Raw genomic sequence first — 72089 nt, 5'->3', positions numbered from 1 at the left:
CTCCATTAAACCGGGACTAGCTGCTAAGCTAACTTCAGTATCTCTGTAGGCTACCGGGAGATGAGTCAGAGGATCAACATCCGGGAACAAAGGTGAACATCTAGAAGTCCATTCAGAAGGTTTATCCAGACATACAGAGACTCTGCTGGATCAGGACTGAAGGAGCTACCTGACGCTTTCTCAACACAGCAACGAGACGCTGCTGTTGCTACTGAGGGGAGCCGCCATGTTGCTAAGGGAAGAGCATCCGGGTCAGCTGCAGCTTGCGGGGTCACCTTCAAAATAAAAGCCCGTAGAAGCGTCAATGTAAATTTTAATGGCAGATTTGGTTGGTAAACTTCAAAATAAAAGCCATGAGAAGCTTCTATGCTGATTTCATTGCAGGACATCTGCAATGAAATCAGCATAGAAGCTTCTCAAGGCTTTTATTTTGGGTGGGTCACCTTCAAAATAAAAGCCATTCAATTCATAACAATAGTATATAATTTTTACATATGTAACAGTGGTGGAAAGGACATGGAAAGAGACAACTCAAGAGATTTTTTTCTAACATTTATTTGATTCTTTAGAAGACTAAATATCACCAATTAATTGCCTCCTGATCATGTTCTGCTCCTCTGCTTCCTCAGCGATACAAAAAGGAGCCGTGTGATTTAATTCCTTGTCATCAAAAACAACAATTTGATACTACAGTATGTACTTGGTTCAGGGTGCACATTACTAGTCAAGGGCTACACAAATAAACAAGGTAAACATTGAAACCTAAATCTTAACAACACATTTTCTCAAAACCAGTAAAAACAACATGCAAGAAGAAACACAGGACAGCAAAGTAAACGGTGTGAAGGACTGAACAGAGACAATAGAAATTATAACATCAAACAAATGAAAACACAGACACCACAAATCACCGTCTGTGTTTTCATGAAATTCTGCCTCTAAACATGAAAAGTAGTAGAATTTAGGAGATGAATGCAAACAATCTGCAGTATCTATCTAATCTATGTGATATGACACAGGACGGTCTGCAGTTATACAAATGGCACCTCAATATAAAAATATAAAACTTTTATTTGAACAGTAAAAATAACACTATGGAGCTTTGATGGGATCTGGCAGGAGAGGGTTTGGTTATAAACAAGGAATACAATTAAATAATTAATGTTAATAACATGAATTAGATCGATAGGATTATTAACATGTATAGGATTATTAACATATATTAATAATAACGTATAATAATATTGTATTAATAATAATGTTCTTATTCAACAACTTTAAGTGGCGGATTGCAACTAACTTGACGAGGTGCATACCGCCCCCTACTGTACCGGAGTGTGTGTGCAGGGTGCTGGTCCTGTCTCTGTGAGGATTCACAGCACAGAACTCTCTGCTGGCCGTCACCATGTGTTTAACTGTCGGAGAGAGAAGAGAGAGAAACTGATCTGATTGGATGAAGAGCGTTAAGGAGTGCGTTGAGGAAGACCAGCGAGCTGCCAGACCAGAAGCAGACAGATTGACTTCCTGCCAGCCTTCACACAGGAACTACAGCAGGCTTGAGCTCGCTGCCCCGGGAACTAACGAAGGGTTGGCCGGACGCTCATATCTATTGCCCCTTCCCCTAAGGGAGCTCGGCTTTCTAGGTGCCTGGGCCTCTCCAGATGTTCGTTACTTCACTTGTTTCCATGTAAGGTTTTTAGCTGACTAGACTGTGAGAGATGAAGGCTCTTCCTTTGCCCAAATAAGGTCTTTAGTCCTTTCTTTATCTGAACATGTTTTAAACGTCCTATGTTAAAGCTGCAATGAACGACATGGGCTTCTTGTTGATAAGACATTCACATAAAACTGCAGGTTGTCCTACAATTCAAATGCTTATTTTGATTTCCATATTTTCTATTGTGTCTCCTGTGTCTTTGAATTTGTCTCCGACCAATCAGCATGAAGTCCTGAGGAAGCGTTACTGTCCGTGTTCCACAGAAAGAGATTAAAAGCAACATTCAAATAAACTGAGAGCAAACAAAGAAGAACTCTTCTGCTGCACGCGGCAAGAGGTTTGCATAAGACATTTATAAGCAAATGATAAAGGATATGAGCAAACGAACTTTACATGAGCTGCAGCTCAACAGTCAGCTCCTGACAGAGAGGACAGAGGGGAGACGAGAGGAGACGAGGGGAGACGAGGGGACCTGAGAGGAGACGAGGGGAGACGAGAGGACCAGAGAGGAGACGAGGGGAGACGAGAGGACCAGAGAGGAGACGAGGGGTAGACGAGAGGACCAGAGAGGACCAGAGAGGAGACGAGGGGACCAGAGAGGAGACGAGGGGAGACGAGAGGACCAGAGAGGAGACGAGGGGAGACGAGAGGACCAGAGAGGAGACGAGGGGACCTGAGAGGAGACGAGGGGAGACGAGAGGACCAGAGAGGAGACGAGGGGAGACGAGAGGACCAGAGAGGAGACGAGGGGAGACGAGAGGACCAGAGAGGAGACGAGGGGAGACGAGAGGACCAGAGAGGACCAGAGAGGAGACGAGGGGACCAGAGAGGAGACGAGGGGAGACGAGAGGACCAGAGAGGAGACGAGGGGAGACGAGAGGACCAGAGAGGAGACGAGGGGAGACGAGAGGACCAGAGAGGACCAGAGAGGAGACGAGGGGACCAGAGAGGAGACGAGGGGAGACGAGAGGACCAGAGAGGACCAGAGAGGAGACGAGGGGAGACGGGAGGACCAGAGAGGAGACGAGGGGACCAGAGAGGAGACGAGAGGAGACGAGAGGACCAGAGAGGAGACGAGAGGACCAGAGAGGAGACGAGAGGAGACGAGGATGGACAAACTCCTCCTGAGCGTCCTCGTTGTGTCAGGCAAGACTTTAATATCTTTATATTGTTTACCATCTTCAACATTATAATAATACTGTTTAATAATTTGTCCCTGTGACGTTCCTCTTGCTTCCCTTCTTTCTTCATCTTTTTACTTTAATGTAAAAGGATCATTTTCATTATTGAGTTAAGTTATTAATTTGAAATGGAATCAGTATGTTTGTCTACGGCTTAAAATAAATCCAACAATGTATGTTATTGTTTCATAATGTAATACATTCCCTTGTATAATATTTGGAGATGTATGAGGGGGGTATCGTCAATAATAGTATTTATTTATTTTTATTTTACATGTATGTGTAGCTTTATATATGTATGACCTGGTCTTCATTGTCACTTAATGCATATCTATAAAATCTATAAAGATTTGATGAGTCAGCATGTGTGTGTCATCAGGGCTGTGTGTCGTCTCATCAGCTGTACGTCTCTACCATGTTGTTTATGAGCTGAAGACCATGACTGAAGCACAGCGTCACTGCAGAGAGAACTACAAGGACCTGGTGACCATACGAGACCTGCAGGACCTGGAGACCCTGAAGGGAACGGTGGACTTAAGCAAAATGGCCGCCTCCGGCTCTGTGAGTTTCATTACGTCAGTGACAGGCGGTCTGAAAGTTTTACATCCACACAGCGGAGGAAAGTATGCAAATGAACTGTACCTCAGTGTGTACTTGTACTTTACTGGAGTATTTTAGTTCAATGCTTTTTTATGTTCCATGTTAGAGGAACATTTATTTGACTGAGTTACTTTACAGATTACGATTTTACATTCAAAACATGATTTAATGCAGCATACTGCTGATCTGTACTGGATATTTACAGCATTAATATCTCATCAAACAAACTTTGTCCATGTAAATATATAGAAAGAAAGAAAGTATCCTTTATTAATCCCCTTGGGGAGATTCTTCTCTGCATTTGGCCCAATGTTCATATTAGTACCTGAATATTGTTTTCAATATTGAAATAATAAATCTGACTGATCGTCAGAATCAAGACTGTTAATGGGAAGTAAAAATACATGAAAGTCTATTTCTTTATGTCACAATGAAATATTGCTTTCAGCGAGCCTGGATAGGACTGTACGTGGACAGCTGGAGGTGGTCACTGTCAGACCCAAGCTTCTACAAACCCGGAGAGAAGGAGTTCAGACGATGGAAGTCTGGAGAACCGGACAACCTCAACGGAGAACATCACTGTGCATTTATGTCTGCAAATGGGCCTTGGGGCGATGAAAGTTGTTACAAGAGATTCAAACCAGTCTGCTTCGATGTCAGAGGTGAGAATATTATATTTCTAGCTCCCCCTGTAGACTAAAGAGGTAGTGCTGGTTCTGGTGCCCCCTATGGACTAAAGAGGTAGTGTTGGTTCTGGTGCCCCCTGTGGACTAAAGTGGTAGTGTTGGTTCTGGTGCCTCCTGTGGACTAAAGAGGTAGTGTTGGTTCTGGTGCCCCCTGTGGACAAAAGTGGTAGTGTTGGTTCTGCTGCCCCCTGTGGACTAAAGAGGTAGTGTTGGTTCTGGTGCCCCCTGTGGACTAAAGAGGTAGTGTTGGTTATAGTGCCCCCTGTGGACTAAAGAGGTAGTGTTGGTTCAAGCACCCCCTGTGGACTAAATAGGTAGTGTTGGTTCTGGTGCCCCCTGTGGACTAAAGAGGTAGTGCTGGTTCTGTTGCCCCCTATGGACTAAAGAGGTAGTGTTGGTTCTGGTGCCCCCTGTGGACTAAAGAGGTAGTGTTGGTTATAGTGCCCCCTGTGGACTAAAGAGGTAGTGTTGGTTCAAGCACCCCCTGTGGACTAAATAGGTAGTGTTGGTTCTGGTGCCCCCTGTGGACTAAAGAGGTAGTGTTGGTTCTAATGGCCCCTGTGGACTAAATAGGTAGTGTTGGTTCTGGTGCCCCCTGTGGACTAAAGAGGTAGTGCTGGTTCTGTTGCCCCCTATGGACTAAAGAGGTAGTGTTGGTTCTGGTGCCCCCTGTGGACTAAAGTGGTAGTGTTGGTTCTGGTGCCTCCTGTGGACTAAAGAGGTAGTGTTGGTTATAGTGCCCCCTGTGGACTAAAGAGGTAGTGTTGGCTCTGCTGCCTCCTGTGGACTAAAGAGGTAGTGTTGGTTCTGGTGCCCCCTGTGGACTAAAGAGGTAGTGTTGGTTCTGGTGCCCCCTGTGGACTAAAGAGGTAGTGTTGGTTATAGTGCCCCCTGTGGACTAAAGAGGTAGTGTTGGTTCAAGCACCCCCTGTGGACTAAATAGGTAGTGATGGTTCTGGTGCCCCCTGTGGACTAAAGAGGTAGTGTTGGTTCTAATGGCCCCTGTGGACTAAATAGGTAGTGTTGGTTCTGGTGCCCCCTGTGGACTAAAGAGGTAGTGCTGGTTCTGGTGCCCCCTATGGACTAAAGAGGTAGTGTTGGTTCTGGTGCCCCCTGTGGACTAAAGTGGTAGTGTTGGTTCTGGTGCCTCTTGTGGACTAAAGAGGTAGTGTTGGTTCTGGTGCCCCCTGTGGACTAAAGTGGTAGTGTTGGTTCTGCTGCCTCCTGTGGACTAAAGAGGTAGTGTTGGTTCTGGTGCCCCCTGTGGACTAAAGAGGTAGTGTTGGTTATAGTGCCCCCTGTGGACAAAAGAGGTAGTGTTGGTTCAAGCACCCCCTGTGGACTAAATAGGTAGTGTTGGTTCTGGTGCCCCCTGTGGACTAAAGAGGTAGTGTTGGTTCTAATGGCCCCTGTGGACTAAATAGGTAGTGTTGGTTCTGGTGCCCCCTGTGGACTAAAGTGAAAGTGTTGGTTCTGGTGCCCCTTGTGGACGAAAGAGGTAGTGTTGGTTCTATTGCCCCCTGTGGACTAAATAGGTAGTGTTGGTTCTGGTGCCCCCTGTGAACTAAAGAGGTAGTGTTGGTTCTAATGGCCCCTGTGGACTAAATAGGTAGTGTTGGTTCTGGTGCCCCCTGTGGACTAAAGTGAAAGTGTTGGTTCTGGCGCCCCCTGTGGACTAAAGAGGTAGTGTTGGTTCTGGTGCCCCCTGTGGACTAAAGTGGTAGTGTTGGTTCTAATGGCCCCTGTGGACAAAAGTGGTAGTGTTGGTTCTGGTGCCCCCTGTGGACTAAAGAGGTACTGTTGGTTATAGTGCCCCCTGTGGACTAAAGTGGTAGTGTTGGTTCTGGCGCCCCCTGTGGACTAAAGAGGTAGTGTTGGTTCTGGCGCCCCCCTGTGGACTAAATAGGTAGTGTTGGTTCTGGTGCCCCCTGTGGACTAAAGAGGTAGTGTTGGTTCTAATGGCCCCTGTGGACTAAATAGGTAGTGTTGGTTCTGGTGCCCCCTATGGACTAAAGTGAAAGTGTTGGTTCTGGTGCCCCCTGTGGACTAAAGAGGTAGTGTTGGTTCTAGTGCCCCCTGTGGACTAAAGAGGTAATGGTGGTTCTAGCACCCCCTGTGGACTACATAGGTAGTGTTGGTTCTGGTGCCCCCTGTGGACTAAAGACGTAGTGTTGGTTCTAATGGCCCCTGTGGACTAAATAGGTAGTGTTGGTTCTAGCGCTCCCTGTGGACGAAAGAGGTAGTGTTGGTTCTGGTGCCCCCTGTGGACTAAAGAGGTAGTGTTGGTTCTAGCGCCCCCTGTGGACTAAAGAGGTAATGTTGGTTATGTTGCCTCCTGTGTACTAAAGTGGTAGTGTTGGTTCTGGTCCCCCTGTGGACTAAAGTGGTAGTGTTGGTTCTGGTGCCTCCTGTGGACTAAAGAGGTAATGTTGGTTCTGGTCCCCCTGTGGACTAAAGTGGTAGTGTTGGTTCTGGTGCCTCCTGTGGACTAAAGAGGTAGTGTTGGTTCTGGTCCCCCTGTGGACTAAAGTGGTAGTGTTGGTTCTGGTGCCCCCTGTGGACTAAAGAGGTACTGTTGGTTATAGTGCCCCCTGTGGACTAAAGTGGTAGTGTTGGTTCTGGTGCCCCCTGTGGACTAAAGAGGTAGTGTTGGTTCTAGCGCCCCCTGTGGACTAAAGAGGTAGTGTTGGTTATGTTGCCTCCTGTGTACTAAAGTGGTAGTGTTGGTTCTGGTCCCCCTGTGGACTAAAGAGGTAGTGTTGGTTCTGGTGCCTCCTGTGGACTAAAGAGGTAGTGTTGGTTCTGGTCCCCCTGTGGACTAAAGTGGTAGTGTTGGTTCTGGTGCCTCCTGTGGACTAAAGAGGTAGTGTTGGTTCTGGTCCCCCTGTGGACTAAAGAGGTACTGTTGGTTCTGGTGCCCCCTGTGGACTAAAGAGGTAGTGTTGGTTCTAATGGCCCCTGTGGACTAAATAGGTAGTGTTGGTTCTAGCGCTCCCAGTGGACGAAAGAGGTAGTGTTGGTTCTGGTGCCCCCTGTTGACTAAAGAGGTAGTGTTGGTTCTAGCGCCCCCTGTGGACTAAAGTGGTAGTGTTGGTTCTGGCGCCCCCTATGGACTAAAGAGGTAGTGTTGGTTCTGGCGCCCCCTGTGGACTAAATAGGTAGTGTTGGTTCTGTTGCCCCCTGTGGACTAAAGAGGTAGTGCTGGTTCTAATGGCCCCTGTGGACTAAATAGGTAGTGTTGGTTCTGGTGCCCCCTGTGGACTAAAGTGAAAGTGTTGGTTCTGGTGCCCCCTGTGGACTAAAGAGGTAGTGTTGGTTCTAGTGCCCCCTGTGGACTAAAGAGGTAATGTTGGTTTTAGCACCCCCTGTGGACTACATAGGTAGTGTTGGTTCTGGTGCCCCCTGTGGACTAAAGAGGTAGTGTTGGTTCTAATGGCCCCTGTGGACTAAATAGGTAGTGTTGGTTCTAGCGCTCCCAGTGGATGAAAGAGGTAGTGTTGGTTCTGGTGCCCCCTGTTGACTAAAGAGGTAGTGTTGGTTCTAGCGCCCCCTGTGGACTACAGAGGTAGTGTTGGTTCTAGCGCCCCCTGTGGACTAAAGAGGTAGTGTTGGTTATGTTGCCTCCTGTGTACTAAAGTGGTAGTGTTGGTTCTGGTCCCCCTGTGGACTAAAGTGGTAGTGTTGGTTCTGGTGCCTCCTGTGGACTAAAGAGGTAGTGTTGGTTCTGGTCCCCCTGTGGAGTAAAGTGGTAGTGTTGGTTCTGGTGCCCCCTGTGGACTAAAGAGGTAGTGTTGGTTCTAGTGCCCCCTGTGGACTAAAGAGGTAGTGTTGGTTCTGCTGCCCCTTGTGGACTAAAGTGGTAGTGTTGGTTCTAGTGCCCCCTGTGAACAAAAGAGGTAGTGTTGGTTCTGCTGCCCCTTGTGGACTAAAGAGGTAGTGTTGGTTCTAGTGCCCCCTGTGAACAAAAGAGGTAGTGTTGGTTCTGCTGCCCCTTGTGGACTAAAGAGGTAGTGTTGGTTCTGGTGCCCCCTGTGTACTGAAGTGGTAGTGTTGGTTCTGGTGCCCCCTGTGGACTAAAGAGGTAGTGTTGGTTCTAGCGCTCCCTGTGGACTAAAGTGGTAGTGTTGGTTCTGGCGCCCCCTGTGGACTAAATAGGTAGTGTTGGTTCTGGTGCCCCATGTGGACTAAAGAGGTAGTGTTGGTTCTAATGGCCCCTGTGGACTAAATAGGCAGTGTTGGTTCTGGTGCCCCCTGTGGACTAAAGTGAAAGTGTTGGTTCTGGTGCCCCCTGTGGACTAAAGAGGTAGTGTTGGTTCTAGTGCCCCCTGTGGACTAAAGAGGTAATGTTGGTTCTAGCACCCCCTGTGGACTACATAGGTAGTGTTGGTTCTGGTGCCCCCTGTGGACTAAAGAGGTAGTGTTGGTTCTAATGGCCCCTGTGGACTAAATAGGTAGTGTTGGTTCTAGCGCTCCCTGTGGACGAAAGAGGTAGTGTTGGTTCTGGTGCCCTCTGTGGACTAAAGAGGTAGTGTTGGTTCTAGCGCCCCCTGTGGACTAAAGAGGTAGTGTTGGTTATGTTGCCTCCTGTGTACTAAAGTGGTAGTGTTGGTTCTGGTCCCCCTGTGGACTAAAGTGGTAGTGTTGGTTCTGGTGCCTCCTGTGGACTAACGAGGTAGTGTTGGTTCTGGTCCCCCTGTGGACTAAAGTGGTAGTGTTGGTTCTGGTGCCCCCTGTGGACTAAAGAGGTAGTGTTGGTTCTAGTGCCCCCTGTGGACTAAAGAGGTAGTGTTGGTTCTGGTCCCCCTGTGAACTAAAGTGGTAGTGTTGGTTCTGGTGCCCCCTGTGGACTAAAGAGGTAGTGTTGGTTCTAGTGCCCCCTGTGGACTAAAGTGGCGATGTTGGTTCTGCTGCCCCTTGTGGACTAAAGTGGTAGTGTTGGTTCTAGTGCCCCCTGTGGACAAAAGAGGTAGTGTTGGTTCTGCTGCCCCTTGTGGACTAAAGAGGTAGTGTTGGTTCTGGTGCCCCCTGTGTACTGAAGTGGTAGTGTTGGTTCTGGTGCCCCCTGTGGACTAAAGAGGTAGTGTTGGTTCTAGCGCTCCCTGTGGACTAAAGTGGTAGTGTTGGTTCTGGCGCTCCATGTTGATCCACCTTCATGCTGAGATTCATTCAGAACAATAAACTGGTCTGCATCATCAGAATCAGAATCAGCTTCATTGGCCATGTGTGTTTACACATACATGGAATGTAACTCTGGTTTCACTTCGCGCTAGGTATTTATACACAATATACAATGAACAAGATAAATATATATTTAAAAAAAATACAAAAAAAGTGCAAATGTTGCAGATGTAGGTGACTGATTAACTGTTCATCATGTAGTTTGTTTTGGTTCCTCTACTCAGCACTTCACTCTGTTCTACTTTCAGGTCCACAGACATTTTTCTTCATTAACACCGGCATGAACTGGACTGTGGCCCAGAGCTACTGCAGAGAACACCACACAGACCTGGCCATAGTGAGGAACCTGGAGGAGAACCTGATGGTGCAGAATCTGAGACCCTCAAAAGAAGTAGTCTGGATCGGCCTCTACAGAGATAGATGGAAGTGGTCTGATGGAAGTGGTTCCTCATTTAGGAACTGGAAACCTCTGGAGCCTCGTGGTGTCTCTGAGGATTGTGTGTCAGCAGATTTTAGTGCCGATGGACAATGGGAGACCCTGAAGTGTGACGTCAACTCAGCGTTCATCTGCTACAGTGGTAAGATATCATTCACTCAGGCTTTAAGTGAGGACTACTTTTTCTCTTTTATTATTAAAAGTGTATTATCAGCAGACATGTTGTGACTGATGAAGGTTGTTTGTGTTTTAGATGTTGAGCCGGTTGCAATGCGAGTGATGAAAGTGAGGCTGCAGAAAAGCTCCTCTCTGGACCTGAATGACCCTGTGGTGATGGAGGGCCTCTTGAAGCAGGTACGTCTTCCTCTCATTAACAACAGAACCAGCAGGTGATACATGTGAGGTAGTGGACTATCAGAACAATGTAAAGGTGCTATGTGCAGTGCAGACGTGGACACGTCATTACTGAAGCTAGACTTGTGTCCAGACAACATAACACAACAAAGCTGCTCTAGTGGAAACCAGAGTTCTTCTCCAGCAGAGCTTCCACATGAGGACAGTGTGAGACTGGATGCAGGATGTAGAGGAACAACAGCTTTACTGAAGACTTCTTCTCTCAATGTCTTTGTCTCTCAGCTCAAACAGAAGCTGAAGGACCAGGGGCTGAACGACGACATCAAGCTGAGCTGGAAGAAGCAGGCGGATGGAAAAGTCTTCCACAAGGAAGAGAAGAAGACCGGGAAGAAGGGAAGAGATGAGCTGTAATGTTCTTTCAATCCACTCTGGTCAGAGGCTTCCTTTCTCCTCCTCTTCCTCTTCTTCTTCTTCCTCTTCCTCTCAATCAATGGTAGAAAGTACCAAAGTACCCAAGTACAGACCCTTTGCTGTGAAGTACCCTGTTTCCATGTCATAGTCCTTTAGACTTTTACTCCACTACATTCATCTGTCAGCTGTAGTTTCTACACTCTGAGAAATAAGGTTCTGTTGGAGAAAGGTGATGTTGTGTGAATATCTCTTAGACGTAATGCCCTGGCCTGTAATGTTACTGAGGTGATTAAAACACCAGATTGAGAACACAGTGAACATAAAGACAAAACTAGAATATGTAATGAATCATAGGGCCCTATGAATATCATAAAGTAATGTGTCTGCTGGGGACAGGATGCATATGCTCGTCTCTATCAGAGCACATACGGTTGTGTTCACTAACTAGAGTCCATAAGCTCTGTACACGTTAGCTTCACCAGCTGACATCCCTCCATACCAATGCATAGAGGAGTGTAGAGCCCATAGGGCTTTGTCTGTGGTTACGTCCTCAACGAGGGAGCAGAACCAACAACATCAGTGTTGATACGGAACTGCTGCTCTGCTCTTGATAGAAAAGACACAACTTGGATCCTAGTGAATAAGGAACTAAAGCGGATCCTCACATATCTGTCTTTTTATCTTCTATTCTGGTGTTGTTTCTTCTTATAAAGGGTCATAAACGCTCAGGTTTAGGGCCACAGCGTCTCTTAGAGACAGCATCCACCTTGAGAAGAGAACCTCTATCTGAAAGGTTACTCTCATATAATCTCTGCTTGGCCAGTGTGACCTGTAGAACCTATGATACGATGTAGAACCTGTAGAACCTGTGATGCGATGTAGAACCTGTAGAACCTGTGATACAATGTATAACCTGTGATACGATGTAGAACCTGTGATATGATGTGGAACCTGTAGAACCTGTGATACGATGTAGAACCTGTAAAACCTGTGATACGATGTAGAACCTGTGATACGATGTAGAACCTGTAGAATCTGTGATACGATGTAGAACCTGTAGAACCTGTGATACGATGTAGAACCTGTGATACGATGTAGAACCTGTAGAACCTGTGATACGATGTAGAACCTGTGATACGATGTAGAACCTGTGATACGATGTAGAACCTGTAGAACCTGTGATACGATGTAGAACCTGTAGAACCTGTGATACGATGTAGAACCTGTAGAACCTGTGGTACGATGTAGAACCTGTAAAACCTGTGATAGGATGTAGAACCTGTGATACGATGTAGAACCTGTAGAACCTGTGATACGATGTAGAACCTGTAGAACCTGTGATACGATGTAGAACCTGTAGAACCTGTGGTACGATGTAGAACCTGTAAAACCTGTGATAGGATGTAGAACCTGTGATACGATGTAGAACCTGTAGAACCTGTGATACGATGTAGAACCTGTGATACGATGTAGAACCTGTAGAACTTGTGATACGATGTAGAACCTGTAGAACCTGTGATACAATGTAGAACCTGTAGAACCTGTGATACGATGTAGAACCTGTAGAACCTGTGATACGATGTAGAACCTGTAGAACCTGTAGAACCTGTGATACGATGTAGAACCTGTAGAACTTGTGATACGATGTAGAACCTGTAGAACCTGTGATACGATGTAGAACCTGTAGAACCTGTGATACAATGTAGAACCTGTAGAACCTGTGATACGATGTAGAACCTGTAGAACCTGTGATACGATGTAGAACCTGTAGAACCTGTGATACGATGTAGAACCTGTGATACGATGTAGAACCTGTAGAACCTGTGATACGATGTAGAACCTGTAGAACCTGTGATACGATGTAGAACCTGTGATACAATGTAGAACCTGTAGAACCTGTGATACGATGTAGAACCTGTGATATGATGTGGAACCTGTAGAACCTGTGATACGATGTAGAACCTGTAAAACCTGTGATACGATGTAGAACCTGTGATACGATGTAGAACCTGTAGAACCTGTGATACGATGTAGAACCTGTGATACGATGTAGAACCTGTAGAATCTGTGATACGATGTAGAACCTGTAGAACCTGTGATACGATGTAGAACCTGTGATACGATGTAGAACCTGTAGAACCTGTGATACGATGTAGAACCTGTAGAACCTGTGATACGATGTAGAACCTGTGATACAATGTATAACCTGTGATACGATGTAGAACCTGTGATATGATGTGGAACCTGTAGAACCTGTGATAGGATGTAGAACCTGTGATACGATGTAGAACCTGTAGAACCTGTAGAACCTGTGATACGATGTAGAACCTGTAGAACCTGTGATACAATGTATAACCTGTGATACGATGCAGAACCTGTGATACGATGTAGAACCTGTAGAACCTGTGATACGATGTAGAACCTGTAAAACCTGTGATACGATGTAGAACCTGTAGAACCTGTGATACGATGTAGAACCTGTAGAACCTGTGATACAATGTATAACCTGTGATACGATGCAGAACCTGTGATACGATGTAGAACCTGTAGAACCTGTGATACGATGTAGAACCTGTGATACGATGTAGAACCTGTGATACGATGTAGAACCTGTAGAACCTGTGGTACGATGTAGAACCTGTAGAACCTGTGGTACGATGTAGAACCTGTAGAACCTGTAGAACCTGTGGTACGATGTCCTCTCTTTATTCAGCTTTATCATGGTGTCTGGTGTCCATGTGAGACCATGAGGCAGCTGTAAGGCCGCTGGACCAAATGAGGATCCAGAGAACCTTGGTAGGGTATTTGTGTGCCCCGGTTCTTCATGAACCTCATGAGGAACCCATGAGTCTTACATAGAACTCTTGCTTCCTGGTGGATCTTCCTTGCACCCTTAGAAGGTACAAATGTTCTTCATAGATCCTCCAGAGAAGAATTTGGGTGAAAGCGTTCCACCATATGAGGGTTCTCTGTGGAACCTTTGGGTGAAACCTTCTCATGTGGTTCTGGGTAAAACTCTTGATGCTTTGTTCTAGGTAGAACTACCAGGAACCAAAGTGGGTTCTCCTCTGGGGACGAGCCGAAGACCCTCCAGGGTTCTAGTTAGCACAGTTATTCATAAGAGTGGAGTTACTTTGCACATTAAGATGTTAAATATAAAACGTGTGATGAGTTATTAAATATGATGCTTTGTTTTGTTAAATCTCAACCTGCTGCAGTGTTAACATGCTACTGACATGCTAATGAGTAATAAAGATCCAATAACACGCTGTTTATTATATTATAGTCTCTAAAGAGTTTATTCTGCATAATGAGGGCTTTTACTTTTGATCATGAAGAATATTCTTCTGTAGTTTTTACATCATAATTCTGAATGTAGGTGTTTTATTGGTGTGTTTTTTCATTGTGATGATGCTTCTTTTGCTTCAATAAAACCTTTGAATGAGCTTCCTGCTTCACAGTTCTTCAAGTACTTCAGCTCACAACAGAGTCTGATGCCTGGAACATGAAGGGTCAACAACAAGCCTCAAGAACATTTATAGAAACACGTTAACTGTAGAAGTAACGTGTGCGTCTTCGTGCGTCAGCGTCTCTCAGCTCAGCACTCCCAGGATGCTCCTGGCTGGCGGCGGCGTGGGGATCCTCAACTGGACGATCGCTTTTCCTCCTGATGTCCTCAAGTCCAACTTCCAGACCGGTGAGACGCAAACCTCGACTCTGAGTCTGTTAGAGACGAGAGACGAGTCCGATACTGACACCTGCTGGCTCAGGGGAGGTACTAGAAGTAATTACTGTACTCCAGGTGCTTTGAGGCTACTTTATACTTTTACTCTAGGAAATCTCAGAGGCACATTTATGTACATACATTCATCCGAATACAATAAACATATTTAGAGGAAATAAAAATAGAAAGCGCTGCAGAAAAGTCAAGAACATAAATAGAAAATAGAAACATATGAAAACAATATGACACAACGCTACTGGAGACCCAGGACGTGTTGCTGGACCCGCTGGAGGGAAGGGGGGCACAGGAGAACCAGAACCAGGACTGAGAGGACCAGACTGTCAGACCTGCTGCAGGAGGATGAGAGGTTTCCTAAAGGGACCCTGGTGCTCAGAGACACTACCACTTTAGTCCACAGGGGGCGACAGAACCAACACTACCTCTTTAGTCCACAGGGGACACCAGAACCAACACTACCTTTTTAGTCCACAGGGGGCGCTAGAACCAACACTACCTCTTTAGTCCACAGGGGGCACCAGAACCAACACTACCTCTTTAGTCCACAGGGGGCGACAGAACCAACACTACCTTTTTAGTCCACAGGGGGCGCTAGAACCAACACTACCTCTTTAGTCCACAGGGGGCACCAGAACCAACACTACCTCTTTAGTCCACAGGGGGCGACAGAACCAACACTACCTATGTAGTCCACAGGGGGCGACAGAACCAACACTACCTATGTAGTCCACAGGGGGTGCTAGAACCAACATTACCTCTTTAGTCCACAGGGGGCACTAGAACCAACACTACCTCTTAAGTCCACAGGGGGCGACAGAACCAACACTACCTCTTTAGTCCACAAGGGGCGACAGAACCAACACTACCTTTTTAGTCCACAAGGGGCGACAGAACCAACACTACCTTTTTAGTCCATAAGGGGCGACAGAACCAACACTACCTTTTTAGTCCACAAGGGGCGACAGAACCAACACTACATGAACGTTCCTTACAGTAACTTTAGAGAAAGTGTTTCTTCCTCATTAAGTTATGTGCACAACTATCCACCACCCTATTAACATCAAGGGGTATTACACGTTTTACTCTCATTACTCATTTGATTTTCATAGTTTATGCCACAAAAACAACTCACGTTCATTTCCTCATAAGCTCTCAGTCATTTAAGTTTGTTTTCTACCCTCAGCATGCGCAAACATCTCAACACTGACGTTGCCAATGGTTATGTATAGATCATGATTCACATATTTGGTCCTAAATTAAAGAAATAAAGGCATTGTATTGACTTTCTTAACCAAGGATCATAGTCCTAACAAACCAAGATTGTGAAAAACTGCAGATCAGAAGTCAAATGATGCAACAAAGCTGGACACACAATGGAGGTGTGGACATGTAGGATGTAGAGCAAACTGTCCAAACTATGGCCCATTTGTTATTGGCCCACAGCCGATTCTAAAAATATAATGGAGCTTAACTGATCCTATTGTTTCCGAACAAAACACAAGAACATGCCACAGCTATGAGGTCGCTCAACTCACAGCGCCACATGGGAAACCTTCTCAGACGGAGTGACATGTGACATGTGATACGATGTAGAACCTGTGATACGAGGTAGAACCTGTAGAACCTGTAGAACCTGTGGTACGATGTCCTCTCTTTCGTCAGCTCTGTCATGGTGTCTGGTGTCCATGTGAGACCATGAGGCAGCTGTAAGGCCGCTGGACCAAATGAGGATCCAGAGAACCTTGGTAGGGTATTTGTGTGCCCCGGTTCTTCATGAACCTCATGAGGAACCCATGAGTCTTACATAGAACCCTTGCTTCCTGGTGGATCTTGCTTGCACCCTTAGAAGGTACAAATGTTCTTCATAGAACCTCCAGAGAAGAATTTGGGTGAAAGCGTTCCACCACATGAGGGTTCTCTGTGGAACCTTTGGGTGAAACCTTCTCAGACGGAGACTTCATAACACAAAGTCAGGAGTAATGTGCCCACGGGAGAGCTAAACATGCATTACACAGTATTCCTGTGTTAATAAGCCCAATTACGTAATACATGTAATCAATTCAAATTGATAGCATTTTATAACAAACGTTAGTTGATTTGTTATGTATATATATATATATATATATATATATATATATATATATATATATATATATATATATATATATATATATATATATATACAGTATATATACACATATATATGTGTATACTGTATATATATATATATATATATATATATATGTATATATACTGTATATATATATATATATATATATATATATATATATATATATATATATATATATATATATATACAATTGACCACATTTGATTCATTTTGTGATAAACCTCACCTCTAGTGAGTGGCCTAGTTGTTCGTATACGTTTCTGTTTGTTGGCCCTCAGTGAAAAAGGTTTGGAGACCCCTGCTCTAAGAGACTGATTTGTAAGCTCTTATTTTGAAATATACGTAATTTCCTGTTTAACTTGACGGCCTCGTCCTTCGTGTTGGTGGTGTGTTTGTGAAACACGTGGACTTCACGTTTTTGTTCACACAAATATTTAGAAGCTAAAAATAATATATCCAGCAGGTTTAACCCGGTAAACAGCGGCTTGGGTGCAATTCGTGAGCTTGGCCACTAGATGTCAGCCAAATATTATTATTATTAACATTTTTAACTGTTCATGAATTACTTACCAACATTTATAACTGTTTATGAATTACTTACTAACATTTATAACTGTTTTTAAATTACTTACTAACATTAATAACTGCAGACTTGATAGATGAACCAATAACAACGACATCTCCTGGTAAATATGTTTTTCTCATTCCATTTTTCCTTTTCTTGCAGCAATGGTTTGTACTCTTGTGTCCATCTTTTCCAGAAAAGATCAGCCAAATACTGAGTCTGTCTCCATCTCCTTTTTATATACAGATCCTTTTTTTCAAAGAGTCCAGGTGGCAAAACTGTGTTTCCTTTCATCGAAAGAATGTGATTTGCGTTAATGGCTCAGGGTCGTTAGGATCATCAGAAAACTGTGTAATATGCCGGTCATTCAGTATGGCTTCCACTTCACATAACACACTGTGGAATCCTTCATCCTCCAAACATTGTTGATAAAGAATAGTCTTTGGAATCCTCCTGACCATAAATGTGACTCTTTCCCAAATGCCACCATGATGGGATCCGGCAGGAGGGTTGAAACTCCATCTAACTCCTTCCTGTGTCATAGTACTTTGTATTTTATTGTGATCTAACAAAGCTTCCCTGAGTTCACATTCAGCTCCCACAAAGTTAGCTCCATTTAGCAACTGGTCCTCTCCTGCAGATGAATCTTCTTAATACGTTGACACACAAGTCTGTATCAAGCGAGTAAGCGACTTCCAGATGAACTTCTCTACTTGCCATGCAAGTAAAAAGCACTCCATAGCGCTTTATGATGCTACGACCTCTCTTCACATCAATTGGACCAAAATAATCCACACCAACATTTGTGGATGGTGGGAGGTCAGGAACAACTCTCTCAGCGGGTAAATCTGCCATTTCCTGCTCCCCCACCTTTCCTCTGTGACGCTTACAGAAGTAGCATTTCGTGACTACCTTTCTCACTGCTGAATTGGCATTTGTTACCCAATACCTTTTTCTTAGTTTGGAGAGTATATGATTTCTGCCACCATGGCCCAGTTGTTCATGAATATGATGGAGTATAAGAGTTGAGACATGTTGGTCCTTGGCTAGAATGAGCGGGTGCTTTCTATCTTCAGGCATTGATGCTTCATTTAGTCTTCCTCCGACTCTCAACATACCTCCTTTATGAACCGGGTTTTGTTTGTAGATGGTGCTTTCTTTTCTCACTTTCAATTTCCCAGATGTCAATGCAACAATCTCATTGTGAAACCTTTCCCATTGGCTGAAGCAAACAGACAACCTTTGTCCCCCCAACGTGGCTTTAAATTCTTGCATCGCTATACTGACATCCATTAGTTGACAACCTTGCCGCTGGTCTTTGCAGTAATCAGCTGCTTCCTTTTCCTACAGAAAGACAGCAAAATCCTCCTTTTCCAGCTGGAAAAGTAGGTGATCAGTTCATGGGTGTGATTTATATTATCCTCAGGCACGATTGCGTTTACTGCGACATTATCTTTAACTTCCGGGTCACCAGTAAGGTCCAAATCCAAGAAGTGTATTGGCCACTCCGCTTCCGATTTCCGGTTTTCCGGTTAGCAACAGAAAAGTAGTTTAGCATGTGTACGTGGGGGAAAGGCAACTTAATCTTATACTGACCATCTTTAAGCTGTATTCAACCTTTCACAATTTCCATAAACTTTCCTTCTTCTATTGACATCTCCTCTTGGTCATTAGAGAAATTCTCACTGAAATTTAGATTGTACAATATTTACTGAGTAAAAAGTACAATACGTACCTATAAGATGTAGTACAGTAAAAAGTACAATATCTCTGTGATGTACAGTAAAAAGTACAATAATGATCTCAGGAAACCCTGTTAAATAAAGTGGAGTATTACTGTACTTCCTGTTTGAGGCCACTAGGTGGAGCCTTCCTCCTGGACATGAGTCAGCAGCTGGCCCTGTTGGACTTCCTGCTCTTCGTCTTCTTCTTCATCATTCCTACTATTCTGAGTCATTTCAGCCATGTTTACTTCTATCAACAATGTTTTTATTTTCCATGATTTTTATATTTCATCTGCAAGAGGGCTTGTTAAACTATAAGAAATATCTCTATTAATGTGTTTTTAATACACAAGTATTGTAATAATTACGTTGTAGCATGTCCCTTACTTCAGCCTTAAATTACATTTTAAACAGTATTTACAAACAACCATTCATTTGGAAAAAGGTCTTCTGTAATTCATCCACATTTATTTTAGAATTAAGGGGAATTTCACCCCATTTTTAGGTTATTTAATGTTCCCAATTCATAACCGGCAAGTAACCACAAAGATATACTTAATATTGGTTGATTTCATTTAATTATAATAAGAGCTCAGATAACAGGATGGAAATCATATCAGTGAACAATACATTTCATTAATGAAGTCAATTCATTCACATTCCACATATTAAATATAAATATAACTTCCACTAACAACCATTAAACCATTAATCATGAACACATAGCAGATAATTAACCCCAGTTAACTTTAACGTCAGTTATGGAACAAAACTGCAGTTTCTACAGTAAAACTAAATCAAGGAAGTAATGAGTTTAAACTGGAGAGAAAACGTTGCTGAAGAGAAAGAAGATTAAATATTTCCCTCAGTTTCATCACCTCTGATAATTCATCTCAAACCATAGTGCTGCATAGAGGACATGGAATACTTTGACAATTTAAAACAATTATAATTCAGATATAAATGACAATACATAACACAATATCAGAGAAACACACACCAAAGAATTGAAGTTGATGTTTAGCTTCATCTGAGCTGAATACATATTTTGGAATCTGTATCAGCCTTACAGCTTTTAAGTGTACAACCGTGTTTATTTCTGACACTCTCATAAACTCTCATGAGTTTCCTCTGTAGGGCTCAGCCTTAGAGATAGAGTAAGGAGCTCGGACATCAGGAGGAGCTTGGAGTCGAGCTGCTGCTCCTTCGTGTTAAAGGAGTCAGCTGAGACCAAGGACACGCTGGAGGGATTATATCTCCCGGCTGACTGAGAACGCCTCGGGATCCGCGACCCGACCCCGGATAAGCGGCTGATAATGGATGGATGGCTGGACTCTCGTAAATACACTTGCAATTTTTGAAACTATTTTTTTTCTCTGGTGTGGAGTATTAAATGTTGTTTCAGAGATTGCTTTTGTGTAAATGCTTTACCACAAACCTCGCAACTAAATGGTTTCTCTCCTGTGTGGAAAATCATGTGAGCGTTCAGGTATCTCTTTTGTGAAAATGTTTTCCTACACATGGAACAACTAAATACTTTCTCTCCTGTGTGGATATTCATGTGACGTTTCTGAGTTTGCCTGTATGCAAATGTTTTACTACAAATTGAACAACTAAATGGTTTATTTCCCGTGTGGCCAATCATGTGAGTGTTCAGGCTTCCCTTGTGTGAAAATGTTTTCCTGCACACAGAACAACTATTTTGATTCTCTCCTGTGTGAACAGTCATGTGATCGTTCAGGTTTCCCTTTTGTGAAAATGTTTTACTACACACAGAACAACTAAATGGTTTCTTACCTGTGTGGACAGTCATGTGACGTTTCAGAGTTTGCCTGTATGCAAATGTTTTACTACAAACTGAACAACTAAATGGTTTCTCTCCTGTGTGGACAGTCATGTGATCTTTCAGGTGTCCCTTTTGTGAAAATGTTTTACCACAAACTGAACAACTAAATGGTTTCTCCCTTGTGTGGACAACAATGTGTCTTCTTAGACTATAATGTAATCCAAATCTTTTGTCACAAACCGAGCATTTAAATGGTTTTACTCTTGTTTTGGATTCAGAGTGTTTCTCCAGATGTTCCTTGTGGTCAGAGCTTCCAGCACATTCAGGCGAGCTGATTGATGTATTTCCAGTACTACAGGTCACATCACTTCCAGGTACTTCAAGGTTTTGCAGAGGATTTAAATCTGAATGAGGTTCCTGAGTCTCCTCCCAATCTCTACTGTCATCAGTCTCAGTTTCAGACAAGTCCTCAGTCTCATCACTATCTGGTCCTGGATGTCTTTCTGGGTCTGACTTCCCGTCTGGTTCTGGTCCTCCACAATCCGCTCCATCAGCTTCTGTTTCCATCTGATCAGCCTCCTCCAGCCCTTGAAGCTGCTTTTCCTCCCTCCTGATCCAGTGTTCCGTCTGTTCCTCTTTAATGTGTGGGGGCTCTGAGTCCTCCTGTTCCTCTTTAATGTGTGGGGGCTCTGGGTCCTCCTGTTCCTCTTTAATGTTGGGGGGCTCTGAGTCCTCCTGTTCCTTTTTAATGCGTGGGGGCTCTGGGTCATCCTGTTCCTCTTTAATGTGTGGAGGCTCTGGGTCCTCCTGTTCCTCTTTAATGTTGGGGGGCTCTGAGTCCTCCTGTTCCTTTTTAATGTGTGGGGGCTCTGGGTCATCCTGGTCCTCTTTAATGTGTGGGGGCTCTGGGTCATCCTGGTCCTCTTTAATGTGTGGGGGCTCTGGGTCCTCCTGGTCCAGACTGGAGCTCGAGACCTGCTGCTCTGGGGGAACCTCTTCTTGAACCACCAACAGCTGCTGGACGTCTGTGGAGAATAATAAAATACATTCATACGTCCTATGAATCTCATTAAACTCTATTATTCAAGAGCTGTATCACTGAAAAAGCAGTGAATTAGTTGTGAATGAGAGAAGCTCGACCCCTCAATAAAGACGCTGCTGTCATTAATTGTGCTTTTATTTTAAAAGAAAGCAATATAATAAAGTCTTGGACTGCAGAAGAGGATGAACCAGTCGTCCCACCAGGGACGTTCCAGTGAAGCAAACGCACCCTGAAGCTGGAGAAAAGAAGATCTGTGCAAGCAAAACTAAATCTGAGTACATGTTTACAGTTTGAGCACAAATCCAAGGGCAAGCCGGGACTATTGGAGCGTGAGGACAGGGTATAGAGGGAGGATGAAGAAACTCTGGAGGGAAATCGATAAGTCAGGATTTGAAACTACAAGAACACAGAAGGAAGAAAAACTTTCACCTGAAAAGTACAGTAAAAGTAAAATATCAACCTCTGAGAGGTAGTACATTAAAAAGTACAATATGTACCTCAGATATGTAGTAAAAAGTACAATATGTATTTCTGAGCTGTAGTACAGAAAAAAGGACAATATTCACCTCTAAGATGTAGTACAGTAAAAAGTACAATATGTACCTCAGCTGTACAGTAAACAATTACAATATTTACCTCTGAGATGTACAGTAAAAGTACAATATGTACCTCAGCGCTACAGTATAAGTACAATATGTACCTCAGCGCTACAGTATAAGTACAATATGTACCTCTAAAGATGTAGTACAGTAAAAAGTGCAATATGTACCTCTGAGATGTAGTACCGTAAAAAAGTACAATATGTACCTCAGCTCTACAGTAAAAAGTACAATATGTACCTCTAAAGATGTAGTACAGTAAAAAGTGCAATATTTTCCTCTGAGGTGTAACAGAGTAAAAGTAAAATGTGTCCCTGTGAGATGCATAGTAGGGAAAGTATGAACATGTTTAAAAACTTCAGTACAGTACCTGTAACTCTACCTCAGTACATGATGTGAATACTTCAGTACCTGTAACTCTACCTCAGTACATGATGTGAATACTTCAGTCCAGTACCAGTAACTCTACCTCAGTACATGATGTGAATACTGCAGTACAGTACCTGTAACTCTATCTCAGTACATGTTGTGAATACTTCAGTACCTGTAACTCTACCTCAGTACATGATGTGAATACTTCAGTACCTGTAACTCTACCTCAGTACATGATGTGAATACTTCAGTACCTGTAACTCTACCTCAGTACATGATGTGAATACTTCCTCCAGAACTGTATGGAGTTAAATCCAGGTCATATGGTTTGTTCATTTGATAATAAGATTTGAACCTGACAAATCAAGTTTTGTTGTTTGTGTATATTTTCAGTTTTCGGTAATAGATTTTATATTTTCAAATCTCTCTTTTTTTGGATCTAAATCTTTTTTTCAGGTTCAAAACATGTTTTCAGATTCAGATCGTTTTTTTCCCAGGTTCAGACTTTTGGCCTGGATCTGGCGTGGGGGCGTGGCTTCAACTGCAGGGGCGTGGCCTCATGAGTGACAGCTTAACATTGAAGGCTGAGAACCAGCCTCAACCACGTTGCCTTCAGGTACCGTGGGTACCGTGAGCATTATGACTCACTGTACCTTCATACAGCGTATTCACAGGATTGGCAGTAAACTAAATTGACGCCAGCGACATAGTTCATGTTTAGCTGCGGTTTTAGACCATACTTGGCATGAATGACAGTAAAAGAGCAATACACTATGCCGGGCTGTGCCCACAACAGATCCAGGCCAAAAGTCTGAAAAAAGGTTTTGAACCCGAAAACAAATTTGAATCCGGAAAAAAGAGATTCGAAACTGTAAAATTAAAGAGTGAAAGTTAAAAATATAAAATCTGTTACTGAAAACTGAAAAAAAATATTATTTTTCAAAGTTCAACAACAAAACTTGATTTTTCAGGTTCAAATCGTATTTTCAAATGAACAAACCATATGACCTGGATTTAGCTCCATAGCGCTGCTTGCATCTGTTTAAAGTGATGAAGACACAAACAGAACCAACCTGCTGCTGACATTTCCACAGCGACAGAAACGTTTCCTCACACAAACTGAGGCCCGTCTACTTCCTGCTGGCCCGCCGACGTCATGAGCTCCGCAGGACACCAGGAGACAGCCCGGACGTGTTCAGTGAAGCGACCTCACCAGAGTCCGCTCACAGGTCCACGTGGACCGGGCGGGTCCAGGAAACAGTCTAGTCCCTGTCCAGCAGTCACTGCGACGCGCGCTGCGGCCGAGCTCCGGCTCCGTCTACTTCCTGCTTCGTGTCTTTCTCCAGTAAGAGATGAAGCGCGTGTCGAGGCTCGTGTTGATGACGTATGTGGTGACGCTGAAAGGCGCGCGAGACGGCCGAACCACGTGAATGGTTCCGGAAGTGTTGAATTTTGCGCCCCCCCACTGACACACACAATACTTTATCACTGAAGAGACATATATTAACTTAACTGCTTTACTTTGCATAGCAGTTTTTCACCCACTTATAATTCGACTATTCTACATTGCAGTTCAACAATAAATGGTGCATGGACAACAAACACCAGAATAGTTTCAGAACATTTTCTTTTTTATTATTTTAAATAATTTATTACACAATCAAAGTTAGGATTAAATTAACTCCATGAACTGGCCTGTGTGTTACTGGCCTGTGTGTTACTGGCCCCTTGAGTGCTACTGGATGTCCCTTCTCCTGCAGCTGTATTTTAACAGAGTTCATCCATGCTGTTCGTTACACAATTGCATTTGGTCATTTCTATCACCCTACCACATAGTTGCATTGTACAAATACATTTTATCTGACCATGTAACTTGTAGTAGATAAATTACAATTACTGCCACCACTGCTACAAGGCTAAATAATGCTACTGATTACAATTAGTAGTATTGATGTGATGTGATTATGAAAGTAATAATTGATAATAATAATAACAATAACAAAAACAGCAACAATAGTTCTAGTTGTGTAGGCTACTTACAAAGTTCAGAGGGAGGCGAATCAGGCGTCCTTTCTCCAGCAGGTGCCGGCCTCTGAAAAAGTTGCCTGAGTGCATCTGGCCAATTTAATAAAAACAAAACAAAACACACATATACATTTTAGTATATTCCTGGGGAGGAACTGTACAGAAGGGTGAACACCACCACTATCCCCAAAATGGTTACTGTGTGTGTATGCACCTGCTAGTTGTGAATTCACTAAACAGAACTTATGCCATTTAGAATGAATGTAGACAGCAACTGTACTTTTCATAAGTAGCATACGTTATCCAGATACTGGTCTTTTGACATGTGCATCATGTAGGTTATCAGTGAAGTTACGTTTGCTAGTAATAGCCTACGTAGCAAATTAGCAAAGTAACAGTTGCTAGCTAGCTATAGCTAGCCTAAGTGACAGCAATGAAACGTCCAATATTAGGTGATGCACAATATTAAATGTATTTTGTTTGACACCTTAATGGCTGAGATGAGAAGACTTACCTCTATACTTGACTTTCTTTTCCTCTTCTTCCTTTTTTCGTCCCTGTGCTCCAGATGGTTTAGACCGCTTAATTTTTGCAAATGTCACGGGCCAGTCAAAGTGGCCGCGCAATAAATTTTTCAGATCATGCACATTTTTCAGACCGCACAAACACTTTTTTTTTTTGGAGTGAGCCATCTTTACAATATAAGATCTTTGATGTGACGTGTGGAGTCTTGGCCAATCAGCGTCCCGTTTTCTCGACAAAAAAATCAGATTTTTGGCCGAGTTGTTGTCATCTCCGTAATAGAACATCTTTGATGTGACGTTTCTTGGCTAATGAGCGTTAAGATGTTTACAGCGCCCGTTTCTCAATATGCGTGTCTCTCTGTACTTGATGAGAAAACTCACAGCTGATGACGTCATGACATCACGAAGAGGGAGCGTCAGTCATTAACATAAATGTCTTTCAATATATTTTATGTATGTTAGTTCCTACACAATGAGCATAATTCAGAGAGTAAATGATTAATATTCCTGAAATTCCATTTGACCAACATATACACTTGTGGCTCTTACACATCTGGCCCCTAATGGTTAAGCTTGAAGATGAAACCATTTACAAACAACTTAAATTCAAAGAGCCCTCAACTGAATGAAATATCAAACTTAACAAATATTCATAAACACTGCTAATCTAAGTCTTGTTTAACAGTCTTTTTTTATTTTCTTCATCATCTGATCTTCTTGTGTTCACGTTTCTTCTGGCAGTAAACAGAGAGCAGGGCAAAGAGTTATGATTGTTAAAATATATAGCACTAAAACATGAACGTTAAACTGAATTCAAAACCTTTGATAATTATTTAAACACTGAACATAAATTAAATTCACACTTCTAATTTTGCTGTGTGGTTATTGGTCCCTGAACCCAGGGTGGTGCCACGGTATTATTAATATATGTTAATAATCCTATCGGAATAAATAATGTTATTAACATTAATTATTTAATTGTAATACTTGCTCATAAGCAAACCCTCTCCTAACAGATCCTATCAAAGCTCCATAGTGTTATTCTTACTGTTAAAATAAAAGCTTTACATTGAGGTGCCATTTCTATAACTGCAGGCCGTCCTGTGTCATATCACATAGATGCATAGATTAGATAGATACTGCAAATATGTTCATCTCCTAAATTCTACTATTTTGCATGTTTAGAGGCAGAATTGCATGAAAATACCAGACGCCGAATCTGTGTTTTCATTTGTTTAAAGTTATAATTACCCACCAGCTGTCCCTGTGTTTCTTCTTGCATGTTGTTTTTACTGGTTTGAGAAGATTTGTTGTTAAGTTTAGGTTCGATGTTTTCCTTGTTTATAATACACCTCCATAATACAGTATTGATTATTGATTGAGTCTCCAGCTGTCCTCATGTCTTCATGTTAAAGTTCATGTGAGCAGCAGCAGTCTCTACCTGGAAACAGATGATGTCACAACATCTCTGCTCTCTCATTGGCTGCTGTGTGTCAGAGCTCAGCTGCTGCTGGAGTTTCTGTCAGTCCTCTTCAGAAGGTTCAGGGTCTCAGACTGGTTTTGGTCTTCAGAGTCTAGACTGGTTCAGGTCTACAGAGTCTAGACTGGTTCAGGTCTACAGAGTCTGGACTGGTTCTGGTCTTCAGAGTCTAGACTGGTTCAGGTCTTCAGAGTCTAGACGGGTTCAGGTCTACAGAGTCTGGACTGGTTCAGGTCTTCAGAGTCTAGACGGGTTCAGGTCTACAGAGTCTAGACGGGTTCAGGTCCTTAGAGTCTAGACTGGTTCAGGTCTACAGAGTCTAGACGGGTTCAGGTCTACAGATTCTGGACTGGTTCAGGTCTACAGAGTCTGGACTGGTTCAGGTCCACGGAGAGCTGATGAAGATGATGGTGATGATGATGGTAATGAAGATGATGACAGTCCTCTCCGGTGTCCTCTGTGACTCAGCTGAAGGTCCGTTTCTGTCTCACTTTAAACTCAGGTTTAAACTTCTGCTGTTTGGTGTGAACAACAAACAGCTGAGCCTTGTGTTTCCTCTCCAGTTCTACATGAGGACATTCATCTTAGTGGATGTTCAGACTCTGATGGAGAGAACATGTACGGTCTGGATGGTGAAGAGCTTTGGTTTGCAGACTTCAAACACAAGAGAGGAGTTGAGCCTCTGCCCAGCTTCATAAATCACATTACCGTCACAGAAGCTTATGAACTAGCTGTGCGTAATCTACAGGTCTGCAAACGGAACCTGGAAAACTTCCGTAAAGCCTACGAGAAGGACAAGGACTTCCAACTGGAGCGAGGTAAAGACCAACACCATACGACCAATTTATACTTTTATATATATATATATATATATATATATATATATATATATATATATATATATATTAGAGTGACTTTAGTGAAGTTTACTAAGTAAACAGAGAAACACTTAAAGCCTGAGTTCATCCGATGTAAGGATTCATCATATGTTCAGATCCTCCTTCCAGACCGATCATGTACACCAGAGACGACGTGGAACCTGGAGAGAAGAACGTCCTCATCTGTCATGTGACTGGGTTCTATCCTGCTCCAGTGACGTTCTCCTGGACGAGGAACCAGCAGAACGTCACTGAAGGAACCAGCACCAACGTTCCCTTCCTCAACAAAGATGGAACCTTCAACCAGTTCTCCAGACTGGAGTTCAGACCTCATCTGGGAGACATCTACGGCTGCACGGTGACGCACCTGGACCTGGAGCAGACCCGGTTCTGGGGTGAGACGAGTCCTCAAGTCTGTCTCCAGATGTCCTCACGTCTGTCTCCAGATGTGGAACCAAATGTCTGTTGTCTGTCTCCAGATGTGGACATGAAGCTCATTGTCTCTGTTCTGTCTCCAGATGTGGACATGAAGCTCATTGTCTCTGTTCTGTCTCCAGATGTGGACATGAAGCTCATTGTCTCTGCTCTGTCTCCAGATGTGCAGCAGCCTCAGCCCAGCGTTGGACCGGCGGTCTTCTGTGGACTGGGTCTGACTGTCGGCCTTCTTGGTGTCGCTGCTGGAACGTTCTTCCTCATCAAAGGAAACGAGTGCAGCTGATGGTTTTCATCATCTTTATCATTGAATCCAGAATAATAATGAATCTCTCTGATTCTTATTATTGTATGAATTTATCTTGAATATCTGCGTGCTCTTATTTTGAAATAGAGATGAAACCATGATCAGCTAGCTCTCCTCTAATTGGCTGATCACATTTAATTCTCTCAGTTATAATAATAATAGTTTTGACTTCTGTGTCTTTTAATAATCAATATTTGATGTTATTTCTTCCTAAAGTTAAACTTCACAGCTTCAGTTAATCTAGAATGAAATGTGGATGTCATCACGGGGTCTCAGGAACCAATCAGCAGCCTCGGAACACAACGAGCATGTTAGCTTGATGCTAAGTGTCCTCTGAAGACATCTCAGAGACAGAAGCTCGGATTCTTTACTTTAATGAACATTTAATAATTATTCTGCTCCAGATCATTTCGACAGTGACATCATTTTACTGCTGATCAAAGTATTTTTATGTCAACATGGATAATAATAAAGAAATACAACGTGTAAATAACTTTCTGCTGTTTGTTTATTATATTCAGTGTTTGTTCACATGAAACACATCAGATACAACATGGCCCTCTATGCTAATCTAAGCTATGATCAAATAAGCTAAAATAAACTATGTTAAAATAAACTATGCTAAGCTAAACTAAGCCAAGCTAACATAAGCTATGCTAAGCCAAGCTGTAGCTTCATGTTTGGCGTCTGATGTTCGGACTTGTTTCACCTGTTCAGTGTCATTCACAAAATATATATAAATAAAAGATATATATATATATATATATATATATATATATATATATATATATATATATATATATATATATATATACATATACACTCACCTAAAGGATAATTTCTCATTAATGCAATTATCTAATCAACCAATCACATGGCAGTTGCTTCAATGCATTTAGGGGTGTGGTCCTGGTCAAGACAATCTCCTGAACTCCAAACTGAATGTCAGAATGGGAAGGAAAGGTGATTTAAGCAATTTTGAGCATGACATGGTTGTTGGTGCCAGACGGGCCGGTCTGAGTATTTCACAATCTGCTCAGTTACTGGGATTTTCACGCACAACCATTTCTAGGGTTTACAAAGAATGGTGTGAAAAGGTAAAAACATCCAGTATGCGGCAGTCCTGTAGGCGAAAATGCCTTGTTGATGCTAGAGATCAGAGGAGAATGGGCCGACTGATTCGAGCTGATAGAAGAGCAACTTTGACTGAAATAACCACTCGTTACAACCGAGGTATGCAGCAAAGCATTTGTGAAGCCACAACACGCACAACCTTGAGGCGGATGGGCTCCAACAGCAGAAGACCCCACCGGGTACCACTCATCTCCAATACAAATAGGAAGAAGAGGCTACAATTTGCAAGAGCTCACCAAAATTGAACAGTTGAAGACCGGAAAAATGTTGCCTGGTCTGATGAGTCTCGATTTCTGTTGAGACATTCAGATGGTAGAGTCAGAATTTGGCGTGAACAGAATGAGAACATGGATACATCATGCCTTGTTACCACTGTGCAGGCTTGTGGTGGTGTAATGGTGTGGGGGATGTTTTCTTGGCACACTTTAGGCCCCTTAGTGCCAATTGGGCATGGTTTAAATGCCACGGCCTACCTGAGCATTGTTTCTGACCATGTCCATCCCTTTATGGCCACCATGTACCCATCCTCTGATGGCTACTTCCAGCAGGATAATGCACCATGTCACAAAGCTCCAATCATTTCTAATTGGTTTATTGAACATGACAATGAGTTCACTGTACTAAAATGGCCCCCACAGTCACCAGATCTCAACCCAATAGAGCATCTTTGGGATGTGGTGGAATGGGAGCTTCGTGCCCTGGATGTGCATCCCACAAATCTCCATCAACTGCAAGATGCTATCCTATCAATATGGGCCAACATTTCTAAAGAATGCTTTCAGCACCTTGTTGAATCAATGCCATGTAGAATTAAGGCAGTTCTGAAGGCAAAAGGGTGTCAAACACAGTATTAGTATGGTGTTCCAAATAATCCTTTAGGTGAGTGTATGTATAAACAGGAAAGCAATGGTCTGCAGAGCTTCATTCTGTCATTCTGCACTTTTACTTCTAAAATAAAAGATTTTATCTAAATGTTGATTTATTTCTTTATTATTTCCATCGAGGGAAGAAAAAGTTTATGTGAGATAATTGTAAGATTTGTTGTTGCATCAGGAGGTGCAGTGCTGGTTATTGTTCTAATATATATTATTATTATTATTATATCTGCAACTAGAATAACTGAGTCTGTGGTCAGTTATCATTTATGTTTCTACAATAATCCAGAAATACAGGAAACACAAATAAGTAATAACAATGATGATCATTCATAAAGTTCACTGACAAACAGCTGGAGGTCATATTGTTTTATTGAAGATAAATGATGTTGTCTATTAATATTAAATAATCAGCGTGATATATATATATATATATATATATATATATATATATATATATATATATATATATATATATATATAAATCTCTAAGTTCCTCTGACTGTGTGTTTGGGCTCCAGCAGCAGACTTTAGTCTGACTTGTCTGCCCGGTAACAGGTGATGATGAGGACGATGAGGTCATGTGACTCGTCCTCTGCTTATAGAGCAGCTCTCAGAGAGACTTTGTCAGAGTTTTTAGTGAACAGAGCAACATGGCTTCATCCTGTCTCAGCTTCCTCTTCCTCTTCATCGGCCTCCACGCAGCAGGTAGGATCAATACATCAATGCACTGATCAATACACTGATCACTGATCAATAAACTGATCAATACACTGATCACTGATCAATACACTCATCAATGCACTGATCACCGTTGATCGATACATTGATTATTGATCAGTAACCCTGTATCTCTCAGAAGGTGATGCTGCTTGTGTTTGTTCTTCAGATGGATTCATGCACTTTGCAACAGACCGTTGTGTCTTCAACTCGTCTGAGCTGAAGGACATGGAGTTCATCAGGTCATATTATTACAACAAGATGGAGGTGACCAGGTTCAGCAGCAAAGTGAACAAACATGTTGGCTTCACTGAGCTCGGAGTGAGGAACGCTGCCTACTGGAACAATAACACTTCACTAATGGCTATGATGAGGGCTCAGAAGGAGAGGTACTGTCTACCACACATTCAGGTCTTGTACAGAGCTGTTCTGACTAAGTCTGGTGAGTCTGGGTTTGTGTGACATCATCATCATTATTATTATTATTACTAATAACAATATTGTTATTATTATGATAATTATTATTGTTATTATCATTATTATTCTTATTAACTCAATGATCAAATTCACTGAACTGGAGCTCAGATTAGATTTTTATTATTATTAAGAATTATTTCATTTTCACACAGAAGATTTTAACGCTTTGATTTAAATTAAGTTGTTTAAACGTTTTATGATTTATAATATCAGACATATTTTAACAAATGTTCACATCAGACTTAAGTCTCTGTCGTCACCTAGTGGTGAAGCTCTGCTGCTACAACATTTACATTGTAGTAGTACTACTACAACATTTACATTGTAGTAGTACTACTACAACATTTACATTGTAGTAGTACTACTACAACATTTACATTGTAGTAGTACTACTACAACATTTTAGACCATTTAAGAACTTCCTAGAACCTCTGATAATATTTTAGAACTTCTAAAAAACCCTGAGAACCTCCAAGAACCTTTGATAATAATTTAGAACCACAGAGAACCATTGAGGACTAAGATTTTGGATCTTAGAACCTTTAAGAATCTCTGATAACATTATAGAACCTCTTAGAACAACCGAGAACCTTTAAGAACCTCTGATAACATTCTAGAACAATTAAGAACATTTTAGAACCACTGAAAAATGTGGAACCTCTGATAACATTGTAAAATCTCTTGGAACCTGTAAGAACCCTTGGTAACATTGTAGAACAGTGTTGAACCTTTGATAACATTTAGAACCTCTGACAACCTTCTAGAACCTCTGATAACCTTCTAGAACCTCTGATAACCTTCTAGAACCTCTGATAACCTTGTAGTGAAGGTGGTACTACTGACTGATACTTGTACTGCAAGTAGTACTAGATAGATAGATAGATGGATGGATGGATGGATGGATGGATGGATGGATGGATGGACGGACGGACGGACGGACGGACGGACAGAGGATGAAAGATATATACAAAATAAATAAAATATATATTACACAATAAAATAGAATACAAATAACTGGAAGAAATATATGTACAGCTGCAGAGTGTATTAATTAATTAAGCAAATTAAATGTAAACAATAGATACTGCAGGTGTTGCTACTCCTACTTGTACTGCAGGTGGTACTACTGATACTACTGCTATTCCCTTAAGTATTTAAAGGTATTTGTGAGTCCTGCCTCGTATGATTCATAGTATCAGTACTCACCATCCTTATAATAATGTGTTCCAGCTCCGCCCTACGTCAGACTGCGCTCTGTGACGCCCCCTCGTGGTAAACATTCGTCCATGTTGGTCTGCAGCGTCTTTGACTTCTTCCCCCAGAAGATCATCGTGAGGTGGACCAGAGATGGACGGCCAGAGACCTCTGGGGTCACTTCTACTGATGAGCTGGCAGACGGGGATTGGTACTACCAGGTCCACTCTCACCTGGAGTACACGCCCAGGTGAGTCCAGCTCCACGTCCACCTCAAGGTCCAGTTAGGTCCAAGTCCAGGTCCAGTTAGGTCTAGGTAGGTCCAGGTCCAGTTAGCTTCAGATCCAGATTCGGGGCCAGTTAGGTTCAGTTGGGTCCAGGTTCAGTTAGGTCCAGGTCGCTTCAGGTTCAGTTGGGACAAGAACCAGGACCAGTTCTATGAGTGAGTGTGTGTTATCCAGTAGAGTGTGAGGGTTACAAATACCTAGAGACAACGGTTCTCTAGTACGAGGGATATATAAATTCCTGGATATAGGTGGTTTTAGCTTAGCTTTTTATATAAAAAAATTATGTTAGCTTTTCATAAAAACATTTATAACGTAGGTGTGCTGTTATGTCTGTTTAGAGATTTCCACTCTGTTAAGTAACACACACATAGAGTTATGAACTGATATAGTCCATTGTTGTAGATTTATATTATTGTTTAGTTTACATAATAAATTATGTAAAAAGCGGGATTGATAATATAAATCCATATATTCTGCAGATATTCTCCATTACTCTTCATGTCTATTAAAGTTCAGGTTAGCGAGGTCAGTACAACACAGCTATGCAGCTGGAGTTGGTTGTGTCTAAATGTCCAGTTCTCAAGGCAAGTTAGTCACACGCTTGCGCACTTCAACACTCACACCTGTTTATCAGTATATTGACATTACAGAAGCAGACTGGTCGTTGCACGTTCCAGTCTTGTGAGAAAAGATGACAACATGATTCTCCTCCTCTTAGACAAGTTAGGGCCAATAGAAATGTTAGATGTTCATGACGGAAAACCGTGTATTAAAGAGCCGACCTTCCGGCTGTTCGGGGTGTTTTTGGACGGTCAATCTGCGTGTTGACGACTCCCTGCTATCGAGATCGCAGCATTTGTTACCTTACTTGTGATCAAGGAAAATAAATTCCGAGAACGAGAGAAGTTGTTTGACTGAGTTCTTCCGGACGCTACACCAGGCATCCAATAATTGACACACGCTAACAAACCCTGATGTGTTGTTGTGTGTCAGCACGTCTAGAGAGAAGATCTCTTGTGTGGTGGAGCACATCAGCCTCAGTAAACCTCTGGTTACCGACTGGGGTAAATACCTGTCTGTCTGCACACCTGTCTACCAGCCTCTTAACCTGTCTCTCTGCTAACCGGTCTACCTGTCCGTCCTCAGACCCGTCCATGCCCGAGTCTGAGAGAAACAAGTTCGCCATCGGAGCCTCAGGACTGGTCCTGGGTCTGACCTTATCTCTGGCTGGATTCATCTACTACCAGAGGAAGGCCAGAGGAGGTCAGAACAGGGCACACGTTGGTTCAGTGGTGGTTTACTTTAGTCCAGACTCAGAGACCAGGTCCACCAGAGTCTGGAAGTAGTTCATCTACACCCTCTGAAACCCGTCTGGTGTTTCTCTAAAACAACATTGTTCTGAACGACGTTTCATTCTTCTCTGTCTGTTCTTCTCCTTAAACCAGGTCGGATTCTGGTCCCCAACAACTGAGCCGGTCCTGGTCCTGGTCCTGGTCAGATGGAAGGAAAAGCAGCAGCTGCTTCAACCCGTTTCCTGCTTCCTGCTGTGAGTGCTGGATCAGGGTTGGTCTGGACTCTGGTGTATCACAGCTGGATGTGAACTCTGCTTCCTCTACATGTGATTTGATGCTGTACTGTGTGAAATCAATATATCCACAAACTGCTTTGAATCAGATATAATCCAGTTATTTGAAAGATTTGCGGTTCGTAGGTTGTGTGACTGTTAGATTTATATATTTTTACTGGAGTGAAACGTTTTCTAAGCACAATAAACAATCAGAAAACTCTGACTCTGGATTTATTGAACACATGTTATCTATTCTATTAACAATGCAAAGTATCACAGTGTAGTGACTGTGATTTCATAATTCACCCTTGTTCTTAGTGTGGTTCTATACACTGTTGTTTCAGGCAGTTATTCAAGTAATGTGTTATACACGTAGCTATTACTGTTCCGGGATCGCGGTCCCTTTAAGAGTTTGACTGTGGTTGATGACGTATGTGCCAATGCTTGTTAGGTTAGAGGGCAGCGCCATCTTGTGTTGTTTTTACGACATGTAAAATAAACGAGACACGACTTGTGTTCTCAACTGAAGGAATTGCCTTTTACTTTTAAATGCACGTTCCTCACTGGTGACCCCGACGTTTGTTTGCTCGGCGTATTCGCTAACACGACTCGACCATGGCCGCGAACGCTGTTACCCTCAAACTCCCCGAATTCTGGGAATCGTCAGCGGCGGCGTGGTTTGCCTAGGCGGAAGCGCAGTTCGCGTTGCGGGAGATAACCGCTGATGCAACACGGTACTACTACATTGTGTCGGCCCTCGGTAACTCAACGGCGACCCGGGTGGTGGGTCTCCTTAAACAGCCTCCAGCTACGGAGAAATATGCAGCGCTAAAATCCCACCTGTTAAAGACTTTTGAACTGTCCGGCGCTGAGAGAGGTAGCAGGCTTTTCTCCCTCCAAGGACTGGGTGATAGCAAACCGTCTGAGCTCATGGACCGTACGCTAGATCTCCTGATTGAGCACAGAGCCGACTTTCTTTTCATCCAACTTTTCCTGCGTCAGCTGCCTTCCCAAGTCAGAGCTGCATTGGCCAACACCACAATCACTGACTGTAGAAAACTGGCTGAAGAGGCTGATAAATTTTTCCTGGCGAGCCAAGGGCACTTGGTCATGGCCGCGCGTTTTCCCACGCACGTCGCTCCTGTGACAATGGAGGATTCCACACTTGTCGCAGCAACCTCTTCTCGTCGGCAGCAGTCTTCTTCAGGCTTGTGCTTCTATCACGAGAAGTTTGGACCGAGGGCTCTTAAATGCCGCTCACCGTGCAGTTTCGGCGGGTTGGGAAACGCCAAGGCCGGCGCTCATTAGTGGCCATGAGTGACGGCCGCGTAGGCAGGCTACTTTTCATCCATGACAACATCTCCGGGCGGCGTTTCCTGTGCGACACGGGTGCACAGAGGAGCGTCCTGCCTGCATCCCGTTTGGACATGGTGACCGACAGCCATGGCCCTCCGATGGAAGCGGCTAATGGGACCCCCATCCGCACGTATGGCACAAGGTACATTGATTTGCGCTTTGGAGGGCATCGGTTTGGCTGGGATTTTGTCACGGCAAAAGTCGCCGTTCCCCTCCTTGGCGCTGATTTTTTGTGTGCGCATGGACTGTTGGTGGATGTTAACAACCGCCGTTTGATCGACGCTGTCACGTTCTGCTCTTATACGTGCACACTCAGCGAGGCTGACCCCATACGACTGTCTGGCATGCTCTCCACATCGGATGACTTCCACCGTTTGCTGGCTGGTTTTTCAGCACTCACTCAGCCTACTTTCTCTGCGTCGGCCGTGAAACATGGTGTGGAGCACCATATCGCCACTACTGGTCCACCCGTCTACGCCCGTGCTCGGCGCCTCGACCCGACCAAGCTTGCCGTTGCTAAGGCTGAGTTTTCTAACATGGAACGCCTTGGAATAGTCCGCCGATCCGACAGCCCGTGGGCGTCACCCCTTCACATCGTCCCCAAGCCTGGTGGTGGCTGGCGCCCATGTGGCGACTACCAGCGGCTTAATGAGGCAACGACACCTGACCGATACCCGGTCCCGAACATACAGGATTTTTCAGCACACCTGGCCGGTATGGTGATTTTTTCTAAGGTAGACCTCGTGCGGGGCTATCATCAGGTGCCCATGCATTCACTGGACATTCCGAAAACAGCGGTGATTACGCCGTTTGGTCTTTTTGAGTTCTTAAGGATGCCGTTCGGCCTTAAAAACTCAGCCCAATCTTTTCAACACCTCATGGACTCTGTTTTACGTGACCTGCCTTTTCTTTTTGTGTATTTGGACGACATTCTGGTGGCGAGCACGTCCAAATCTCAGCACCTGTCGCACCTCCGAACGCTTTTCGAGCGGCTCAACCAACATGGCCTGATTGTTAACCCTGCCAAGTGCCAGTTTGGTCTCTCCACCATTGACTTCCTGGGACACAGAGTCACCAAAGACGGTGCAGTAGACACAACCAACTCCAGCTGCATAGCTGTGTTATACTGACCTCGCTGACCTGAACTTTAATAGGCATGAAGAGTAATGGAGAATATCTGCAGAATATAAGGATTTATATTATCAATGTATATGTGGTAGCCTGTGCCGAGATAACTGGGTTGCACAAGGGTCATGACAGCGTCATAGGACAGGCCATGAGTGGAGGGGATGTGGCTTTTGCCGGTGAAAAGTCCACCGTGTAGCTGTTCCTCGAGTCAGCTAAGACGAACAACTTGAATCCCCACTTTGTGTGTTTGTCCTTCGTGTACCAAGTCATCCCTGTTTTAGACTTAGAGGCGACCATTCTCTCATCCACAGCCAGCTCTCTGTGGGGATGGTAAAAGGCCTTACAGGCAGTCTTGATGGTGTCCATCAGGGGTTTCAGTTGGAAGAGTTCGCCATGTGCGTCCGTGCCCCTTTTCCTCTCATTGTGGACGTCCTCATCAGGGTCGCTGAGATGAAGGTTCCAAGATATTGTTGTGTATCTGTCGTGTGGCATGATTTGTGATGGAAACGACAAGAAACGGTGATTCTGTCGCCAGTTTTCCAAAATACTGTCCAGCTTTACAATGGCCATGTACAGAAGCAACCCAATTTACCGTAAAAGTCGGGTTACAAGCCGCTCCTACCTCCGGTCAGCGTCCCGCTGTAGCAAGCTAGGAGCAGCTAGTAGCGGGGAGATAGCTAGCGCTGCTGCTAGCTCCCCGCTCCTGCTGCTACTGTCCGTGTCCTCTCTGCCCGAGTCGGGTGTCGAGCCGGGGCTGATCCTGCTACCTTCGGTGGTTGTCGGGGAGTTAGCGGAGAGCTAGCGGAGAGCTAGCGGAGGGCTAGCGGAAGTTAGCGCGGAACTAGCATGAGCGCTTGTTGGCTACAGCGGGGAGCAAACGGGGACACTGACCGAAGGTAGTAGCGCCGTATAACCCGACTTTTACAGTACTTGTAAAAACACTCAACGTCCATGTCTGCCCATTTTAATGTTTTCCCGTTTGCTCTTTGTTCGGCAGCCTGCTTGTTTGTGTTTTGACACAATGCCTGTACAGTTTCTTCAGGGAAGAACCGGTTGAAGAGGTCGAGGGGTGTCCGTGTGGAGGTGGAGTCGAGCCATGGTGTCCGAGCTGGTTGAAACCTGGACACTGAAGGGAAATCAACAAGTCAGGATTTCGAATGACAAGAACACAGAAAGAGGAAGAACAACGGTGTACCTCTGAGATGTAGTCCAGTAGAAAGTACAATATCTCTAAGATGTACTGCAGGTGAAGTATAAAGTTGCAGACTTTTTAAATACTTAAGTACAGTACCTGGTTCTGGTCCTTCACAATCCTCTTCACAGGATCGAATGGGAACTTAATATCAGCCAGTAAGGGAAAGAGATCTGCTGTCCCTCAGACACGAAGAGTTACTGACTGCTGACCCCTGGTGGTGAAAACATGTCAGTGCACCATTACATTTAGCTGACACTTTATCCAAGCATGTAACATGTTAAAAAAAGGCCCAGAGCACAGTAGTTGGTGCTTCTCCATCAGTAGTACAGCCTGGATTATGTTCTCCACCTCCTCCCAGAGAGGATCACCCAAATATTATACATGTTGAATAATAAACAAACTTTTGATAAACAGTGATATCAAGACTTAAACTGGCCATCACCCTGATGAACAATTAATCAGACTCTTCCATCGCACTATCTGCACTTTTTTTTTGTTGACTACTGTCTTTAATGTCTTTTTTATCTTTTTTATATTGATCTTGTTTACTGTATATTGTGTGTATAAGTACGAAGAGCAAAGTGAAACTGGAGTCAAATTCCATGTATGTGCAAACTTACATTACCATTAAAGCTGATTGGACACACTGGGTTTAACAGTACGCGACAAAAAATAGGGAAACATGAAGTGTGGCAAGTGTGATTATTGTGGGCAAGAGGAAACAATAGAATGTGTATTTTAAACTGTCAGAAATATGAGCATGAAAGAATACAGCTAATCGGAAGCCTCGGCAAGGAAAAAGTACAGTTAGATATAACAGATATTCTGCAAAAGAACTCAAGTAAGTGCTATCAAGTATTTCAAAGTCAAAAGTCAAAGTCAGCTTCAATGTCAATTCTTCCACATGTGCAAACATACAGAAGATCTGAAAGTACATTTCTCTCCTGTCCAACATGTAGTGAATACAGATAATCCATCCATCCATTATCAGCCGCTTATCCGGGGTCGGGTCACGGTGGCAGCAGGTCCAGCAGGCCGACCCAGGCTTCTCTCTCACCCGCAACACTTTCCAGCTCATTCTGGGATCCCGAGGCGTTCCAAGGCCAGCCGAGAGATATAATCCCTCCAGCGTGTCCTGGGTCTTCCCCGGGGTCTCCTACCAGTTAATAATAATAATTAAAGCTGCTCGCAGCTGTGACTGGGCCCTCGCTCAAGCACGCATATATATATATATATATATATATATATATATATATATATATATATATATATATATATATATATATATATATATATATATTTATATACAGGTAAAAGCCAGTAAATTAGAATATTTTGAAAAACTTGATTTATTTCAGTAATTGCATTCAAAAGGTGTAACTTGTACATTATATTTATTCATTGCACACAGACTGATGCATTCAAATGTTTATTTCATTTAATTTTGATGATTTGAAGTGGCAACAAATGAAAATCCAAAATTCCGTGTGTCACAAAATTAGAATATTACTTAAGGCTGATACAAAAAAGGGATTTTTAGAAATGTTGGCCAACTGAAAAGTATGAAAATGAAAAATATGAGCATGTACAATACTCAATACCTGGTTGGAGCTCCTTTTGCCTCAATTACTGCGTTAATGCGGCGTGGCATGGAGTCCATGAGTTTCTGGCACTGCTCAGGTGTTATGAGAGCCCAGGTTGCTCTGATAGTGGCCTTCAACTCTTCTGCGTTTTTGGGTCTGGCATTCTGCATCTTCCTTTTCACAATACCCCACAGATTTTCTATGGGGCTAAGGTCAGGGGAGTTGGCTGGCCAATTTAGAACAGAAATACCATGGTCCGTAAACCAGGCACGGGTAGATTTTGCGCTGTGTGCAGGCGCCAAGTCCTGTTGGAACTTGAAATCTCCATCTCCATAGAGCAGGTCAGCAGCAGGAAGCATGAAGTGCTCTAAAACTTGCTGGTATACGGCTGCGTTGACCCTGGATCTCAGGAAACAGAGTGGACCGACACCAGCAGATGACATGGCACCCCAAACCATCACTGATGGTGGAAACTTTACACTAGACTTCAGGCAACGTGGATCCTGTGCCTCTCCTGTCCTCCTCCAGACTCTGGGAGGCACAGGATCCACGTTGCCTGAAGTCTAGTGTAAAGTTTCCACCATCAGTGATGGTTTGGGGTGCCATGTCATCTGCTGGTGTCGGTCCACTCTGTTTGAGCACACACACACACACACACACACACACACACGTGAGCACTGAGCACACACACACACACACACACACACACACACACACAGGTGAGCGCTGAGCACACACACACACACAGGTGAGCACTGAGCACACACACACACACACACACACACAGGTGAGCACTGAGCACACACACACACACACACACACACACACACACACACACACACACACACACACACACACACACACACAGGTGAGCACTGAGCACACACACACACACACACAGGTGAGCACTGAGCACACACACACACACACACACACACAGGTGAGCACTGAGCACACACACACACACACACACACACAGGTGAGCGCTGAGCACACACACACACACACACACACACACACACACACACACACACACACACACACAGGTGAGCACTGAGCACACACACACACACACACACACACACAGGTGAGCACTGAACACACACACACACACACACACACACACACACACACACACACACACAGGTGAGCACAAAGATGTGTACAGGCTCACTGCTCCACTAATACTGATACAACCTGAAGCTCACATATCTACACTCATTCTGTTTTGTTTGGCAAAAAATAATTAGCTTATTGTTGTGTGTGTGTTTATTTATATATATATATATATAGTAAAGAGAACGTTCTCGTGCGAGACATTTGTGTCAAAAAATGTTGAACTACAGTGGTCATCCTCACCCAATCACATCAGTCAAGACAAAAAGGTAGAAGTCATGGAGGAGGGGCTTACAAGAGCCAACAAGCAGAATTCCAGAGAAGCTTCAATCTGAAGGCGTATGCCGAAACTTTCCTTATCTAAATACAGATACTATTTTGACTTTAACAGGAACCTCTTTTTTCCCCGTGGGAAATCTCCACCCACACTTAGCAGGAAAGGGGCGGAATATACAAAAGGGTTTCTTGGGAAAAGGATAACAGCCCTGGAGGATGTGTCTGAAGAACATTTTGAGGTCAATTCAGATTATAATGGTACTGATTATGAACCATCAGATGAGGAAAGTGATATACCTGTTCCTCCAAGCGAGACATTTGTGTCAAACTATTGTGAAATACAGTGGTCATCCTCACCCAATCACATCAGTCAAGACTGTGTGCCGAAAATATTCTAAAGACAGTGCTAGGCCCCACCAGGATGGCAGTGACTCGTGTCACAGACATCACAGCGAATTACCTATTGTTATTCAAATGTTTATTCTTATTCTTATTTGCACTCTTTGCGCAGGGAAAAGAGGTGCTTGGGATAAACCTACACCATTCAAAATGTCCACACCCATCCGACTCGGCGAAAATACCAATCTGATTGCGGTTTTGTGAAAAAGTCGGAGAAAATGTCTCTATAGTGCGCCCTTTAGGTTGAAAGCCCACGTTTTTGCCAACTATACCCAATTGACCTGCAATTTGACACAAATGTCCGGGTGGAACTGCTCTACAAAAAACAGATTGAGACCCTTAAGCTTCGCCTACTTAGATTTCCCGCCATTTTTAATTTGGTAAAATACACATTCTTTCCTACTCCTCCTAAACGCTGGGTCCATTTCTTACGAAACTTTCTGTGGATCATCATTGGTTCAATGTGATCAAATTATACTTTCCACTTTGTTTATATCTCATTGCGTTTAGAAGTTATTAACCTCTTATGTGTAAGGATCCGTTGAACGGCGTCGAGTCGGAGCATCGCGGAAGTTTGATCCTTCGCCATGAACGAATAAACCGATGTAACTCGACTCCACATGATAAGATCCTTTCCAGATAGCACATCTTTGATGAGACTCCAGGCCTGAAGACATGTGCAGTCTAATTTTTAATTAGAGTCATAGCGCCACCTAATGGCAACAGGTGACCAATTAACCTCTAAGGACAAAATTCAACTAAATTCAACAAAGCAGCCCTTGCAGTACGTTCAACATAGACATACAACATTTGATAGGCATATGTACCACATATAAACTTAAAAATAGCTCTCTTGGGACCATGCTCTAAATCGTACCGGAAGTCGGCCAATTTCATTTTCTTCCTTCATTTCTTTCTATTTCTAGTTCAAACTGCCATAGTTTCCCAGTAGGTGGCACTCTGACTATGAGTTAATATTGGCATGCAGAAGTCTTCCAGCCATGCCTCGCATGTTAACTTTGGAACAGTTTTGACAAAGTACAGTTGAGTTACAACAGCTTGCTGTATGATCAAGAACCATATAAAATAGGCGCCACACCACTTCCACGCCGTTCCATGAAACCTCAAGCTTTTGATCACTTTTAATACATATTTTTATCTGTATATATATTTATATTTACATATATAAAATATACATACATATTTACATGTATGAAATATGTATATACATATATATATATATCAAATATATATATGTATATATATTATGTATATGTATATATACACACACCTAAAGGATTATTTGGAACACCATACTAATACTGTGTTTGACCCCCTTTCGCCTTTAGAACTGCCTTAATTCTACGTGGCATTGATTCAACAAGGTGCTGAAAGCATTCTTTAGAAATGTTGGCCCATATTGATAGGATAGCATCTTGCAGTTGATGGAGATTTGTGGGATGCACATCCAGGGCACGAAGCTCCAGTTCCACCACATCCCAAAGATGCTCTATTGGGTTGAGATCTGGTGACTGTGGGGGTCATTTTAGTACAGTGAACTCATTGTAATGTTCAAGAAACCAATTAGAAATGATTGGAGCTTTGTGACATGGTGCATTATCCTGCTGGAAGTAGCCATCAGAGGATGGGTACATGGTGGCCATAAAGGGATGGACATGGTCAGAAACAATGCTCAGGTAGGCCGTGGCATTTAAACGATGCCCAATTAGCACTAAGGGGCCTAAAGTGTGCCAAGAAAACATCCCCCACACCATTACACCACCACAAGCCTGCACAGTGGTAACAAGGCATGATGGATCCATGTTCTCATTCTGTTTACGCCAAATTCTGACTCTACCATCTGAATGTCTCAACAGAAATCGAGACTCATCAGACCAGGCAACATTTTTCCAGTCTTCAACTGTCCAATTTTGGTGAGCTCTTGCAAATTGTAGCCTCTTGTTCCTATTGGTAGTGGAGATGAGTGGTACCCGGTGGGGTCTTCTGCTGTTGGAGCCCATCCGCCTCAAGTTTATGCGTGTTGTGGCTTCACAAATGCTTTGCTGCAAACCTCGGTTGTAACGAGTGGTTATTTCAGTCAAAGTTGCTCTTCTATCAGCTTGAATCAGTCGGCCCATTCTCCTCTGACCTTTTCCCTTTTCACACCATTCTTTGTAAACCCTAGAAATGGTTGTGCGTGAAAATCCCAGTAACTGAGCAGATTGTGAAATACTCAGACCGGCCCGTCAGGCACCAACAACCATGCCACGCTCAAAATTGCTTAAATCGCCTTTCTTTCCCATTCTGACATTCAGTTTGGAGTTCAGGAGATTGTCTTGACCAGGACCACACCCCTAAATGCATTGAAGCAACTGCCATGTGATTTGTTGATTAGATAATTGCATTAATGAGAAATTGAACAGGTGTTGCTAATAATCCTTTAGGTGAGTGTATATATATGTGTGTGTGTGTATATATATATATATTAAAGAGAACGTTCTCGTGCGAGACATTTGTGTCAAAAAATGTTGAACTACAGTGGTCATCCTCACCCAATACACATCAGTCAAGACAAAAAGGTACAAGTCATGGAGGAGGGGCTTACAAGAGCCAACAAGCAGAATTCCAGAGAAGCTTCAATCTGAATGCTATGACAGCTCACTACGCCACGTGTGCGAGAAATTCAGATACTATTTTGACTTCAACTGTAACCTTTTTTTCCCCGTGGGAAATCTCCACCCACACTTAGCAGGAAAGGGGCGGAATATACAAAAGGGTTTCTTGGGAAAAGGATAACAGCCCTGGAGGATGTGTCTGAAGAACATTTTGAGGTCAATTCAGATTATAATGGTACTGATTATGAACCATCAGATGAGGAAAGTGATATACCTGTTCCTCCAAGTGAGACATTTGCTTCACATATTACAAAAGTACAAAGTACACGGGCATAAAACTAAGTCATTAATAAATACATGGACAAATGCCTGTACTTTTGGGTAAATGGTAACGGTACGCCGTTAACAGGTTACGCTTGTGGGACTCGCCAATTTTGGGCATTTTGCCAGAAGTCTCTGTGAGGTCCTTTCTGTTGCTGTGTCTCTCCCAGCAGAAAACAGATCTCAGCTCAATGTTAAGCATGAATTGTTTCAAATCTACAACCCTGTTTATAAAAGATGTGTACAGGCTCACTGCTCCACTAATACTGATACAACCTGAAGCTCACATATCTACACTCATTCTGTTTTGTTTGGCAAAAAATAATTAGCTTATTGTTTCCCACAATGAGCTATTTAGTAGTAACTAAATATGAGTTATTTTTTGTACAGATATAACTTTATTTTCATTGTTCTAAGTGATTGCAATTTAAAAAAATGTATGTGTGTGTTTATATAAATATATATATATATATATATATATATATATATATATATATATATATATATATATATATATATATATATATATATATATATATATATATATATATATATATATATAGTAAAGAGAACGTTCGCGTGCGAGACATTTGTGTCAAAAAATGTTGAACTACAGTGGTCATCCTCACCCAATCACATCAGTCAAGACAAAAAGGTAGAAGTCATGGAGGAGGGGCTTACAAGAGCCAACAAGCAGAATTCCAGAGAAGCTTCAATCTGAATGCTATGACAGCTCACTACGCCACGTGTGCGAGAAATTCAGATACTATTTTGACTTCAACTGTAACCTTTTTTTCCCCGTGGGAAATCTCCACCCACACTTAGCAGGAAAGGGGCGGAATATACAAGCTGCCACTAACTCTTGCCTGATAATGTTAAAATGTTGCAGGGCGCAGGCAGCGGAAGCAGGAAGTCTCCTCTTTCAGCCAGACGTAAAATTATATTTCTGCGATGTATTATCGCGAAGCTATGAATATTTTAGAAACGTAGAGAGTGTCATACTGCGACCTCGCGGCCCCCGTGGAGGAAGAGTTAAACCTGCTGGCAAACTACGAACGTTACGTTGCTGTTGCTGAAAACTGCTGTAAACTGATTAAACTGATGTTTTTGATCTGCTCTCTTTGGTGTTATACTGTAGCCTCAGCCCTCATTCTTTCATTTGACTTAAGTTACAGATGCTGAAATCCTTCAGCAATTTAGTGGGAAGACGAATGGTTGGCCCAAATCAGGTTGGGAGTAAGTAGTCTTCTATTTGTGGGTTAAAAAGCTATGAAACCTTTGAGCTAGTTGAGTATCTGGAGCGTCACATTTGTGGGTTCATTATATCTCAAAATGGCCAGAAAAAGAGAACTTTCATTTGAAACTCTCCAGTCTGTTGTTCTTCTTAGAAGTGAAGACTATTCCATGCAGGAAATTGCAAAGAAACTGAAAATTTGTCTGGATGACCCCAAACGTTTGAAAGGTAGTGTACGTATATACACACACACAAAGACACACGCACACACACACACACACACACACACACACACACACACACACACACACACACACACACATATATATATATATATATATATATATATATATATATATATATATATATATTTGTACACTTGGGTATTGAGAAAAGAATAAATAAAACCCATCATGATCATAGTTTGTCAACTTCTCGACAAGTGACGCTGTTCGGCGCTGACTCGCCCATCACTCCGTTTTCACCCCTCATGAGTTTGCAGGCCTGATCTTGACAATCTTGTTATTCAGAAAATAACCAGTGTGGAACCACTCAATAAGCAGACATGCAGTGACATGCAGTGACACGCAGTGACACGCAGTGACATGCAGTGACACAATAAATAAGGTCCAGAATCAGATGAGCACCGCACTGACAGATCGCATTGAGAGATCTGCTGTAAGACTCTGGAGGACAGACGAGTCTAAAGGTCCGGAGAGGCAGCCTTGACAACACAGACCACAGAACAGCTTCCATCTCAAGGTGTAGGTAGGAACGTTCCTTTTCTTTCCTCATGGTACGACAGTTGATGATCCAAATACTACACTTGTAGTAATGTAAACAGGATAAGCTTGGACGAAGTTAAGTGTTAGAACATTTGAGTTTAGAAAAATGATCGAAAGCTTTTGTAAATATATTATTTGCAAATTTAAAACGTTTAGCGAAAAATACATAGACAGTGTCATTAATGTCTTTTTACAGAGAATTGGAGCGTTCACCCTGCAACTTAGAGATCTAAATGTGTTTCTTTTTCTCGACAGTTTCCACAGACTGACCATGCCTGACTACAAGCTAGAGGTCACAACAGGGAAGAGGCCCTTTGCAGGAACATGGGACCACATATACGTCACCATGGTTGGAACTGAAGGGCAGAGTGAGAAAACAGAGTTGAACGACTTTGGCGTTGACTTTAAAAGAGGGACAGTAAGTTGAATCCTGTTGAACATCCTTAAATTAGGTCTGGGACAATGTAATGGCTTTAGTTTGTGTATTCATATATGCTGGGATAGTATGTGTCTTCTGACTAATTGAAGAAACACGTTCATATAATTAATACACTTTATGTTACTTTATGTCACTTTATGGAATTTTTTCAGTCTCAATGTAATACTAATACCTTTATATAACCTACATAAGTAAATGAGACCATCAGCGAGAAAATAGACTATTTCTATATAATGTATTAACTATAGTTGGAAAAACAGTAAATAAATTCATGTTATGTATCAAGTACATTGACTCACTTAACGCCACAAACCAACTTCCTCAATACCAAGAAGGAATTGTATTCAAGTGGAAACTCATATCTCATAGGGATGGACTTCATGAATGCCTTAACACAAGCCCTGTAAAGAAAGACGTCCAGTTATGAATGCATTATAAATAATAAAAGGGTGAATACCCTGTAAACTGTTTGATTTGGCTTGCAATATATATATTTACTCAAATGTAGATTTTTAAGAGCTAAAGCATTCAAAAACATCTTTCTTTGTAAAATCCTCCGATATGTTTCAAGTGCTTTGATCAGTGTGTTGTTGGTCATTGTCACATCTGAAAAGCTCTGATTGAACAATCCCAGTGAACTCTTACATGCCATGACGACATCTTTGTCTGGCACACGCACACCTCAGCTTCACGAAGCTTCAGCCCACCGCTGCTTCTCTTTCTTTCCACTGGACTCGTCCACTCTGCCCTTCCTAAGGAGAACTGCATTGACTTTGACATTGTGTGATGTTACAAAGACGACCGCGCATTCACACACAATACATTTTTAGTTGATCTTTACAGGCTAACGTTTAAAATCATACACTGAAAAGACAATCTAAGGGCATTTCATCTTCATGGTGCTACGGTCACATGATGCATTTAAATGAAGTGTGTCAGTCAAGCTCATTGCTATCAACATCTACCTACATGATAATCTAGATTTCTACATGTTTTAATATCAAAACAAATATTTAAGAAGACTGTCTGGTCTGTGCAGACATTTGTACTCCTTAGATACTTACACAAGTCGAGGTATATTACTGTATATTTACAACACTCTAACAGTCATGTTGAACTGTATTATATTGTAATTGTTTGCTTACATTTACATTAATCTTTGTTTCAAGACAGAAACTTACACCCTGAGCACCAGTCTGTCTCTGGGGAAACCTCTGCTGATCAGGGTGGAGAAAAAAGCTGCGTGGTTTGTCCCACGTACTGAGTGGTACCTCACCAAAATGGTGGTGACGCCTCCTGAAGGTGAAGCCATTCTTTTCCCCAGTAACAGATGGATCTCCAGAGGAGAGGTGCTGGAGCTGAGAGGAGGGAGAGGTCAGTTTCAAGTTCCCCAAATAGTTGATGACGGATCATAAATATTGAGATTCATAGATACAACTTATTTTCACACGTTTGTTTTGTTGACAGTTTGTCTTTGTTGTCTTTTAAAGTTGTATTGATGTTGTGTTCCCTTCATGCCTCAGCCTTGAAGGGTTTTGAGGAGGAGTATCCCCTGATGATTAAACTCCGTGAAGAAGAGCTGAAATATAAAAAGAGCTTTTTCAAGTAAGTGTGTATGTGTGCAGGACAGTATGTACCAGGAGCTGCTATGTCTCAGAAGTTCATCTGGAGACATTCATACTTGCCTTTTGGTCCCTTTGTTTTATTTTTCAGATGGAGCACCTTGGCTGAAGGACTACCCCACAAGATCGCTTTCACTGGTGTGTGGCAGCTCCCAGCTGAAATTCGCTTCTCCATATCCAAAGTTACCGAAGTAGTGGAAGAGAAAATGCATACGTAGGTCGACAAGGAGATCGGGCTTAATTATAGTCATATTTTCTATGTTTTTAGGCAAAACTTAAATTTGAAACATTATTATCAGTATGCTGTTTAATCATGTATTATGTAAACTTTTTCTTTTGTCTAACTTCAGTGAATTTGAAAAGCTCAAGACCCATTTTGGATCAGATGAAAAATGGAAAAGCTTTGAATACATGAAAGAAGTCTTGCAGAGGGAAAAGACCAAAATATCAGGTAGATGTTTTTCCCCATTATCCACATCTGCAGCGCAACTCACAACAATAATGTCATTAACATTTCATAACAACATTTGCAGATTCTATCATCAGTTCAACGCAACAACAGTTCTTTCTACATGTATGAAGGCACTTTAGGAAAAGCTGATTTACTGCAACTTAACTTGATTAAGTGGACTCGGCACTAATATCTCTACTTCATCTATGATTTACTTTTTTTTTCAAAACGGAAAACCTCCTTAGAAGCAACACTTCTAAGGAGAAAGGTGCACTCAGCAGAGTGTAGATATTGGCCAGGTGTGTCTATATAACCCATAATTGCCTCCCAGGTATTATATTCCATATCCTATTTCCAATTCTTCCAGAGTACGTTACAGAGCACTGGAAGGAAGATTCCTTTTTTGGATACCAGTTTCTGAACGGATCCAATCCCAATGTGATCAAGGGCTGCTCAAAGCTTCCCCCAAACTTTCCAGTCACAGAGGAAATGGTGAAGCCGTCCCTGGAAGAGGGAAGCTCTCTGCAGGAGGAAATGAAGGTATGAAAGAAGAAGAGGGGCTTTAGTTTGGAGATAATCTCTGCTGTGGGAGACGGTTTTGTGTGGTCATCATCACACTGTCGTATTGCCTCGATTTATCTGTGAAACCTATTGATGTTTTAAAGACTTCTTTCCTGTCTTTCATCCCCTACAGAAAGGCAATATATTCCTCTATGACCAGAAGAGGATGGATGGAATAACCCCGAGAGAACGTGATGGAAAACTTCTCCACGTGACTGCTGGTCTCTGTTTGCTCTACTTGAACCCAGACAACAAACTGATGCCCATTGCCATTCAGGTCTAGTCACATGATCATATGACATTCCACAGTACATTACTATGTTTTCAAAAGTCCAGTTGCCATATTTTAACCTACACAAACTAAACATGTTTTCATGAAATTCCAGTTGCATCAACAACCTTCTGAGCAGAACCCCATCTTTCTGCCCAGTGACCTGGAGACTGACTGGCTGCTTGCCAAGATGTTTATTAAAAATGCGGATTCCATGGATCATGAAGCAGTCCAACACCTCATGAAAACTCACTTTCTGGCAGAGGTCTATAATGTTGCTGCTTTCCGCAGCTTCGCTTCGATTCATCCCATCTATAAGGTATGATTGCTTTTTTAATCTATTGCATTGATCTGAACTGATTTCTCTAATTGTGTGTGTTGTATGTCGTTACTAGAGAGACAATAAAGGTTGACCGGGTCAAACACAAAGACTTTATATCTTAACTCATTTTGCATGTTGATCTCAGAATCACATAACATTACAATTTCAAAAATATAATTTTTATTGAATGATTCCCAGATAATATATGAACAAATAAGTATTACCAGAAAGTAGTTAAGAGGAAAAAAAAGATGGATGGAATTGTATGCACATGCGTGTAGAGGCCCAGCACAAGACTCACGTCTGAGTCTTGTGAGTCTTACAATGTCCTCATTTGTAATGTGCATCCTATACTGTTTTATAAATGAGACCTCAGAACAATTTCCAGTACAAGCGGGGAGCGAGGAAATATTGAAAAGGAAACTTGGGACGTCCCCAAAGTGACTTGTCAATTCCCTCTCCGCCTCGTCCTTGTTTCCTGTTGGATTGTGCTGTTAATATGAAGCTACATGTATCGAAGAAAGTCTGCCCGAGGAAGCATGAAAACATTTCTCACTTTTCAGTGCTAATGTTGCGTTTATGATGTTATGTCCGTCCTCTTTTTTTCACCACATCTACTGTATTTGGGATGTTGCCCTTCTGACATTTAGTCATTCAGTATATGAAGAACATTTGCATATCACTCTCCAGATGTTTTGCAGGGATCCTTGCCCTCCACCATTTTTTTTCTAGACACATTGAAAGGCTCCTTTCCATAGTAAACCAGTTATGTACGTGTTTGTTCTAGTAAACAAAGGTCCTAATAGTGCAGGCCAAAGATTTATTTCATTGATCTTTACAAAGAATGTGGTTTTATTTCCCATCGATCGTGACCCCCCTGTGAGCGTTACCTTTTTATTCAGTATTACATTGTCCAGCTTTTGAAGTGACAGTTCACTTGTTAGAGATCAAGAACTTTGCATCAGGGTTTACTCTTGTACACGAAAAAAAGGACTTGAAGAAAGCCTGTTTTCAGTTGTGTTGGCTTCTGGATTCATTTGGTAATCAACACAAACACCATGTGCTGCCTGTTGTTTGGTCAAATACGCATCTAAACATCGACATTCTTCCCTTTGTCTGTACAGCTGCTGATTCCACACTTCCGGTACACTCTGTACATAAACACTGGAGGCCGCCCGGTTCTTTTTGGACCTACCGGGGCTTTGAGCACAGTATGGCTCTGTAAAATATATATACACATATATACATATTACTGAATATTGAAACTACTCCAATTCAATTGCACTATGTTTTTTTACAAAAAGAAATGTGTTTGATTGTACATTTTTGTGCATTAATGATTTATTAGAGTTCACTTGGACATGACGGACTGACGGAGCTCATGAGAAGGGCTCTCTCTGAAATGACCTACAGCTCCCTCTGTCTGCCGGAGGACATCACTGCACGAAGAATGGACTCCATGCCCAACTTCTACTACAGAGATGATGGCCTGAAGCTGTGGAAAATCATCAACAGGTTTTCTTTCAATACATATTTCAACTCTCCACACCAATTTATTCTACAAGCAACAGATTAGTCTTTCTGTCTCATTCACATATACACAATGTAAATGTATTTATTTTGTGTTCACTAGCTTTGTGCAGTCAGTAGTGGAGTACTACTATCGCTCAGACAGTGAAGTGCACAAAGACACTGAGCTGCAGGACTGGATCAGTGAGATATTCACACATGGCTTCCTGGGAAACAAAGCCTCAGGTATTTAACAGTAATCCTTTAGTCTTGCAATGAAGATAATGATCGGCAATGAGCAACTGATAGTAATTGTGCTACCAACAGGGATTCCAGACGGCTTTCGTACCGTCGAGGAGGTGATCAAATTCATCACCATGGTGATCTTCACAGTGACGGTTCAACACGCTGCAGTAAACAATGGGCAGGTAATGAGTTGGGACATTGGAATATGCATTGATGTTTGATCACGTATGATTTTGTTTTAACACTTCAGATGTATGAACATTTAGCAGGTCTGCAATCTGCTTTTTATTTATTCCAGTTTTCATTTGACTGAGCATTACAATGGTGCAAAGGTTGAATTCCCAGTGTAGATTTACATAATATGCTTGTAACACGATCCTGCAACTTCCTCGGGTCCCCCCCCCCCCCCCAGCACCAATGAGACAGCACACGTGGGATTGCGTAGGTAACTGTTTTATTGTCACATGCCTCTCTCGCAGACTGTGCCTCTCATGGCTTATGTAGGCAAGACCCACAACCTGCTCCAGCTAAGGCCACTTAGGTCTCATCCCGACACCTGTTCCCTGAGTCGCTTCTCCCCTCCCCCCTCTCCAGCTACGCTAACCACGCCCCTGCCACCACATACCTCCACCGCCCGTCTTAGGCCGGGGCCTCATCCGGCCTAACCTACTCCCCCTCCCCCCCGTGAGAGCGGGAGAGGAAGTCAGCCACAACCATCTGCGTCCCCGGCCTATGGATCACCTTGAAATTAAAAGGCTGTAAAGCCAGATACCACTGAGTAATCCGGGCGTTGGTATCTTTCATGCGGTGTAGCCACTGGAGTGGGGCGTGGTCCGACCAGAGGGTGAAAGAGCGCCCCAGGAGGTAGTAGCGCAGGGAGTCGACCGCCCACCGGATGGCCAGGCACTCCTTCTCCACCGTACTGTACCTGGCCTCCCTCTCGGATAGCTTCCGGCTGATGTAGAGGACCGGGCGGTCAACCCCCTCTACCTGCTGGGACAAAACGGCCCCCAGCCCTCTGTTCGACGCATCAGTCTGCAGAGTAAAGGGAAGAGAGAAGTTAGGTGTGTGAAGGAGCGGCTCCCCACAGAGAGCCTTTTTTACCTCCTCAAACGCCAACTGGCACCGCTTCGTCCACTGGACCGGATCTGAGGCACCTTTCCGGGTCAGGTCAGTCAAGGGGCTGGTCAGGTCTGCGAAGTTCGGGATGAAGCGCCTGTAATAACCCGCCAGCCCCAGAAACTGCCTCACCTCTTTTTTAGTCTTGGGCCGCGGGCAGGCCGCGATTGCAGGGGTCTTGTCCACCTGAGGGCGCACATGCCCGCCGCCCAAGTGGTACCCCAGATACCGTACCTCCCTCCGTCCAACTGCACACTTCCCCGGGTTGGCGGTGAGCCCGGCCTGCCTCAGGGACTCCAGCACCGTGCCCACCCGCTGCACATGCTCCGCCCAGGTGGTGCTGTGGATGATCACATCATCCAAGTAGGCGGCCGCATATGCAGCGTGCGGACGCAGCACCCGGTCCATAAGGCGCTGAAAGGTGGCCGGGGCACCGAACAACCCGAAGGGAAGCGTGGTGAATTGGTATAAACCAAACGGAGTGGAGAAAGCCGTTTTTTCCTTGGACTCTGGCGACAGAGGAATCTGCCAGTAGCCCTTGGTCAAATCCAGTGTCGTAAAGAAACGCGCAGTGCCCAGTCGGTCCAGGAGCTCGTCGACCCGGGGCATTGGGTACGCATCAAAACGTGACACATCATTCACCCTGCGATAGTCCACGCAGAACCGTATAGACCCATCCTTCTTGACAACAAGAACAATGGGGCTAGACCAGGCACTGTTGGACTCTTCTATTACCCCCATCTCCAGCATGGCAGCCAATTCCCTCTGAACCACTTTTCGTTTGTGTTCAGGCAACCTGTATGGTCGTAACCGCACCGTCACGCCCGGAGGAGTCTCAATCTGGTGCGAGATGAGGTTTGTGCGTCCTGGCAGAAGAGAGAACATGTCAGCAAACTGATCTTGCAACTGGGCAATGTCTGTTCTCTGGGTCCCGGAGAGATGGTCTTCACAAAGGAGCGAGACCGGATTGGTGGATTTTGAGACTTCAGGCCCCAGCTCCTCTCTCAGAAACCGCAGACACCAGAGAGACAGACTCCGCCTCTCTCCATGCTTTCAGGAGGTTGAGGTGGTAGATCTGTGTAGCTCCGCCCCTGTCAGAACGCACCACCTCATAGTCAACCTCCCCCACTCTCCGTGTGACCACAAAGGGCCCTTGCCACTTGGCGAGGAGTTTAGAGCTGGACGTAGGAAGCAATACAAGTACCTTTTCTCCCGGTGTGAATTGTCTCAGCCTGGCTCCTCTGTCGTACAGCCGTTTTTGACGCTCCTGGGCCTGGAGCAAATTCTCACGTGACATCTGACCCAGTGTGTGGAGTTTTGATCGCAGGTCCAGGACGTATTGAATTTCATTCTTACTGGTGCTCGGACCTTCCTCCCAGTTTTCCTTAATCAGGTCGAGCACCCCCCCGTGGGGTCCTGCCGAACAGCAGTTCAAAGGGAGAAAATCCCGTGGAGGCCTGAGGAACCTCCCGCACTGCAAACAACAGAGAATCAAGCCATTTATCCCAATTACGTTCATCGTCACTAATAAATTTACGGATCATGGACTTCAAAGTCTTATTCAGACGCTCCACCAGACTGTCGGTCTGTGGGTGGTAAACACTGGTCCGAATAGATTTAACGCCCAGCAACCCGTAAAGTTCTCTCAGTGTACGTGACATGAACGAGGTGCCCTGGTCAGTCAGAATCTCTTTCGGGATTCCGACTCGGGAGATGACCTGAAACAGCGCCTGCGCAACACTTTTTGCAGAAATGTTGCGCAACGGCACTGCCTCCGGATATCGTGTTGCGTAATCCACTAGGACTAACACAAAGCGATATCCGCGTGCGCTCCGGTGAAATGGCCCGATGAGGTCCATGGCTATTCGCTCGAACGGCACCTCCATTAATGGCAGAGGGTGCAAAGGCGCCCTCGGAATGGCCGGTTGATTTACCAATTGACATTCCGGGCAGGACGCACACCAACGGCGCACATCCGCCCGGATGCCCGGCCAATAAAATTGGGTCATTATCCGGTCCAGTGTCTTTTCGTATCCCATGTGACCAGCCATCGGGTTATAATGAGCCGCCTGGAAAATCATTTCCCGGCGGCTCTTCGGCACCAGCAACTGGGTGTTTTCCTGCCCGGTCTGAGTGTCACGACTCACTCTGTACAGCCTGTCCCTAATCAATGAAAAGTGCGGATATGACTGCGCTGCGTCAGTGCGCACGAGCTGACCATCATTGTGCTCTTTCAAGGGGCCCCACGTTGGGCGCCACTGTAACACGATCCTGCTACTTCCTTGGGTTCCCCCCCCCCAGCACCAATGAGACAGCACACGTGGGATTGCGTAGGTAACTGTTTTATTGTCACATGCCTCTCTCGCAGACTGTGCCTCTCATGGCTTATGTAGGCAAGACCCACAACCTGCTCCAGCTGAGGCCACTTAGGTCTCATCCCGACACCTGTTCCCTGAGTCGCTTCTCCCCTCCCCCCTCTCCAGCTACGCTAACCACGCCCCTGCCACCACAATGCTCTGCAATGTTTGACATTAAAATAATGAATTGAATTTGTTTTCCATCAAAGTTGTTACATATTGAAATGTCTTTCTTAATTCAGTTCGACTACTACTCCTGGGCACCAAATGTCTCACTCCTGCTGTGCAAACCTCCTCCAACCACTAAGGGGCAGTCCAGCATGGAGACCATTTTGGAGACGCTCCCAAATGTTGGCGAGTCAGTCAGCTTTACATCACTGGTTACCTTACTTTCAGATACGTACTCTGACGTGGTAGGTTTGGTGATGACGCACACTCATTATAACACGTCCGCATTTTAAAAGTGATTTTTTTTTAAAGCATGTACCAAACACAATACTGTGTTAATCTGATTCAATGTTTCGTTCTGGCAGGTTCCCATGGGTTCATACCCCCATGAACGGTTCGATGAGCATGCTGTAAAGCAGATGATGAAGGAATTTCAAGCAGACTTGTCCAACCTCAGTCAAGCAATTTCAAAAAGAAACATGCAGCTCGACATACCCTACAGCTACCTGGACCCTTCTCAGATCGAGAACAGCATTGCTATTTAACTCAAGCCATTTGTATCTCTCTGCATGAGGCAACAATATCAATACCCTTTTAGCACCTGTCTTGCATGCTGGGTTGTGGGTTAAACTCTGGGAGACTATACTCTAGGTTGTATCATGTTAAGTCGGCCAACAATGGGGTACCTGTATCTTTGTGTGAATTATGTTTTACAAAGACATATGTTGAGGAATTAATTAAATGAGCAGTTTAGGGAGCAAATGTTTATGTTTTCTCCAAAAATGGTTGCAGCAAATTGCGTACTATAATATATGTTATTACCGAGCTGTAACGTAAAGTACAACATGTTTCAGTTTTTGTTTTGTTTAATACAGCTCTTGCGTTTCACCTTTTACGTATAACTGGCTTTTATAGGGTGTTACTTCTAAACAATATCTTAACGGTGAATGTGGGTTCATGGGAAGCATATGGGATGCATAGGGTCTTTGTGATTTGTATTCATTATACTTATATTGATGTGTAAGCTAATAAAAATAGTTTGAAAAAAATGGTAAAAGTCAACATAACTTGAGCTAGAGTAAAAATGTATGTAACTCGAAAAGTGAACTCATTAGAATGCAGATCTCCCCAAGGTGTGCCTACAAATACCACTGCTGTAATGTTTGACTGAATAAACACAAACCACTAAACCGTGTCTATTAAATTGATTTTGTATAGCCCAGAATAAATCACAGAGTTAGTAATGTGCATTAATGGGACATGAATGCATACAGAAAGAGAGGAGCTCAGTGTATCCTAAGATGTCCCCCAGCAGTCTAGGCCTATAGCAGCATATCTAGGGGCTGGACACAGGCAAACCTGAGCCAGCCCTAACTATAAGCCTGAAACAGTCCTAACTATAAGCGCTGTCAAAGAGGAAAAGTCTTAAGTCTACTCTTAAATGAGCTGACTGTGTCTGCCCCCTGGACTGAAAGTGGAAGCTGGTTCCGCAGAAGAGCTTGATAACTGAAGGCTCTGCTCCATCCTACTTTTTAAGACTCTAAGAACCACAAGTAACCCTGCATTCAGTGAGCGCAGCTCTCTAGTGGGGTAATATGGTACTATGAGATCTCTAGTGGGGTAATATGGTATAAGATCTCTAATTGGGTAATATGGTACTATAAACTCTCCAGTGGGGTAATATGGTACTATAAGCTCCTTAAAATGGTGCCTCGTCAATTAAGGCTTTGTAGGTGAGGAGAAGGATTTCAAATTGTTTTATACAGGGAGCCAGTGCAGAGCAGCTAATACAGGAGTAATATGATCTCTTTTCTTCATTTGTGTTAATACATGTGCTGCAGCATTCTGGATCAACTGGAGAAATTTAAGAGATTTATTAGAGCATTGTGATAATAAGGAATTACAGTAATCTAGTCTAGAAGTAACACGTTTTTTATTATTGTCTATACATGTACTTTAACGCAGATCTATTTTTCTCAAATGTTTTATCTTAAAATTACAATTTAAGAAGACTGTTGAGTGTTAGTAAACGTATGTACTCTTTAGAAGCTTGCCTATATTATGTTCTACTCAGACTATATGACAGAATAACATATTCCAGAAGAAATCCAAAATACAAGTATGAACCTGGAAATGAGCATAACATGTCTCATTTGAACACTTCTTTCCTCTGTATAATGGTGAACCCCTGCATGTGACTTCTGGTCTCTGTTTGCTTATATCAACAAACCTCAGGAAAACTCACTTTCTGGCAGAGGTCTATATTGTTGCCGCTTTCAATAAAGTTGCTTTTATTTTTACCATGAAATGCTATGTTACCTGTTCTTGTTTTTGTCAATGTGACAGGTTCCCTTGGGTATACAGGTAAAAGCCAGTGAATTAGAATATTTTGAAAAACTTGATTTATTTCAGTAATTGCATTCAAAAGGTGTAACAGAGTGGACCGACACCAGCAGATGACATGGCACCCCAAACCATCACTGATGGTGGAAACTTTACACTAGACTTCAGGCAACGTGGATCCTGTGCCTCCCAGAGTCTGGAGGAGGACAGGAGAGGCACAGGATCCACGTTGCCTGAAGTCTAGTGTAAAGTTTCCCCCATCAGTGATGGTTTGGGGTGCCATGTCATCTGCCGGTGTCGGTCCACTCTGTTTCCTGAGATCCAGGGTCAACGCAGCCGTATACCAGCAAGTTTTAGAGCACTTCATGCTTCCTGCTGCTGACCTGCTCTATGGAGATGGAGATTTCAAGTTCCAACAGGACTTGGCGCCTGCACACAGCGCAAAATCTACCCGTGCCTGGTTTACGGACCATGGTATTTCTGTTCTAAATTGGCCAGCCAACTCCCCTGACCTTAGCCCCATAGAAAATCTGTGGGGTATTGTGAAAAGGAAGATGCAGAATGCCAGACCCAAAAACGCAGAAGAGTTGAAGGCCACTATCAGAGCAACCTGGGCTCTCATAACACCTGAGCAGTGCCAGAAACTCATGGACTCCATGCCACGCCGCATTAACGCAGTAATTGAGGCAAAAGGAGCTCCAACCAGGTATTGAGTATTGTACATGCTCATATTTTTCATTTTCATACTTTTCAGTTGGCCAACATTTCTAAAAATCCCTTTTTTGTATCAGCCTTAAGTAATATTCTAATTTTGTGACACACGGAATTTTGGATTTTCATTTGTTGCCACTTCAAATCATCAAAATTAAATGAAATAAACATTTGAATGCATCAGTCTGTGTGCAATGAATAAATATAATGTACAAGTTACACCTTTTGAATGCAATTACTGAAATAAATCAAGTTTTTCAAAATATTCTAATTTACTGGCTTTTACCTGTATATCCAGAATAACGATTCCATGAAGCAATTCATTAAGGAATTTCAAGCGAAGTTGTCCTGCCTCAGTGAAGCAATTAATGCAACTTACTCAAGGCTTGAAGTACACAACACATATCTGAACTCTACTGAGACTAACATAATTACTGTTTAAAAATGTCTGAGGGAGCCATTCTGCATGAGATCTGCTTTGTATCCATGCATTTCTCATCGCTTGTATTGCATGCTGGGTGGTGGGATATACTTTGCATTAAGTACATACAAGGTGTGGTATTAGATAGAGTTAGTGAGGTGTTACATGCTGGGAAAAGAGGACTATATCTTGGTTGTGTCCGGATGAGTAGGCCTATGGTAACGTATGTGGTCTGAAGTGATTAACACAGGAAGTGTTAGCTTATCAATTATAGCCCCAAAAAAGCTAAACACATTTGGTGAATCACATTAATTTGAAATGTCTCTGCATATGCAACATATTTTTTTTCGACTTCTGCAAGTGCATGACATTCATACATATCAATTCTGAAAGCTGCTACTGTGTGTTTAATGCAAGTCAATAAGAATTGATCATCACAGAGTTCTGGCTCAGAGCATCTCTCTTTGTGTTCTGTATTAGCAATAAAAAAAAAATTTACTTTAGGTTTTGCTTTCCAATAACATATAATGTGTATGAGGACAGAGATTAATTAAATAAAAGGTAGATTTATTTCATTTCGTAAATTGAGTAGTATATACTGTATAATAATGCGCGTAACAGTGCACACCTGTGTGTGCGTGTGCACATTTTAAAGAGTTGGTCTGCTCTTCCACTAGATTTTTTTTATTCAGGGATCTCAATTGGTAGTGATTGATCGAAATAGAGGAGTCTTGGAAGTATGCTCATTTTTATAGTATCTATCTGTGAACTGAAATCTAGTGGAAGAGCAGACCAACTCTCCATATCCCTCCTAATGAGGCACTGCTGGCCTTACAATATCACTTATTAATGCGTTGTAAAGCATAAATAGTCCTCATTTTAGACGAGGTCACGGAACATACTTAACTAACGACTAGTAACTATCTGAATTATTCACGAGATGTATTAATGCTTTGTAAAAGCATAGATAACCTCACTTTAGATGATGTCAAAGAACATATGTAATACTTAAATAATGACTATTACCTACCTGAATTAATCATGAATTGCAGTATTAAAACACATTTATAAAGCACATGTGCATCATCTATAAGTCCTTAATAATTGGTTAGCCATATATATTACATCATTGGTTTGCAATATATATTACATACATATGGGGGAATCCATAATTTATAAAGAAGGAAAACCCCCTCATGACACACACAATAGTCAAGCTTATTAATCAAGAATGAAACATTTATGACTGTTTATGGATTGAATACTAATAAGTTGGTAATAAGTGTTCATGTTGGAACAATGCTTTATGAATGATGAACTAAGTGTTTATTCATGCTTTACTACTGCTAAATAGGGTGTAGTTATTATAAAGTAGACCAATCCATATTCAAAAATACGTTAATATGTTTTTAATATCCTTAAATTCTAAATTAATTTTACAAAGTTGTGCTGATGCTCCAAACTATACAAAAAGCATAATTAAGCTGACTATCGTATTGTGCTGAATTAATAGTTTATTATTGAATGCTTGCGTTTATAATTCATATTATTTTTACATGTTATATTATAAAGTATGAAAACCCAATCATGGCACACCTAATAGTCACGCTTATTAATCAAGAATGAACCATTTCTAACTGTGTTTATGAATTGCATACTAATGAGTTACTAATAAGTGTTCATGTTGGAACAATGGTTTATGAATGATGAATTAAGTGTTTACTCGTGCTTTACTACTACTACTGCTAAATAGTGTGTAGTTATTATAAAGTAGACCAATTCATATTCAAAAATATGTTAATGTTTTTATTATCATAAATTCTCAAATACATTTTACAAAGTTGTGCTGATGCTCCAAACTATACAAAATGCATAGTACGCTGACTATCATAGTGTGCTGTATTAATAGTTTAGTATTGAATGCTCGTGTTTATAATGCATATTATTTTTACCTTTCATAATGCATGTTCCTACTGACGTTGAGCAGCTGAAACTCCGTGACCGCCTAAATGGATGCTTACGTCACGCAAAAAGTAAGACATTTGAATGAATCAAATTTGCCTACATACGCATAAAAACAATTATGAGAATTGTATGAAGTTGTTAGTTATTACTACCAGTTATAGGTCATATAAGTAGTCTCAACATGACTACTTGAACTGGTATAGCTCCAAAGGCAGGCTAGCTTAGTACAGTACATCTGATTGTATTAAAACTGATTGGAAGTCATAGCACTGTTGAAAGAAACAGAACAAAACTAGATACAGCAACAGATTGCACATTGGTTGTCCTCAAAGATTTGCACAAGCTGGCACTATATCTCCGTATATAATATCAGAGCTACCAGCTAACTTATAGCCATGATTTGTGTGAATGTCAGAACACTAACTAAGTTATAGCACGATAGTCATTATAAATATCAGAACACCAGCTAACTTACAACCATGGTATGTGTTAATATCAGAACACCGGCTAACTTACAACCATGGTATGTGTTAATATCAGAACACCGGCTAACTTACAGCTATGGCCGGTGTTAATATCAGAACACCAGCTAGCATATAGCTATGGCCGGTGTTAATATCAGAACACCAGCTAGCATATAGCTATGGCCGGTGTTAATATCAGAACACCAGCTAGCATATAGCTATGGCCGGTGTTAATATCAGAACACCAGCTAGCATATAGCTATGGCCGGTGTTAATATCAGAACACCAGCTAGCATATAGCTATGGCCGGTGTTAATATCAGAACACCAGCTAGCATATAGCTATGGCCGGTGTTAATATCAGAACACCAGCTAGCATATAGCTATGGCCGGTGTTAATATCAGAACACCAGCTAGCATATAGCTATGGCCGGTGTTAATATCAGAACACCAGCTAGCATATAGCTATGGCCGGTGTTAATATCAGAACACCAGCTAGCATATAGCTATGGCCGGTGTTAATATCAGAACACCAGCTAGCATATAGCTATGGCCGGTGTTAATATCAGAACACCAGCTAACATGTAGCCATGGTTTGTTTTAATATCAGAAAACCCCTCTAACTTACAGTCTTGGTTTGTATTAAACGTCAGAAGCTTGGCTAACTTAGAGATGGATGTTTGTATAAATATCAGAATTGCTGCTAATAAGTTTGCTTTTACTTGGCCTCAGTTTTTATGACTATCAAAACATCTGCTGACTTATAGCCTTGGTTTGTATGAATAGCAGATAACTATATTATCAGTTTTGTATAAGTATCAGAACACTGGCTAACATACAGTTCTATAGGTTGTATGATAGCAAAACACTATCTAACTTACAGCCATGGCCTGAGTTAATATCAGAACACCAGCTAACATATACCCATGTTTGTTTTAATATCAGAAGCTTGGCTAACTTAGAGATGGATGTTTGTATAAATATCATAATTGCGGCTAACAAGCTTGCTTTTACATGACCTCAGTTTTTATGACTATCAAAACATCTGCTGACTTATAGCCTTGGTTTGTATGAATAGCAGAACACCAGCTAACTATATTATCAGTTTTTGTATAAGCGTCAGAACACTGGCGAACATACTTCTCCATAGGTCGTATGATAGCAGTACACCCTCTAACTTACAGCCATGGCCTGAGTTAATATCAGAACACCAGCTAACATATAGCCTTGGTTTGTTTTAATATCAGAAAAACCCTCTAACTTACAATCTTGGTTTGTATTAAACGTCAGAAGCTTGGCTCACTTAGAGATGGATGTTTGTATAAATATAAGAATTGCGGCTAACAAGCCTGCTCTTACGTGGCCTCAGTTTTTATGACTATGTTTTACTAACACAACTTTTTACCTAGAAGGAATTGCTATTCCGTTCTATATATGTTACAGGTGATGAGAATTTGTATTAAAGTCACCGTCACTTTTCCCACAGAAACAATATCCAAAACAACAGCTCACTATATTCATCAGAAGTATCAGAACACCATCTAATTTACAGCCCTATAGTTTTTATGAATATCTGCTTTCTTGTAGCTTCTATTTGTATGAATATCATAACACCAGCAAACATATAGTCTCAGTTTAAGTACTGGGGAACTGTTGTATATCTTGCTGGGTTCTGTGTACTATTGCTGTCTATTGCTACTATACATTATATACTACTGACAAGCCCTCACACATTAAAGAGGACCAGGAGGACGAGCCCTCACACATTAAAGAGGACGAGCCCTCACACATTAAAGAGGACAAAGAGGACGAGCCCTCACACATTAAAGAGGACAAAGAGGACGAGCCCTCACACATTAAAGAGGACCAGGAGGACGAGCCCTCACACATTAAAGAGGACAAAGAGGACGAGCCCTCACACATTAAAGAGGACCAGGAGGACGAGCCCTCACACATTAAAGAGGACAAAGAGGATGAGCCCTCACACATTAAAGAGGACCAGGAGGACGAGCCCTCACACATTAAAGAGGACCAGGAGGACGAGCCCTCACACATTAAAGAGGACCAGGAGGACGAGCCCTCACACATTAAAGAGGACCAGGAGGACGAGCCCTCACACATTAAAGAGGACCAGGAGGACGAGCCCTCACACATTAAAGAGGACCAGGAGGACGAGCCCTCACACATTAAAGAGGACAAAGAGGACGAGCCCTCACACATTAAAGAGGACAAAGAGGACGAGCCCTCACACATTAAAGAGGACCAGGAGGACGAGCCCTCACACATTAAATAGGACGAGCCCTCACACATTAAAGAGGACGAGCCCTCACACATTAAAGAGGACAAAGAGGACGAGCCCTCACACATTAAAGAGGACCAGGAGGACGAGCCCTCACACATTAAAGAGGACAAAGAGGACGAGCCCTCACACATTAAAGAGGACAAAGAGGACGAGCCCTCACACATTAAAGAGGACCAGGAGGACGAGCCCTCACACATTAAAGAGGACAAAGAGGACGAGCCCTCACACATTAAAGAGGACCAGGAGGACGAGCCCTCACACATTAAAGAGGACCAGGAGGACGAGCCCTCACACATTAAAGAGGACCAGGAGGACGAGCCCTCACACATTAAAGAGGACCAGGAGGACGAGCCCTCACACATTAAAGAGGACCAGGAGGACGAGCCCTCACACATTAAAGAGGACAAAGAGGACGAGCCCTCACACATTAAAGAGGACCAGGAGGACGAGCCCTCACACATTAAAGAGGACAAAGAGGACGAGCCCTCACACATTAAAGAGGACAAAGAGGACGAGCCCTCACACATTAAAGAGGACCAGGAGGACGAGCCCTCACACATTAAAGAGGACAAAGAGGACGAGCCCTCACACATTAAAGAGGACCAGGAGGATGAGCCCTCACACATTAAAGAGGACAAAGAGGACGAGCCCTCACACATTAAAGAGGACAAAGAGGACGAGCCCTCACACATTAAAGAGGACCAGGAGGACGAGCCCTCACACATTAAAGAGGACAAAGAGGACGAGCCCTCACACATTAAAGAGGACCAGGAGGACGAGCCCTCACACATTAAAGAGGACAAAGAGGACGAGCCCTCACACATTAAAGAGGACAAAGAGGACGAGCCCTCACACATTAAAGAGGACCAGGAGGACGAGCCCTCACACATTAAAGAGGACAAAGAGGACGAGCCCTCACACATTAAAGAGGACCAGGAGGACGAGCCCTCACACATTAAAGAGGACCAGGAGGACGAGCCCTCACACATTAAAGAGGACCAGGAGGACGAGCCCTCACACATTAAAGAGGACAAAGAGGACGAGCCCTCACACATTAAAGAGGACCAGGAGGACGAGCCCTCACACATTAAAGAGGACCAGGAGGACGAGCCCTCACACATTAAAGAGGACCAGGAGGACGAGCCCTCACACATTAAAGAGGACAAAGAGGACGAGCCCTCACACATTAAAGAGGACAAAGAGGACGAGCCCTCACACATTAAAGAGGACCAGGAGGACGAGCCCTCACACATTAAAGAGGACGAGCCCTCACACATTAAAGAGGACAAAGAGGACGAGCCCTCACACATTAAAGAGGACCAGGAGGACGAGCCCTCACACATTAAAGAGGACAAAGAGGACGAGCCCTCACACATTAAAGAGGACCAGGAGGACGAGCCCTCACACATTAAAGAGGACCAGGAGGACGAGCCCTCACACATTAAAGAGGACAAAGAGGACGAGCCCTCACACATTAAAGAGGACAAAGAGGACGAGCCCTCACACATTAAAGAGGACAAAGAGGACGAGCCCTCACACATTAAAGAGGACCAGGAGGACGAGCCCTCACACATTAAAGAGGACGAGCCCTCACACATTAAAGAGGACAAAGAGGACGAGCCCTCACACATTAAAGAGGACCAGGAGGACGAGCCCTCACACATTAAAGAGGACAAAGAGGACGAGCCCTCACACATTAAAGAGGACCAGGAGGAGGCTGATATTAAGTTCCCATTCGCTCATGTGAAGAGGATTGTGAAGGACCAGAACCAGGTACTGTACTTAAGTATTTAAAAAGTCTGCAACTTTCTACTTCACCTGCAGTACATCTTAGAGATACATATTGTACTTTCTACTGGACTACATCTCAGAGGTACACCATTGCTCTTCCTCTTTCTGTGTTCTTGTCATTTTAAATCCTGACTTATTGATTTCCCTCTCCTGCCAGATCCTATCAAAGCTTCATAGTGTTATCTTTACTATTAGCCTAACAGTTAAACTTTATATCGAGGTGCCATTTGTATAACTGCAGACCGCCCTGTGTCATATCACATAGATTAGATAGATACTGCAGATTGTTTGCATTCATCTCCTAAATTCTACTATTTTTCATGTTTAGAGGCAGAATTTCATGAAAACACAGACGGTGATTTGTGGTGTCTGTGTTTTCATTTGTTTGATGTTATAATTTCTATTGTCTCTGTTCAGTCCTTCACACCGTTTACTTTGCTGTCCTGTGTTTCTTCTTGCATGTTGTTTTTACTGGTTTTGAGAAAATGTGTTGTTAAGATTTAGGTTCAATGTTTTCCTTGTTTATTTGTGTAGCCCTTGACTAGTAATGTGCACCCTGAACCCTGAAGTACAGATGTAGTGTCAAATTGTTGTTTTACTTTGTATTTAATGGAAAGGAATGAAATCACACGGCTCCATTTTGTATCACAGAGGAAGCAGAGGAGCAGAAAATGATCAGGAGGCGATTAACTGGTGATATTTAGTCTTCTACTGAAACAAATAAATGTGAGAAAACAAGCTCTTGAGTCGTCTCTTTCCATGTCCTTTACACCTCTAAATCTGTAATTTAAGATTGGAAAAAAATATATACTATTTGTTATTTGTAATTAAAGGGCTTTTATTTTGAAGGTTACCCACCGACTTGGCATGAAACCCACATTGACGCTTCTACGCGCTTTTATTTTGAAGGTTACCCCGCAAGCTGCAGCTGACCCGGATGCTCCTCCGTTAGCAACATGGCGGCTAGCGTCAGTAGCATGTTGTTCTTCTGACTCATCTCCCGGTAGACTACAAAGATATTGAAGTTAGCTTAGCATGCTGGAACCTCCCGAAGTTCACCCACAATACACCGCGCCCTTCACTGGTTACCAGTAGCCGCAGCATCCGCTTCAACACATTGTACTGCGTACCGTGCTGCGAACAGATCGGGTCCAGTCATCCAGGACATGGTGACACCTCACAGCCGCTCACTGCGCTCGGCTTCTGCCAATCGGAAAGAAATGAACCAGACCGACGGGGACGGAACACAGCAACACAGCTAGTCCCAGTTTAAAGAAGAGGACACGAGCTTTGTGACGGAGTTTGTGTGAGGAAACGTTTCTGTCGAAAATGTCTAAAGTCCAAATGCTGAGATCTGTAGTGAAGCAGCGACTCACTGCGGCTGCGCAAGAGATATTTGGGCTGTTTGAAAGAACGATATCAGAATACGAGGAGGAACTTTCTGCTTCTAAAGAGGAGAACGAGCGACAACGGAGACTACTGGACGCTGTTTTCAACCCGGAAGTCCGGATACAAAGAGCAGGTTGGTTCTGTTTGTTTCTTCATCACTTTACACTGATGGAAGCAGTTCTGGAGGAAGTATTCACATCATGTACTGAGGTAGAGTTACAGGTACTGAAGTATTCACATCATGTACTGAGGTAGAGTTACAGGTACTGAAGTATTCACATCATGTACTGAGGTAGAGTTACAGGTACTGAAGTATTCACACCATGTACTTAGGTAGAGTTACAGGTACTGAAGTATTCACATCATGTACTGAGGTAGAGTTACAGGTACTGAAGTATTCACATCATGTACTGAGGTAGAGTTACAGGTACTGAAGTATTCACACCATGTACTGAGGTAGAGTTACAGGTACTGAAGTATTCACATCATGTACTGAGGTAGAGTTACAGGTACTGAAGTATTCACACCATGTACTTAGGTAGAGTTACAGGTACTGAAGTATTCACATCATGTACTGAGGTAGAGTTACAGGTACTGAAGTATTCACATCATGTACTGAGGTAGAGTTACAGGTACTGAAGTATTCACACCATGTACTGAGGTAGAGTTACATGTACTGTACTGAAGTATTTGCATGTAATGAGGTAGTTACAGGTACTGCACTGAAGTATTCACATCATGTACTAATGTAGAGTTACAGGCTTACTACAATACACCTCAGAGGTACATATTGTACTTTTTTTACTGTACTACATCTTAGAGGTACATATTGTACTTTTTTACTGTACTAAAGCTCAGAGCTATTCATTGTACTTTTTACTGTACTACATTTCAAGGTACATAATGTACTTTTTACTGTACTAAAGCTCAGAGGTATTCATTGTACTTTTTACTGTACTACATTTCAAGGTACATATTTTACTTTTTACTGTATATCTTAGAGGTACATATCGTACTTTTTATTGTACACCTCAGTGTTGCATATTGTACTTCTTCCTGTACTACATCTCACAGCTACATTTTTTTTTTCCTGTACTACATCTCAGAAGTGAATATTGTACTTTTACTGTACATCTTAGAGGTACATAATTTACTTTTTACTCTACTACATTTCAACAGGATCCACTCTTCGTTATAATAAGAGGAACTTGATTATTTATTATAAAGCAAAGTGTATTTTAGCAAAGTTCAGGTTTTCAGCTCAAAGGCCGATTCTCCTTCATGCACAGAAGAGACTAGAGGCTTCACTAGCCTCAACACTTCCCCTTACACACTCTGTACTCAATCAACTGCACAACAAGTTAACACACACACACACACACACACACACACACACACACAATGTGTCTCAATCACTGATGTTAAATCAGGGTGTAATTATGGATTCAGACCTCAACCTGAACAGCCATATCAAGACAATTACAAAAGCAGCCTACTATCACCTGAAGAATATATCAAAGGTTACAGGACTTATGTCTCAACAGGATTTGGAGAAACTTGTCCATGCATTTATCTTCAGTAGACTTGACTACTCAGGCTGCCTCCAGTAGTTCAGTTGTATCCTACATGAAATTGTTGTCGTTCTCCGGGATTGTGAGAACCAGCACCTCTCTTTCAGGTGAAGCCGGTCCCGGCTCCTCCCAGCTGTCCCAACTTTATTAGTGGTAGTGCAGGACACCCTTTCGTGAGTTAGGGCCAATGGTCCACTACCATAGTGATACAGTATGGCCAAGACTACAGTAAGTCCTGCCATCACTGCAAATCATTTTGCCATGTCTTTTATCCACTAATCCATTGAGGTTGAATCCGGGGCTGGTGAACCCCCTGGGATCCTCCTTTTCTTGGTTATTGACTGGCCCTGCGGCTCTTCCCACTTATCTTTATTCGGTGAAAAGCCCTCCAGACCCAGCTTTTTAGGCCTCCTGTTGATACCATAGCAAGATCTGCTCCGATATAATACATTCCTACGAATGGAACCATGACGGACTTCACCGTCAAGTTTGTCCTTATTGCTTGGTCCAGTCTTGTGGGATCCGGGGATCTGCATGGCTCCTTCTCAACGCAATCCTTCTGGGGCAATCGTGAAACCGTTCACAGTGCACAGATATATGCATCCATAACCGGCCCTATGACTCAGCGTGACAATCGGCATACATTAACATTACGGAAAAAATTCAAAATCACCTTTTTTCGGGGCTTCCTAATCGGCATATAGAAAGCGATTACAAATCGGGAAAGGACACCGGCGGCCGAGTCGACTTGTCGACTACCAGTTGGGCAAACACCGGTCACCTCGGACCTTCGGCGAGCGCGTGGCAATTTTTCAAAGTTTCGAAGGAAAAGCGCATTCTCGCCCTCGACCACCAGATGGCGAGGGCTCCGTGACGATTGGGACCAAAAGTGACGATTGGGCCGTGACAATCGGAAACAAAAGGGACACTCAGGGTAGGCTTCCCCGATTTGTCCCTTTTTTGTTCCCAATTGTCACGTGACAATTGGGAACAAAAGGGGATCATTTTTGATGGGATCATTGTCCTGGAAGCCCTGAATAGGATTCTAAAAGCACAAGTCTGTAGACCCTATGTAAAGCTAACTTCCGGTAGCAGCATGCTAACTAGTTAAAACCAACTGGCCCTAGTAGAGCATCCTCTGTTGTCCACCATACTCCAGTTGTGTGTAAAAATGTGATTTTAAAGCGTTTTAATTGCACCCAGAAATATCTCACTCGAGTCGAGAAATGACTCTGAAACTCCTTTTTCAAAAAATACCATCGGCCCAATCGTCACAAATGGTCCCCAATGGCACTAAAACCAAAATGGCCATAATATCTCAAATATTAGTGCTACAGACTCCAGATTTTGCACAGACACTCTGGGAGGGGCCTACAGTGAGGCCATGGGGTTAATATTGTTCAGATTGAAGGTCTTTTTTTTCTAAATATGTCAGAGCTTGGCTTTCTTTTCCAGGGTGTAGCCACTATCAAGTGGGTTCCAAACATGTTATTTATACTACTCTAGCCCTTAGCATCTCTGCGTGGGAGTGGTTTCAAGACCCCCAAAACAGCCAAATTCACACTTTCAAAGGCTGAAAGCTCCCTTAGAAAAAGTCTCAAACTGCTTGAAACTTAGTGGGGACATTGTCATGGATGCCTAGAATGACATACTCAAAGCACAAGTCTGTAGACCCTCTAGAAAACCAACTTCCGGTAGCAGCATGCTAGCTAGTTAAAACCAACTGATCCTCGAAGAGAGTCCTCTGTTGTCTTACATATCTGATTTAAAATATTAGTTTTGAGAAATCACCAATTTACAACATTTTCAAGGTTATTCAAGGACTTTCAGATGATTTGAGGAAGATTTGTGCCAAATGGCACAAATGGTTCTAAATGTCCCTTCCTGTACCAAGACACGCCCACTCTGCACTTGCCCATTACTTTACATGTTAAAAAATAACTAAACCTTGGCACAAATGGTCCAAAAAGTCACATCCTGTACCAAGACACGCCCACTCTGCACTTGCCCATTACTTTACATGTTAAAAAATAACTAAACCTTAATCCTTGCCCCAACGGCATAAAAGTTTCCATCTGTCCCCATTATTCATTTGCTATACGTGATCGCCCCCCGGTGGATTTCCCAATTGGCACTTTTGTTCCTCAATGGCACTTTTGTTCCCAATTGTCCTAATGTTAATCTATGCGGAATGTCTCGGTCGCCCCATTCGGCTAAATCGATGACACCATGGTACATAAAGCGACAATTAGCATACGTGCCCATGTTAAATTGGGGACAATCGCACTAGAAATTGCCAGACTTCCCTTACCTTCACTGGCTTGCGTAGTATCCCTTTAAACTCTTTCCGGGGACAAAAATCACTTTCTGGTGGCCAGGTCCCTCTCAACAAATTGCCAGGGTAGTCGGTTTCAGGCAGACTACCCATCTTAATTTCTTCTGGGCTCTGCTTCCTCATGGTAACCACCCCTTTGAGAGTAGTTATTCTGACATAGGTTGGTAAGTCGTGTGTGCTATTGGCCATGCTATTTCCTGGTTTCTTCTAGTTTGGAACTGGTTTCAGCTCTCCTACTCCTTGGATTCCTTTCTTTTTAGAGATCTCCGACCCGCTGCCCTCTTCTTCCTGTGTTGTACCGACTACACAATTCAGTCTTTGAGGACTTGGCGGACTATTTGCTCCGGAATCCAGAGTTGCTGCTTCTCCAGTTCCCTTTGTGTAGGTAGGGTGCCTGCATGGCCCAGGGCCACATGCACGGCCAGCACCACCTCTTTTATGCACTCTTCTGGGACGACTCTTTATTGGTCCCCTTTCTCGATCCAAACAAAGACCATTTTTCTCAACTGGACGAAACGATCCACCTCATTTCCTCACCAGTGCTGTGCGCCTGCTGGTGCACCACCTCAAGGTTCATATTCAGCCGCAATTCAGCTATCTTCCGCCATAGATTTTCATGAGCCACTTTTCCTTTAGCGCTGTCAAATCCATTATCTTCCCCTGCTCGTACCTGAGCCTCTTCTGGGTGATGTTGAATGCCCAAATCCCAAGTGGCCCAACCTGCTCCTTGCAGGATGATGCGGCATTGGATTCCGCTCCAATTTTTTGCTTTGTCCGTCAGTCAGCTCTGGTTGCTCTGACTTCTCTGGCTGGCCCCCCTCCTTTTTCTCCTCCCTAGTGCCAGACTGTGTCGTTGTCGACCCTTCGCCTGGATGGAGTGAGTCAGGGGCCCCATTCTTGTCAGCCTCTGTACCCACCCTCCATTCTGGAACGGTATTTGTCTTTGCCTGTGGTGTCGAGGAAACTCGCCTGACTGTCTCACTGCCGTCCGTCCTCGTGTCTACCTGCTTCCACTCACAACCACACAGACTGTGTGGCCCTCTTGGTCAAATGTAGCTCTGTCGCATCAGTTAATGGCAGCTTTCCTCTAATGGATCTTTCTGGTAAGGTGCCAGGTTAGTTCAAATAGCTAGGAATGAGATCTAAGGGTCTGTTTAGTGGACTAGGAACTAGACTAACCGTTCAGAACTATATTGATGTTTAGCACACAGTACTTAGCGTTTTACGACCATGGATACGCTTTACACAGTTCCCCTTCCCAAAGCACACTCTGTGCTCAATCGTCTGCAAAACAAGTTAACCCA

General features: G+C 43.1%; 3 protein-coding genes across 3 annotated transcripts; all 3 read left to right on the top strand.

The window, feature by feature from the left end:
• Nucleotides 1-26964: 26964 nt before the first annotated feature.
• On the top strand, nt 26965-28146 carry LOC306742559 (RLA class II histocompatibility antigen, DP alpha-1 chain-like; the record flags this gene model as incomplete). Its single annotated transcript, XM_079224949.1, has 6 exons — nt 26965-27024; nt 27114-27168; nt 27299-27320; nt 27352-27368; nt 27558-27823; nt 28025-28146. Exons 1-6 carry the CDS (start codon nt 26967-26969, stop codon nt 28144-28146), a joined length of 540 nt encoding a protein of 179 aa, XP_079081075.1. The 5' UTR covers nt 26965-26966.
• Nucleotides 28147-30829: 2683 nt separating this feature from the next.
• Nucleotides 30830-34472, top strand: LOC306742687 (H-2 class II histocompatibility antigen, E-S beta chain-like; the record flags this gene model as incomplete). The annotated part of the gene is made up of 6 exons (XM_079225093.1): nt 30830-30884; nt 31066-31338; nt 32604-32817; nt 33848-33918; nt 34001-34117; nt 34300-34472. 6 exons carry the CDS (start codon nt 30830-30832, stop codon nt 34323-34325), a joined length of 756 nt encoding a protein of 251 aa, XP_079081219.1. The 3' UTR covers nt 34326-34472.
• Nucleotides 34473-35671: 1199 nt separating this feature from the next.
• LOC306742557 (polyunsaturated fatty acid lipoxygenase ALOX15B-like) lies at nt 35672-56039 on the top strand (the record flags this gene model as incomplete). Its single annotated transcript, XM_079224947.1, has 17 exons — nt 35672-35919; nt 36094-36860; nt 37172-37235; nt 46685-46847; nt 48038-48242; nt 48392-48473; nt 48582-48704; nt 48841-48941; nt 49309-49481; nt 49636-49779; nt 49889-50092; nt 51220-51306; nt 51444-51610; nt 51729-51850; nt 51932-52032; nt 55569-55739; nt 55860-56039. The coding sequence occupies 17 exons, from the start codon at nt 35672-35674 to the stop codon at nt 56037-56039; spliced, it is 3102 nt and encodes a 1033-aa protein (XP_079081073.1).
• Nucleotides 56040-72089: the final 16050 nt, after the last annotated feature.

The sequence above is a fragment of the Taurulus bubalis genome (assembly GCF_910589615.1).
Source record: "Taurulus bubalis genome assembly, chromosome: 10".
Taxonomy (NCBI): Eukaryota; Metazoa; Chordata; class Actinopteri; order Perciformes; family Cottidae; genus Taurulus; species Taurulus bubalis.
This window is presented reverse-complemented; position numbering and strand designations above follow the sequence as displayed.